At 45.9% G+C, this 71,695-nt stretch overlaps 1 protein-coding gene across 3 annotated transcripts; it reads right to left on the reverse strand.

Moving 5' to 3' along the window:
- Positions 1-18,151: 18,151 nt before the first annotated feature.
- Positions 18,152-39,147, reverse strand: ZNF746 (zinc finger protein 746). Of its 3 annotated transcripts, none has more exons than XM_082631997.1 (7): positions 38,887-39,147; positions 35,649-35,948; positions 35,444-35,525; positions 34,327-34,440; positions 22,554-22,745; positions 21,929-22,054; positions 18,152-20,771 (listed from the first exon to the last, which is right to left on the reverse strand). In XM_082631997.1, exons 1-7 carry the CDS (start codon positions 38,908-38,910, stop codon positions 19,720-19,722), a joined length of 1,890 nt encoding a protein of 629 aa, XP_082488123.1. In that variant the 5' UTR covers positions 38,911-39,147; the 3' UTR covers positions 18,152-19,719. The 3 variants fall into 3 exon arrangements, with proteins under 3 accessions (XP_082488123.1, XP_082488122.1, XP_082488124.1); XM_082631996.1 differs by having other exon boundaries at positions 18,152-20,774; positions 38,887-39,144; XM_082631998.1 differs by lacking the exon at positions 38,887-39,147 and adding an exon at positions 38,328-38,484 and having other exon boundaries at positions 18,152-20,774.
- Between the last annotated feature and the right edge of the window lie 32,548 nt (positions 39,148-71,695).

Raw genomic sequence — 71,695 nt, forward strand, 5'->3', positions numbered from 1 at the left:
CCAAAGAGAAACCCTGGGGCTTCCCTGGTGGTGCAGTGGTTGAGAGTCCGCCTGCCAATGCAGGGGACACGGGTTCGTGCCCCGGTCCGGGAAGATCCCACATGCTGTGGAGCGGCTGGGCCCGTGAGCCATGGCCGCTGAGCCTGCACGTCCGGAGCCTGTGCTCCGCAACGGGAGAGGCCACAACAGTAAGAGGCCCGCATACCGCAAAAAAAAAAAAGAAACCCTGTGCCTAGTAGCAGTCATTCCCCATTTGCCCCTAGCCACTCCCACTCAGCCCTAGGTAACCACTAATCCACTTTCCGTCTCTACAGATTTGCCTATTTTGGACATTTCAAATAAACAGAATCATATAATATGTGGTCAGTTGTTACTGGCTTCTTTTACTCACATAATGTTTTTGAAGGTTCATCCATGTTGTAGCATGAATAGTATATCATTCCTTGTTACTGCATTGTATGGATAGACCCAATTTTATTTCAGTTCATCACTTGATAGACATTGAGATTTTTTCCACTCTTTGACAATGATCAAAAATGCTGCTGTGAACATTAGTGTACAGATTTTTGTGTGGATGGATATTTTCATTTCTCTTGAGTGGAATTCTAAGAGTAGAATTGCTGGGCCAACTATTTAATATATATTTTTATTGGAGGATAATTGCTTTACAATGTTGTGTTAGTTTCTGCTGTACAATGAAGTGAATCAGCTATATGTATATCTAAGGAACTGCTAAATTGTTTTTCCAAAGAAGCTGCACCCCTTCTCATTCCCACCCGCAGTGTAAGAGGGTTCCGATTTCTCCACATCCTCACCAACACCGATTCTCTTTCTTATTATAGCTATCTATGGGTGTGGAGTGGTATCTCACTGTGGTTTTGATTTACATATCCTTAATGGCTAATGATGTTGAGCATCTTTTTATGTGCATATTGGTCATTTGTATGTTTTTCTTTGGAGCCATGTCTATTCAGAACTTTGCCCGTTACAGTTTTTTTTAATTGTGGTAAAATACACATAACATAAAATTTACCATTTTAACCATTTTTAAGTGTACATTTCAGAATCAGTATGTACATTCACATTGTTGTATGGCCAATCTCCAGAACTCTTTTGATCTTGCAGAACTAAAACTCCATACCCATCAAACAATTACTCCCCATTTCCCCAGCTCCAGCTCTGGGCAACTACCATTCTTCTTTCTGTCTCTGAATCTGACTATTCTAGGTACCTTATATAAGTAGAATCATACACTGTTTGTCTTTTTGTGACTGGCTTATTTTACTTAGCATAACGCCAGTCATCAAGATTCATCCGTGTTGTAGCGTGTGTCACAATTTTCTTCCATTTTAGAGGTGAGTAATATTCCATTGTATGTATAGATCATATTTGCTGATCCATTCCTCCGTGGAGGGACACTTGGGTTGCTGCTACCTTATGGCTATTGTGAGTCATGCTGCTATGACCATGGCTGCACAAATATCTCTTTGAGACCCTGCTTTCAATTCTTTAAGGGTATAGACTCAGAAGCTGAATTGCTGGATCATATGGGTTCTATTTTTTTTTTTTTTTTTTCTTTTTGCGGTATGCGGGCCTCTCACTGTTGTGGCCTCTCCCGTTGCGGAGCACAGGCTCCGGACGCGCAGGCCCAGCGGCCATGGCTCACGGGCCCAGCCGCTCCGCGGCACGTGGGATCCTCCCAGACCGGGGCACGAACCCGTATCCCCTGCATCGGCAGGCAGACTCTCAACCACTGCGCCACCAGGGAAGCCCTGGGTTCTATTTTTAATGTTTTGAGGAACCATCATAATGTTTTCCACAGCAGCTGCACCACTATACTTTCCTACCAACACTGCACAACGGGTCCAATTTCTCCATATCTTCACCAACACTTATCATTTTCTGTTTGTTTTGTTTTGTTTCGATAGTAGCCATTCTAACAGGTGTGAGGTGGTATCCAATGGTGCTTTTGATTTGCATTTCCCTAATGATCAGTGATGCTAAGCATTTCTTCTTGTGCTATTGGCCATTTCTATGTCTGCTTTGGAGAAATGTGTATTCAAATCCTTTGCTCATTTTAAAATCACTTTAAAAAAATTGTTTGCCCATTTTAAAATTGGGTTGTAAAAGTACTATATATATTCTAGATACAGGTCCCTCATCAAATATAACATTCACAAATATTTTCTCCCATTCTGTAGGTTGTATGTTCACTTTATTGAAAGGGTCTTTTGAATCACAAAATATTTTAATTTTGAGGAAATTCAATTTACCTATTTTTTCTTTTGTTGTTTGTTTTTCTGGTGTCATATCTAAACAACCATTGCCTAATCCAAGGACATGGAGGCTTATGCCCATTTTTCTTCTAAGAGTTTTATAGTTTTGGCTCTTACCTTCAGGTCTGTGACTCATTTTCAGTTAATTTTTGTATAAATTGTGAGGCAGGGATCCAACATCATACCTTTGTATGTGGAAGTCCAGTTGTCCCAGCACCATTTGTTAAAAAGACCATTTTTTTTTACCCCCATTGAATTGTCTTGGTACTTTTGTCAAAAAAATCAATTGACCATAAATGTGAGAATTTATTTTAATTCTATTCCATTGATCTATATCTTATCTTTATACCAGTACACACTGTTTTGATTACTGTCACTTTGTAGTAAGTTTCAAAATCAGGAAGTGTGAGTCCTTCAGCTTTGTTCTTTCTTTTCAAGGTTGTTTTGAGCTACTCAGGATCACTTGAACTTCTATGTGAATTTTAGAATGAGCTTATCAATTTCTGGAAATAAGCCATCTGGAATTTTGATGGGACCCAGAAGTCAACTCATCAGCTAATATCCCAGTAAGAGGCTCCTAGGTTAACTAATCTATGCTGATTCTTTTCAGATGAATGTAAGATGAGAAATCCAGTATTAATAATTTTGGATTTTCTTTTTGCTTTAATTTAATTTATTTATACAGCAGTTTCCTATTAGTCATCCATTTCATACACATCAGTGTATACATGTCAATCCCAATCACCCAATTCATCACACCATCACTCCACACCCCGTGGCTTTCCCCCGTTGGTGTCCATACGTTTGTTCTCTACATCTGTGTCTCAGTTTCTGCCCTGCAGACTGGTTCATCTGTACCATTTTTCTAGGTTCCACGTATATGCGTTAATATACAATATTTGTTTTTCTCTTTCTGACTTAACTTCACTCTGTATGACAGTCTCTAGATCCATCCACGTCTCTACAAATGACCCAATTTCATTCCTTTTTATGGCTGAGTAATATTCCATTTTATATATGTACCACATCTTCTTTATTCATTCATCTTTTGATGGACATTTAGGTTGCTTCCATGACCTGGCTATTGTAAATAGTGCTGAAATGAACATTGGGGTGCATGTGTCTTTTTGAATTATGGTTTTCTCTGGGTATATGCCCAGGAGTGGGATTGCTGGATCATATGGTAATTCTATTTTTAGTTTTTTAAGCAACTTCCATACTGTTCTCCATAGTGGCTGTATCAATTTACATTCCCACCAACAGTGCAAGAGGGTTCCCTTTTCTCCACACCCTCTCCAGCATTTGTTGTTTGTAGATTTTCTGATGATGGCCATTCTGACTGGGGTGAGGTGATACCTCATTGTAGTTTTGATTTGCATTTCTCCAATAATTAGTGATGCTGAGCAGCTTTTCATGTGCCTCTTGGCCATCTGTATGTCTTCTTTGGAGAAATGTCTGTTTAGGGCTTCTAGCCATTTTTGTATTGGATTGTTTGTTTTTTTAATATTGAGCTGCATGAGCTGTTTATATATTTTGGAGATTAATCCTTTGTCTGTTGATTCGTTTGCAAATATTTTCTCCCATTCTGAGGGTTGTCTTTTCGTCTTGTTTATGGTTTCCTTTGCTGTGCAAAAGCTTTGAAGTTTCATTAGGTCCCATTTATTTATTTTTGTTTTTATTTCCATTACTCTAGGATGTGGATCAAAAAAGATCTTGCTGTGATTTATGTCAAAGAGTGTTCCTCCTATGTTTTCCTCTAAGAGTTTTATAGTGTCCGGTCTTACATTTAGGTCTCTAATCCATTTTGAGTTTATTTTTGTGTATGGTGTTAGGGAGTGTTCTAATTTCATTCCTTTACATACATGTAGCTGTCCAGTTTTCCCAGCACCACTTATTGAAAAGACTGGCTTTTCTCCATTGTATATCCTTGCCTCCTTTGTCATAGATTAGTTGACCATAGGTGCGTGTGTTTATCTCTGGGCTTTCTATCTTGTTCCATTGATCTATATTTCTCTTTTTGTGCCAGTACCATATTGTCTTGATTACTGTAGCTTTTTAGTATAGTCTGAAGTCAGGGAATCTGATTCCTCCAGCTCTGTTTTTTTTCCCTCAAGACTGCTTTGGCTATTCGGGGTCTTTTGTGTCTCCATACAAATTTAAGATTTTTTGTTCTAGTTCCGTAAAAAATGCCATTGGTAATTTGATAGGGATTGTATTGAATCTGTAGATTGCTTTGGGTAATATAGTCATTTTCACAATATTGATTCTTCCAATCCAAGAACACAGTACATCTCTCCATCTGTTGGTATCATCTTCAATTTCTTTCATCAGTGTCTTATAGTTTTCTGCATATAGGTCTTTTGTCTCCCTCGGTAGGTTTATTCCTAGGTATTTTATTCTTTTTGTTGCAGTGGTAAATGGGAGTGTTTCCTTAATTTCTCTTTAGATTTTTCATCATTAGTGTATATGAATACAAGAGATTTCTGTGCATTAATTTTGTATCCTGCAACTTTACCAAATTAATTGATTAGCTCTAGTAGTTTTCTGGTGGCATCATTAGGATCCTCTATGTATAGTATCATGTCATATGCAAACAGTGACAGTTTTATTTCTTCTTTTCCAATTTGTATTCCTTTTATTTCTTTTTCTTCTCTAATTGCCGTGGCTAGGACTTCCAAAACTATGTTGAATAATAGTGGTGAGAGTGGACATCCTTGTCTTGTTCCTGATCTTAGAGGAAATGTTTTCAGTTTTTCACCATTGAGAATGATGTTTGCTGTGGGTTTGTCGTATATGGCCTTTATTGTGTTGAGGTAGGTTCCCTTCACTTTCTGAAGAGTTTTTATCATAAATGGGTGTTGAATTTTCCCAAAAGCTTTTTCTGCATCTATTGAGATGATCATATGGTTTTTATTCTTCAATTTGTTAATATGGTGTATCACATTGATTGATTTGCATATACTGAAGAATCCTTGCATTCCTGGGATAAATCCCACTTGATCATGGTGTATGATCCTTTTAATGTGTTGTTGGATTCTGTTTGCTAGTATTTTGTTGAGGATTTTTGCATCTATATTCATCAGTGATATTGGTCTGTAATTTTCTTTTTTTTGTAGTATCTTTGTCTGGTTTTCGTATCAGGGTGACGGTGGCCTCATAGAATGAGTTTGGGAGTGTTCCTTCCTCTGCAATTTTTTGGAAGAGTTTGAGAAGGATGGGTGTTAGCTCTTCTCTAAATGTTTGATAGAATTCACCTGTGAAGCCATCTGGTCCTGCACTTTGGTTTGTTGGAAGAATTTGAATCACAGTTTCAATTTCATTACTTGTGATTGGTCTGTTCATATTTTCTATTTCTTCCTGGCTCAGTCTTGGAAGGTTATACCTTTCTAAGAATTTGTCCATTTCTTCCAGGTTGTCCGTTTTATTGGCATAGAGTTGCTTGTAGTAGTCTCTTAGGATGCTTTGTATTTCTGCGGTGTCTGTTGTAACTTCTTTTTCATTTCTAATTTTATTGATTTGAGTCCTCTCCCTCTTTTTCTTGATGAGTCTGGCTAATGGTTTATCAACTTTGTTTATCTTCTCAAAGAACCAGCTTTTAGTTTTACTGAGCCTTGCTATTGATTTCTTTGTTTCTGTTTCATTTATTTCTGCTCTGATCTTTATGATTTCTTTCCTTCTGCTAACTTTGGGTTTTGTTTGTTCTTCTTTCTCCAGCTCCTTTAGGTTTAAAGTTAGATTGTTTATTTGAGATTTTTCTTGTTTCTTGAGGTAGGCTTGTATAGCTCTACACTTCCCTCTTATAACTGCTTTTGCCACATCCCGTAGGTTTTGGATCGTTGTGTTTTCATTGTCATTTGTCACTAGGTATTTTTTGATTTCCTCTTTGATTTCTTCAGTGATCTCTTGGTTATTTAGTAACATATTGTTTAGCCTCCATGGGTTTGTGTTTTTTACGTTTTTTTCCCCTGTGATTGATTTCTAATCTCATATTGTTGTGGTCAGAAAAGATGCTTGATATGATTTCAGTTTTCTTCAATTTACTGAGGCTTGATTTGTGACTCAAGATGTGATCTATCCTGGAGAATGTTCCATGCACCCTTGAGAAGAAGTGTAATCTGCTGTTTTTGGATGGAATGTCCTATAAATATCAATTAAATCTATCTGGTCTATTGTGTCATTTAAAGCTTCTGTTTCCTTATTAATTTTATGTTTGGATGATTTGTCCATTGGTGTAAGTGAGGTGTTAAAGTCCCCCACTATTATTGTGTTACTGTAGATTTCCTCTTTTATAGCTGTTCGCAGTTGCCTTATGTATTTAGGTGCTCCTATGTTGGGTGCATATATATTTATAGTTGTTATATCTTCTTGGATTGATCCCTTGATCATTATGTAGTGTCCTTCTTTGTCTCTTGTAACATTTTTTATTTTAAAGTCTATTTTATCTGATATGAGTATTGCTACTCCAGCTTTCTTTTGATTTCCATTTGCGTGGAATATCTTTTTCCATCCCCTTGTGTTCAGTCTGTATGTGTCCCTAGTGGGTCTCTTGTAGACAGCTCATATGTATGAGTCTTGTTTTTGTATCCATTCAGCAAGCCTGTGTCTTTTGGTTGGAGCATTTAATCCATTCATGTTTGAGGTAATTATCGATATCTATGTTCCTATTACCATTTTCTTAATTGTTTTTGGTTTGTTTTTGTAGCTCCTTTTCTTCTCTTGTGCTTCCCACTTAGAGAAGTTCCTTTAGCATTTGTTGTAGAGCTGGTTTGGTGGTGCTGAATTCTCTTAGCTTTTGCTTGTCTGTAAAGCTTTTGATTTCTCCATCAAATCTGAATGAGATCCTTGCCAGGTAGAGTAATCTTGGTTGTAGGTTCTTCCCTTTCATCACTTTAAGTATATCATGCCACTCCCTTCTGGCTTGTAGAGTTTCTGCTGAGAAATCAGCTGTTAACCTTATGGGAATTCCCTTGTATGTTACTTGTCATTTTTCCCTTGCTGCTTTCAATAGTTTTTCTTTGTCTTTAAGTTTTGCCAATTTGATTATTATGTGTGTTGGTGTGTTTCTCCTTGGGTTTATCCTATATGGAACTCTCTGAGCTTCCTGGACTTGGGTGGCTATTTCCTTTCGCATGTTAGGGAAGTTTTCGACTATAATCTCCAAATATTTTCTCTGGTCCTTTCTCTCTCTCTTGTCCTTCTGGGACCCCTATCATTTGAATGTTTTTGCGTTTAATGTTGTTCTAGAGGTCTCTTAGGCTGTCTTCATTTCTTTTCATTCTTTTTTCTTTATTCTGTTCTGCAGCAGTGAATTCCACCATTCTGTCTTCCAGGTCACTTATCCGTTCTTCTGCCTCAGTTATTCTGCTATTGATTCCTTCTAGTGTAGTTTTCATTTCAGTTATTGTATTGTTCATCTCTGTTTGTTTGTTCTTTAATTCTTCTAGATCTTTGTTAAACATTTCTTGCATCTTCTCGATCTTTGCCTCCATTCTTTTTCCGAGGTCCTGGATCATCTTCACTATCATTATTCTGAATTCTTTTTCTGGAAGGTTGTCTATCTCCACTTCATTTAGTTGTTTTTCTGGGGTTTTATCTTGTTGCTTCATCTGGTACATAGCCCTCAGCCTTTTCATCTTGTCTATCTTTCTGTGAATGTGGTTTTTGTTCCACAGGCTGCAGGATTGTAGTTCTTCTTGCTTCTGCTGTCTGCCCTCTGGTGGATGAGGCTATCTAAGAGGCTTGATGGGAGGGACTGGTGGTGGGTAGAGCTGGCTGTTGCTCTGGTGGGCAGAGCTCAGTAAAACTTTAATCCGCTTGTCTGCTGATGGGTGGGGATGGGTCCCCTCCCTGTTGGTTGTTTGGCCTGAGGTGACCCAACCCTGGAGCCTACCAGGCTCTTTGGTGGGGCTAATGGCAGACTCTGGGAGGGCTCACACCAAGGAGTACTTCCCAGAACTTCTGCTGCCAGTGTCCTTGTCCTCATGGTGAGTCACAGCCACCCCCCCACCCCCCACCCCCCGCCTCTGCAGGAGACCCTCCAACACTAGCAGGTAGGTGTGGTTCTGTCTCCCCTGGGGCCACTGCTCCTTCCGCTGGGTCCCGATGCGCACACTACTTTGTGTGTGCCCTCCAAGAGTGGAGTCTCTGCTTCCCCCAGTCCTGTCGAAGTCCTGCAATCAAATCCCGCTAGCCTTCAAAGTCTGATTCTCTAGGAATTCCTCCTCCCGTTGCCGGACCCCCAGGTTCGGAAGCCTGACATGGGGCTCAGAATCCTCACTCCAGTGCGTGGACTTCTGTGGTATAAGTGTTCTCCCGTTTGTGAGTTACCCACCCAGCAGTTATGGGTTTTAATTTTATTGTGATTGCACCCCTCCTACCGTCTCATTGTGGCTTCTCCTTTGTCTTTGGATGTGGGGTATCTTTTTTGGTGAGTTCCATTGTCTTCCTGTTGATGATTGTTCAGCAGTTAGTTGTGATTCTAGTGTTCTCGCAAGAGGGAGTGAGAGCACATCCTTCTACTCCGCCATCTTGAACCAAGCTCGCTGGATTTTCTTGTTACCAAAATAAAATGAAAGACTTCACTCACCAGGATAATTAATTAACTGATTGGAGTCTATTTATCTTCCTTTGTCTTGTAGACTACGTAAAAATTGGAAAAATAAAATGTATCTTCCATTTGACCTATTTAATATGAATTTAGTTTTATAATTGCATATACTTTTGCTATATTTTCTCCCTCAATATTACCAGCTGTGTATTTGACACGTTAATATTAAATATTGTGTAATCAGTTGAAGTTTTTTATTATGAACTTATTACAATAGGAATTGTTCCAAGAAACAAGCATGTAAGGCAGTATTAAAACGTGAGCAGGGCTTCCCTGGTGGCGCAGTGGTTAAGAGTCCGCCTGCCAATGCAGGGGACACGAGTTCGTGCCCCGGTCCGGGAAGATCCCACATGCCATGGAGCGGCTGGGCCTGTGAGCCATGGCCGCTGAGCCTGCGCGTCCGGAGCCTGTGCTCTGCAGAGGGAGAAGCCACAACAGTGAGAAGCCCATGTACTGCAAAAAAAAAAAAAAAAAGCAAAATGTGTTTTGTTTTTTCTTAAATAAATGGTTAGTGTCTTTAAAAAAACATTTTGTATATATATATATATATATATATATTTTTTTTTTTTTTTTTTTTTTTGCTATATGCGGGCCTCTCACTGTTGTGGCCTCTCCCATCGTGCAACAGAGCACAGGCTCCGGACGCACAGGCTTAGCGGCCATGGCTCACAGGCCCAGCCGCTCCGCGGCATGCGGGATCTTCCCAGACCAGGGCACGAACCCGTGTCCCCTGCATCGGCAGGCGGACTCTCAACCACTGCGCCACCAGGGAAGCCCTTAACATTTTGTATATCATTTTATTCTTTATTTCTAATTTTATTGCCTTGTGAGTACAAAAAGTGATCTGAATAAAATTGGTTATTTGGAATTTGTTATAATTTGCTTTACAGCCAGTTTTTGTAAATATTCCATGTATATTTGAAAAGAACATAGAAATCTCTAATTGTTTGGATAACATTAAATATGCTTTTCAAATTTTCTATATTCTTACTAATTTTTGTCTGTTTTATCAATTACAGAGAAAGGTATATAGAAGCATTCCATTGTGGTTTTTTTCAATTTTTTCCTCATAATTCTGTCATTTTTTGCTTTACATATTTTGAGATCATGCTGTTAGCTACATTATATCATACTTTTTTCACAATATAGTGATCTTTTTATCCTAGTCACAGTTTTTGCTTTACAGCCTGTTTTGTCCAATGGTGTTACTACGCCAGCTTTCTTTTGGTTAGTGTTTGCTGGTGTGTCTTTTGTTTTCCTCCCAATTCTCTACTTTACTCTATACTGTGTCCTTAAGTTTTAGATATCTCTTGTAAACAGCATGTGACAGTATGTCAAGTGTCTTTTTGCCCTTGTCTGGGAATTGAGGCTAAGGCCCAGAGCTGAGGACAAAACGCATAAACTACCCCATGTTTTGATTTTGTGTGGCCAAAAGGCATGGGAACTGTCACTTACCTACAGAGCTTACTAGGAGGCACCACTTTAGAACCGACACTATCCCCATGCCCGCCCCCCCCACCCCTGCGTAAAGAGACTAGAGAGAACAGGCTTCTGGGCTGTCCCTCCCTTTCCACGATGTGAGAGAGTTCTTGGTCCCCTTTTGTGGAGCCCAGAAGCATGGCTCAGTGCCCTTTGCAGTCTCCCTCTTCCATTACAGGGAAGAAGAGGAGGGTGCTTGCTCCATGTCCCCTGTAGGTGTGGACACACTGGAACGTGGAAACAGACAGTTTTTAACACAGAGATTTCTGAAGGCTTAAAAACATCACCAGGAAGACACTAGGCTACTCCCACCCTATTCCAGTTCCCCTCCACCTCTGATGGTGCAGTATACGACCCAAGCAGCTTCCTTGCTTTCTTGTAAAGAGCATCGGGGTTGGGGGAGGGGCAGGGACTCTGCGGTGCCCACATCCCACAGGCCCACATGGCCACAGGCCACTTGATGGGTGCCTACCTCTGGGAAGAACCAGGGACAGAAATTTCTAGTTACCTCTGGGAGTGAGTCTCAGTGTCAGAGTGGGGCAGAGTGAAGCTGCGCACTACCCCAAGGTAACCTCACATACTGCCTGCCTGGAAACCACCACAGCAGCAGAGGCCCGCGGTCCCAGGTGGAACCCAGCGGTGGGAGGGTTCCAAGCAACACAGACAACCACGTCCTCCTTCACCTCCTTTTTGAACGCTCCATGCTTTGGCCCAAAGTGAGGCTTTGCAAAAGCCTAAGTTAGAGTGTGGGTGAAGGAAGCTTGGAAGACCAGAGAGAAAAACGAGGAAGGGTTTGAAAAGCAGACCACATGCCCTCTTCACCTCAAGCCGCTAGTGCCCCAGACAGACCTAGCCTGAACTGGAGGGGAGGGGACCCCAGCTCTGACTGAGTTCAAACACAGTTCAGACTGAGGTTGAAATGAGACTCTCTGACAACAGAAAGTGATGAAACATTTTGGAATTTCAAAAAGATGTCATTATTGTACTGAATAACCAGTAAGAAAACAAGGGCTGCCATAACACAATTATGGGGCAGTCACGGGAGAAAGGGAAACTATTTTATGTTTATGCCCCAATGAATTAATGTTTCTCATAAAACTTCATAGAGCTGGATTTTTGTTTAGTTTTATAATCTGACAATTTGCCTTTCAACTGGGGAGCTTATTTTCTTTATATTTATTGTGAATATAGATATATATGGATGTTTTCTGTCATCTTATTTTGTGATCTTTATTTACTGTAACTTTGCTTCTTTCCCCCTTTCCCTACCTTCTGTTAGATTAATCAGGTTTTCTTCATTCACCTCCTCTCCCTCTGCTAGGAGCCATTCTACCTCTGTTCTTTCAGCACCTGTGATGAACACAGTAAATACGTATGTTTGACTTACGAAGTCTAAATGTAATTGCTGTCTCTGCCCTTCTCTTGAAATCACCAGGACCATGGGATACTTTCACTGAAGTCATGGTCTATCCTCCTTACATGTGGTCTAGTATTGTAGTTCCATTTGTTTTGTGTCCCCCAAACTTGTCTTTATTATTGTCTTACAAAGTCAGTGCATGTTGAGATTTACCCATGTTTACTAAATTTGTTTTGCTCACCACTCTCCTTGTGTCCCTTTTCTTACTGAGTTCAAGTTTCCTCTTCTCAAAGGATAGTCCTCAGTAGTTTTTCAGTGAGGGTTTATAAATGGTACATTTCCAGTTTTTATTTTCTGGAACTGTCTTTATTTGGTTTTACTCGTGTGTGACAATTGATCAGGGTATAAAATCTAGGTTGACAGTTATTTTCCCTCACCGCTGTGTAGGTGTTCGTCCACTGTCTTCTGACCTCTATTTTTATCATAGAAGAGTCTACTGTCAATCTAGTAGTTCTTTCTTTGATGTCAATCTGTCTTTTTCTCTGGTTGCTTTTAGTATTTCTTCTTTGTTTTTGGTGTTCTAGTTTCGCCACAATGTTTATACATGTGGATATACATTTGTGTATCTTGGATTTGAGGATTTATATCTTTCGTCAGTTCTTGAAGACTGTTGTTCTTTCAAAAAATATTTATTTTCTTCTAATTTCCTAATTATCTCTTTCTACATGAGAAAATCTGATTTGATAGATGTATGGTCAGTGTTCCCAGTCTATGTTCTTAACATACCATATGTTTCCATCCATCAGTTTATCTGTCTTTCATTCTGGGTACTTTCCTCATCTATCTTTCATTTAATGAATTCTTCCCAGCTGTGTCTAGGTCTGCTGTTTAACCTTAACCAGTCCACTGAGTTTTTTAATTTCAGTGGCTCTATTTTTTCTCATGCTTTCTTTTTAAAATGTTTCTTTTTAATAGTGTCTTGATTTTTCTTAAGGTTTGGTGATTTCTATTTACCTTACTTTTACCATGCTGCTTCTTCTACTTTTTTGCCCTTAGTTTTTAGAAATTATAAAAATATTCACATTATAGTCTGTTTTGAATTATTTTACTTGAATTCAAGTTCCTGGATATTTACTCCTGCTCTTTTGTTGCATTCTCAATAGTGGTGGACTGTTTCTTTGTGGGTTTTGCAGTTTCTAATTGTGAGTTTATATTGAGCTGGGCTTGTGGTCTGGATTGTGGGATAGTTCCTCCTGTTTTTGTTTCCTTCAATCAGAGATCTCAAGTGCTTTCATTGGCCTAGGTCCAATTTTTATGTCAATTTATCAGCCCCGAGGGTAATGTAAAATTTGAATCCAATCTCCATAAGGTACTAGCTGTGGTTTTGGATTCTCAAGGAAGATATCACCCAATCCACTACCATCACCCAGAGCCCAGCCTGAGACAGATAAGCTTTTTGTCATCTGTGGCAGGCATGGAGATATGCCACTCAGATCTCTGTTCAAGAGCTTACGATTCAGCTACAAGAAGTGCAGTTAACTGACCAGTTACACCTCTAGGAAATGCCTTGGCTTTCCAGCTGAGGCCATGCTTTTCTTGGACAGCCCCAGGCAATGAGTGAGCAGGTGGGGTCCTAGGCCTGGTCATTTCTGCCCAACACAGGACTCCTCTAACAGGCAATATTTGCTCTAGAACCCTTTGTTTCGTTGGCTGAAACTTTGTCAGAGCTACATAATGGTCTGTTCCTGCTGCCCAAAACTGCTTCTTCTCCTCTTTCCTTTCATGGATGTTGGATATGTGTCCTGGTCTGAGACTTTGCCTGCAAAACCCTGCTTCCTCCTCCTTTTACCTTTCATAGGCATCATTCTCCTCTGGTACTTCAAACTATGTCTCAGCATCTGCTTCCTGAGGACCCAAGTAACACATCATCTTTTGGTGTTAGGATGCATTGTTTCTGAACCATGTATTTTCTGAAGATGAGGCCTTGAAGGGACTTTATCTGGAGGTGTTAGTTCCAACTTCTCACCTTCATGGACCCAAGGCCTATATATTTTTCTCCCCACCCCCACTCCAGGTAGGTGCAGCAGCTCCTCATAGGCTTCCAACATGGCTGCTCTGTTCTGTCTTTGTTTCTGGCACAATAGGATATCCCTTTATTCCTTTCTATATTAGGTCTATATTTAAAATTACGTTTATTATATCCCATCTGGAATTCCTAGGTATTTGTATCAGGAATGTGTTCAGTATTTTGTATTTATTACTTTTTGACAAAGAATTTTCTTAAGACAGAAATTAAGTATATATACTTAATGTCTAAACTGTGCTCTTAATGTTTTTAGATAATCATATACAAACTGTACAATACTCAGGGTGAAAAGAAATGTGACAATTACACAAATCAGGAACTTTGTTTTACAGCTGCTGTCAGGGAATAAAGCCTTCCTTGTGATTTGTAAGTCTCTTGCTTCTTTTTTTTTTTTAATTGAAGTTTAGTTGATTTACAATATTGTATTAATTTCAGGTGACAGCAAAGTGATTCACATCTATTTTTTCAGATTTTTTCCATTATAGGTTATTACAAAATATTGAATATAGTTCCCTGTGCTATACAGTAAATCCGTGTTGCTTATCTATTTTATGTATAGTAGCATGTATCTGTTAATCCCATACTCCTAATTTATCTCTCCCCTCCCTTTCCCCTTTGGTAACTGTTAGTTTGTTTTCTATGTCTGTGAGTCTGTTTCTGTTTTGTAACTAAATTCATTTGTATCATTTTTTAGATTCCATATATAAGTGATATCATATTTGTCTGTCTGATTAGTATGATAATCTCTGGGTCCATCCATGTTGCTGCAAATGGCAATATTTCATTATTTTATTATGGATCAGTAATATTCCATTGTATATGTTTACCACATCTTTTTAAACCAATCATCTGTTGATGGGCATCTGGGTTGTTTCCATGTCTTGGTTATTGTAAATAGTGCTGTAATGAACATTGGGGTGCATGTATCTTTTTGATTTAGAGGTTTCACATTTCCTGGATATATGCCCAGGAGTGGGATTGCTGGATCATATGGTGACTCTATTTTTAGTTTTTTAAGGAACTTCCATACTGTCCTCCATAGTGGCTGCACCGGCTTACATTCCCACCAACAGTGTAGGAGGGTTCTCTTTTCTCCACACCCTCTCCAGCATTTCTTATTTGTAGACTTTTTGATTAGGGCCATACTGACTGGTGTGAGGTGGTACCTCATTGTAGTGCTGATTTGCATTTCTCTAATAATTAGTGATGTTGAGCAGCTTTTCCTGTGCTTCTTGGCCATCTGTATGTCTTCTTTGGAGAAATGTCTATTTAGGTCTTCTGCCCATTTTTTGATTGGGTTTTTTTTTTGACATTGAGCTGTATGAGTTGCTTGTATGTATATTTTGGAAATTACCCCCTTGTTGCTGGCATCATTTTATTGCTTCACTTTTACACATACACCTTTGTACACATTTCCAGGAACACATGATATACAAAGTAAGAGGGAGTCCCACGAGATGACAGATGGAGTCTGAGCAAGTGTCCATGGACAAACAGGGGCGGCATCAATTCCACCTGCAGAAACTGCGGAAGGCTGGGTGAGGCTGAGCCGTGAACTGAGGGGTAAGAAGGAGTGCACCAGGTGGATGGGGCAGTGGGGCAAAGGGAAGGGGGACATCATCTGCAGCGGGAACAGCATGTGCAGAGATGAGGAACAGCACGGTGCTCTGGGAAGGGCAGGTGGTTCAGTTCATCTAGAGCATGAGATACAAGGGGACTTGCAGGAGATGAGGACAGGGAAGGAGCCACCTCGTGAGGGGTCGGAAATGTCGTGCTGAAGTTTAGATTCTCAGTGCAGGTGATGGAGTTGCTGGAGGACTTTAAAACCGGGAATGAGAGGGATCAGATCTCCCAGTTAGAAAGGTCACTTTGGGCCTGTGTGAGGGATGGTGAAGTGCAGGAGGGGGTGGGAGCCACAGACTTGAGACCCAGAAGGACTTCTGGCAAGCCTTCACTGATGTGGAAGAAAGACTGATGAATGACAGAGAAAAAGAGAGAAGGTGACAGGAACTTTAGAGGAGGAGGGGGCGTCTTCCCCAGGATGGAGACGCAAACGAGAGTAACAGTCACACGTGGCCAGCACAGCCTTCACAGATCTTGAGGCTGTTGAAATGGTTAAGGTGCAGCTGACCCACCTTGTCTTCAGTCTGCCTGTAAACATGACAATGATGTAGCACTACTGCTTAACAATGGAGAGTCGGAAGGGATGGGGACCATCTTTGGAAGCATAGGAATGAGAACAAAGTTGGAAAAAGACGAACGTAAACAAAGATGTCAGGAGGCGGCAGGCAGCAGACGGGTACATTCTGATGGGCAACAGAGGGTGGCCGATATGAAGGAATGACTGGGAATGATGAACCTCGCGTGTTCTCATTTTGGCAGGTTATTTCAGTGCCAGAACATACAGGAGCATCCCAGGGAGGATCTGGTCTGGCCTCGGAGAGGTGTTGAGTGTTGTCCTGAGATTTGGGAAGTGTGGTAAGTCAAGTAATGCCCCCCAACCCGTGAAAGCTGTCCACATCCTAATTCCCAGAACCTGTGTCGCCTTATAGTATGGCAAAGGGGACTTTGCAGATGTGATTAAATTAGGATCTTTGGATGGAGAGATCATTCTCGATTATCTGGGCAGCCCAATGAAATTGCAAGAGTCTTTATGAGAGGGAGGCAAGAGGGTCAAAGTCAAAAAAAGATGTAATGATTGAAGCAGAGGTTGGAGTGATTCCCTTTGAAGATGAAGGAAGGGGCCACGAGCCAAGGAATGCAGGTGGCCTCAAGAAGTTGGAAAAGGTGAGGAAACGGATTCTCCTCTAGAGTCTCCAGAAGGAATGCAGCCCTGATGACACCTTGATTTTAGCTCCATAAGACTCATTTTGGACTCCTGACCTCCAGAAATGTAAGATAAACCTGGTTGGTTAAGCCATGAAGTTTGTGGTAATTTGTTACAGCAGCAATAGGAAGCTAATACCAGGGACCACTGTGCTTTGGCCTAAGTGGGATTCTTTTTTTTTTTTTTTTTTTAGTGGTACGTGGGCCTCTCACTGTTGTGGCCTCTCCCTCTGTGGAGCACACGCTCCGGACGCGCAGGCTCAGCGGCCATGGCTCACGGGCCCAGCCGCTCCACAGCATGTGGGATCTTCCCGGACTGGGGCACGAACCTGTGTCCCCTGCATTGGCAGGCGGACTCCCAACCACTGCGCCACCAGGGAAGCCCCCAGTGGGATTCTTTTGAGCCGTGGCAGAGCAAGCGTTCCCAGGAAGTTTGGGAGTCGTGGTGGGGTCCCCGTTCCACAGTGCTTGTCTGGTCTCCCTCACTGATTGGGCACCCCTGCTGGATGTCTGAGACGGACCTCAGCCTCCCCCTCCCCACTGCCTAAACCCTTTCCTCCCATGCCCTCTGTCTTGGAGAGCACCTGAGCCAGACCTTAGGAGTCATCCTTTCCTGGGCCTCGGATAGGGTTCTGGCGTGACACGCAGGCAGCGCGAGGGCGTGAGAATGCATGTGAGGACAGGCGAGGGTGTGGTGGTGGAGGAGGAGCCCCGCCAGCCGGGCAGACACCACATGCGTCCCGGTTGACTTCCAAGCACTAGAGACATGTCCAGTGGGGGCAGTGGACCAGAAGCACAGCAGAGAGGTCAGGGCTGCTGAGGAGGAATGAGACGCCACGGCCTGTGCCCGCCATCTCACGATGGGCCTGGGTGAGAGCCACTCCCCTTCCTTCTCCGCGTCCCACTCCCACGCCTTCCGTGGCAAATTCGAGTGGATTTTAAAATTTTTTACATTTTCATTTTCTTAAAAAGACAACAATCAAAACAAGAGAGACTGAAAACAAAACATGAGATAGAATGTTAACAAGTGTTAACTCTAGTTGGTGGGAAGATGGGTGTCAGCTGGCCTGGCTCAAATGCCATTGGAGGGAATCTCACTCCAGACCAGGGTTACGGCCCCTGCAGGCATCCCGATCCTTTCTTGGCCTCTCCCAGCCAAGAAAAGATGCAAAGAGAAAACATCCAGCTTCAGTTTTTCTTTGATACCTTGCAATTTTTTCTTCCTATCTTCATGTACATGATCTCATATTAAACTCAATGACAAAAACCATGTCTATATTCTGAAGCGAGGTGACTGGATGTGGTTTTATTTTCCCTTCAGGTGTCGGTTTTATCTCCACAGAGTCAAACTTCTCTGGATTCTCCCATCCCAGCTCTCAGGGACAGTTGCCTCCCTGGGTCCAAGGCCTCCCTGAGCAGGAGGGCGCAGAGAAAGCCGACCGCACCGCTGTCGCGGGCGATGCATGTAGCGGCGCCAGCGCCAAAGACGCGGGTCTAAGAACAGGACCCACCAAACCGCCTCGGTGCTGGTTAGGTTTTATTTTAACAGGAGGTCTCCTCTTCATTTGTTTCTCAAAATATCAGTTATATCAATATTAGAAGTGTAAACTGGTACAAAATATACAGTACATAGAAACAATCTTCTTAACTAGTCTATTGCCTAATAAAAGTACGCACAAGGGAGCTGAATGAACAGAAGCGATGGTCTCCCCACCTTGGGAAACAAGTTCCCCAGAGGACAAGGAACCAGCGTCTGCTTCAACAAAACGGGAATGGATACTCGTGTGGCAGAGACAGCACTGGGGTGAAATCAAGAAACCTTGGCCCATTTCTAATTCCACCTTCAAGATGTCAGCCAGGGAACGAGCAAGCCCTGCCCCTGGCCCAGCCCCTCAGCCCCGACCCCTCCCGGGGGAGAGCGCCCACTGGCCACCAAGGCCGCCACTTGGCTAAAGCTTGAGGCCTGATGATTTTGCTCAGGCAGATGCGGGGCAAATCTTTTAAGAGGGCAAAATGAAAAGCTTTCCTCCCTCAGACTGATGCTCCAGAAGGGTGAGCCAAGCCTGACCTGAGCCTCTTCCCAACTGTCTGCACTCATCGTGCACACGGGGTGTGAGGCCGAGATGGGTCCCCTCTGAGTAGCTCATGGCCTCATCTCTCACAGGAAAGGATGCTCGTCCGGCGTGCTTCACTAGGGCACAGTAACGATCAAATGAGGTTCCGTGCGAAAGCGTCTGGACAGCGAGAACACACACCACACCAAGAGAAAAGGAAACGAGCATCTGGCAGGAGCAGAGGGAAGCCCCTCCCCTGTGGGGGTCGGCAGGTGAGGCTCTGTTCCCGGCCCTGCTTCTGCTGCCCCTGCCTCACGCCTGCACCCCTAACGGTGCTTCCGGACAGCTCTCCTTTACGAGGCCCAGGAGCCACGGGGCGGGGCGGGGCGGGGGGAGCGGCAGGGGGCCTGCGCAGAGCCTTCGCAGGCGAGAGGCAGGTGCTGAGAGACACCAGGCTGCTCCTGCTCAGTCCTCCTGCCCGCGAGCTGAGGCTGGGCTTCCACGGCGGCCGGCTGGCCTTACTTCCCAGCCTGGTCCTGGGCAGAGCCCGATCTCCGCTCCCCTGGGGCTATGTGCAGAGACCGGCCCATCCCTAGGGGTCACTGAGGCCAGGGAGGTCCAGGTGCCTCCTCACCCGCGTCCCCAGCCAGCCAAGCTTCCGTCACACCCTCTGTCAGACTTGGTAAGGACACAGCCCACAACACGCACACGCACTCCAGAAACCAAAGGTACACTATAAAGTTTAAACTGGTGCTACTACTATTTTCCGGCTTTTTCTTCAAGAATTAAAAAAAGTTTCGTAATTAAATTACTTAAAATTCTATGCTGCTCAGTTTCACAATCAGAGAATTCTACTTTGTTTAGAGGTGGGAGCTGCGTTGTCTGGTAGTTTCTCCCGCTCCAGTGATCGGTTCAGCAACTGGGAATCTGGTTCTCCCCCAGGCTCCGTTCCGCCTCGAAGCTTTTCGCACCACCCTGCTGTCTGGAGAAGCGCCTCTTTACACTTGGGCTTGCGGGAGTCGCCTGCGGAGGCCTCACAGGTCCCCACTGTCGGTGGGTCCCAGGACACTCAGGCCACAAGTCCAGTCGGTCACGAGGTCCGTGGAGGCCAAGGGTCCTTTGGAGGCGGGGCTCTTGAAGGGGTCGGGGGGCACGGCAGGCAGCGGCGGCAGGGGCTGGCCCCGGGCCGGCTTGGCGCCCGCCGTGTGGTTGCGCTGGTGCTTGCGGAGGTGGTCCTTGCGGATGAAGCTCTTGCCGCACACGGTGCAGGTGAAGGGCCGCACGCCCGTGTGCGTGCGGTAGTGGTCGATGAGCTTGGAGCGCTCGGTGAAGCGCTTCTCGCACTCGGTGCAGGGGAAGGGCCGCTCGCCCGTGTGCAGCATGCGGTGCCGGATGAGGTGCGCCGGCCGCGTGAAGCAGCGGCCGCACTCGCCGCACCGCAGGCCGCTGCCGTCCCGCGCGCCGCCCGCCGCCCCCGGCGCCCCGTCGGGCGGCCCCCCGCAGCTGCGCTGGTGCGCGCTCAGGCTGACCTGCAGCTGGAAGCTTTTCCCGCACGCGGCGCACGTGAACGGCCGCCCCCCCGGGGGGGCCGCCGGGTGTTTCTTCAGGCCCGGCTTGTGGCCGAAGCCTTTGGTCCGGCCGGGGTACTTGCAGGGGTCGCTGAAGGCTCTCGGGGCCTGGCCGGGGTCCAGCACGGCCTCTCCGTTGTCGGGCGAGGAGTACGCCAGACCCTCAGGCCCGGTCCTCGGGTTCAGGCCCGCGGGAGGCTTACACCTGAAATTCCAGCCCCACCGGACCCCCCCGAAGAGCCAGTCCCCTGGAGGGGTCTCGTCCTGGGTCACCGCGGGGCTGGGCTCGCCCAGCTCGCGCTCGGGCCGGGCAGGCTCTCTCAGCCCCAGCACGGGGTCCTGGCTGGGGAAGGAGCTGCCCTGGCTCTCCCAGGCTCCTTCCTGGACAGGACTAGGGAAGAACCTTGTGGCTTGGCCTGGTCCGAACAGGGTCGCGTGGGCTTCTAGGTCAGTAGGATGCACTGGTGTGGCCACTACCTCCTCTTCCTGGACTTCGGTTTTTATCACAATCTTTACATCTGCTGAGAAAGACAGAGAGGCCGGGTATCGTTCTGTCCTGCCCGCTTACAAAGGCAAGATCTTTCATCGGGACATTTGGCCCAACTACGGCCACTCGGAGCCCTAGTCTCGAAGCCTCCGGATCCAACCATTTCGGCAGAGATGCCCCAGGTGGTCAGGTGGCTGCCTCAAACCGTGGGGGAGGACATCGTGTTCCAGACCTTCACCACACGTAAAGCAACCAACCTATCTGCTCCCCTTGTTCCAGAACCTGCACCACAGGAGAGCAACCATTGCATCTGCTCACCGCGTTCCATTTTCACTTTGGCTCTTGAGGCTAATCGTGAAGTTATGCCAAGGAAGGAGCTCTGACCACGGGTGGCAATGCACCCGAGGGGCAAAAGCACAGAGCTGGGCTCGGGGGGATCTGAGACTGGAGCGTGGCTCCCCACAGAGCAGCGGTGACCTCAGGCAAGCTCCTCTGTGAATGCCCTGTTTCACAGGGTTGCATGAAGTTTAAACCACACAGCACATGTGAAAGCAGTTAGCATGCTGTTTTGCATGCAGCAAGCATTCAATAAATGTACCAGCTAGCTAAGGATAAAAATATTAGCGTAGTAGTAAAAACGTGTTTGAGTTTACGTAAATGTACCTGAATTTCATGCCCTAGAATTTTATATCAGGGATATAGGCTTTTAGCACAACTTTGGGGTGCCAAAATATGACAGAAATTATTACTTAAAGTAACAGATAACTGCCTTTCAAAACAGAAGTAAGTAGAAAACTAATACATAAATGTGGCAGTTCCTCCCAATTCGGGCCTGTGGACACCTGTCTTTGGTAGTGCTGATATCTAAGAAGCGGTTCTAGGTGGGTTTGGGTTTTTCCAGGTCAGAGAGGAGCCAGGGTTGCTGAGTCCGGGCAAGAGGTACAACCTCTTAAGGGTTCAGCTTGTCAGGATTGACTGGTTAACACAAGAAAGGAACTGTGGGAAAACGGACCGTCTCAAGAAAGACTGTTCAAGCCTAAGAATCTAGAAGGAGAAAAGGGACAGACTGTACAGAGTGTTCACATCACTGGCACCTAAATGCCTGCTGGCTGGACCACCAGGGGCCACGGCTGAGGCAGCCTCCGGGGCAGACGTGAGCCCTTCCAGCCCTCCCTCTGCACCCTGTACCTTCCGTGGAGGCGGCCGTGCTGAGCTTCAGCGTCCCGTCTGAGCAGGCGGAGGAGGGATGGTGGGGAGGGAGATCCGCCTGCCAGGAGGTGGGCGGGATAGTGGTTGAGAAGTTGGAGTGGACGCCTGCAGTGAGGAGAGAGCAGAGCCAGTGGGTTAGGTAAAGCAGCGGGCAGACCCCGTGGGAGAGGCGGCGGAGCAGCTGCCCCGAGACCCCACCGGTGACTCTCCTGCCCGAGCACAGCGACCCCACCTCTCCTGAACCAGTGTGCTTCTGTCCCCTTCCCTGAGGCACCAGGAAGCTCAGACGTCACACTCTCGTCATACAGCCCCTCTTTAATAGGAGACAGCTGGTGATTTAAATGTCCAGTGCTGGGGCAAGAAGACCAGGAGGGGGCTGGCAAGAGTGAGGCGGAGGAAAACCAGGACAAGAGCATCATGGAACCCAGAGGGGCCAGCAGGATGTCCTTCGGGGCAACCCCTGCCATAAGGTGGGAAATCTTCTAAACTCGTCAGGCCAGAGCCCACCGCCCTCTGCAATGCTTGCAGGAACTTCTTCTCCCAGGTCCTGCCCTCAGTCTCTGCACCTGGTTCCTGCTGTCTGCTCCCAGCCTCAGCCACTCACCAGGGGCAGCATCGGTAGAGACGTCTCCTGCTCCGGAGTCCAGCTGGCTGAGGCCCCACGGCTCCTCCCCGATATCTGGCTGTCCGGCTGCCCACGCCTCCACGCCTAGAGCCTGCTGCTCCTGGAGCTGGAGCTCACCTTCTTGCTTGATCTGCATTAAGAGGTCAGGGGCAGGGACGGGGGGCCCCGAGCCTGAGAAGAAGAGAGTGCGTGAGTGGCAGCACCAGGGGCCCCGGGGCGGACACACATCCAGCCAAGGAAAGGCACACGGGGCCTTGCAAAGGTCACACAGCAAAAGAGCCCGGTGGAAAGGGAAGGCAAGAGCTCAAACAAGGACTGCGGGGCCTTCCAGGCAAAGCATGTGGTCACGTGGTATTGAGCACACGGGTCAGGCGGGGAAAAGTGAGGAATACAAAATGCACTCTCGGACTTCCCTGGTGGTGCAGTGGTTAAGAATCCGCCTGCCAATGCAGGGGACACGGGTTCGAGCCCTGGTCTGGGAAGATCCCACATGCCGCGGAGCAACTAAGCCCGTGCGCCACAGCTACTGAGCCTGCGCTCTAGAGCCCGCGAGCCACAACTACTGAGCCCGTGTGCCACAACCACTGGAGCCCGTGCGCCTAGAGGCCGTGCTCTGCAGCAAGAGAAGCCACTGTAATGAGAAGCCCGCGTACTGCAACTAGAGAAAGCCCGCACGCAGCAACAAAAACCCAACCTAACCAAAAATAAATAAAACAAACAAACAAAAAAACCGCATTCTCAGGGCTGGATCTCTGGTCCATGGACAAGACTGTGCTGCCCTAGGGAGGTCCTGCTCTCACTTTAAACAGAAATGCTAGATAAAATCTACCCCCGTCACCAAAACCTTACCCCTACACATGTATTTACGTGAGCACAAAAGATATAAGAATCAAAGAAAAAACACAAAGTCAAATCAAGAGTTTGAGCAGGAGCCAAGTAGAGTTGCTGAAACAGGATTCAGGCCTCAGGGGCTGGGCTCTGATGTCCAAGTGAGGTGAGCGCAGAGCTGAGCCGCCTGCATCAGCCAGAAGCCAGAAGCCATGACGCGCTGTCCCATCAGGCAGATGGGGACGAAAACCCCATCCACGTAGGGGCACAATAAGGAAGCTGCGTCTTGTCCAGGGCCGTGGATGGAAAAGCTACCCATAATAAATTAGATTCCCGTGTCCACACCAACTTCATACTAACCACATGGTGCAGCTGAGAAAAGTTGAGAAATTCACAGAAAAATTGGCTGAGAACCACAGCAACCCAGGAGGCCCCCAAACAGAGGCAAATGCAAACCTGCCCATAGGGGCACACCCACAAGGCAGGCCTTAAGGGGCCCCTACTAAAAGGCTAAACTTACAAACCAGAAGAGGAGCCAAATGGCATGAGAGCCATGGCAGAACTCACTCCCGCAAACTACAGGAAAGGAATAGGCTGAAGGGTACAGTAGCATAAGTATGTTTAAAATATTCAAAGAAATAAAGGAAGGAACAGAATCTGTACGGCAAGAACAGGAAATTATTTTTAAAAAGGCAGATGTGAAAGAGAACCAAATAGACATTCTAGAAATGACAAAAGCAGTCATGGAAATAAAAAATACAGTGGCTGGCTTAACAACAGAATGAACACAGTTGCAGAGAAAATTAGTGACTTAGAAGATGGATCTGGGGAAACAATCCAGAGTACAACACTGAGAGATAAAGAAATGAAAATATGAAAGAGAAGTTGAGACATATGCTGGCAGAAATCCCAGAAAGAGGAAATAAGAAATGGATACATGGCAACAGGTAAAGAAATAATGGCTGAGAATTTTCCAAAATTGAAGGCATGGTGAGCCCATGGTTTGAAGGAAAACACCACTTCCTAAGTAGGAAATAAAAAAGAATATAAACCTAGACAATATTCATGTGAAATGGAACAGCAAAGACAAAGAGAAAATCTTAAAAGGCACCAGAGAGAAAAGAATGACATTCAGACTGAAAGCAGATTTCTATCAGCAAGTACGATGTCAGAAGATAATATTTTCAAAATGCTGAGGGAAAATAGCTGTCAAAATGAGGCTGGTATAATTCCCATTGCACAAACTAGAGAACAGTATATGCAAAAATTTATAAAATGATCATTTATGAACAGGTATGCAAAGATTCTAAATGAGAGAAATATAAATCAAATCCAGTAATATGTTTTCAAAAAAGAAGAAGAGACAGTACATTATGAACAAACTGGGTTTATCCCGAGAACTCAAGGATAAGCTACCCCTGGACAATACAGTGACACAACTCACAAACAGATTAATGGAGAAAACAATAGTCATCTCAACAGACATAGAAGCAGCATTCAACTCTTCTATTTCTGGCATATGGCTGGCTAGCTGTGCAGAGAAACTCCTCTTAATATGGAGTATCTAAAAATGATGGGTAAAAGTATAAAAACACAAAATTTTTTAAGCATGGATGACCTCTAAGAAAGCCTAAATCAACCATGGTAAACTGTAGGGCATCTCCCATTCCCCTACTGCTGGGCTACAATGGACTGTGCACACCTGGGGTACACAGATGTGAGAAGCCCAGTGCTTAAGCAGGGTGGAAGGTTGGGCTGGAGGCCCCTCACCACCACCACACACATAAACCTGGGACCAAAGAGCAATGTTCCCAGTGCACTAAACATAAAACAACGGTGAAAACCTGCCCTGTGAAAGGCAACTGCCCATTCTGGCCTTTGGTCTTAGCTGAGTGGGGAGAAGAGTCTCTCCTGGGAGTTGACACACCCCAGGCTGGTGCTCCAAACTAATTAAAAATAATAACAGTTTAAGGAGGGAAAAATCTAAATGAGTAATTCTCAAGGGAGGCGTGGGAAAAAAATAAATACAGAAAAGGCAGGGTTAAGGTCTCACAGCACAATTTAAGATGGTGGCTAAGAATCCAAACACCCTAGTGGCCATGGTCAATGTCAACGATCTAGACCAGCGCCGTACAACAGAGATCAAGGTGGGCCACATATCTAATTTTAGGTTTGATAGTAGCTACCTTAGAAAAGTAAAAAGAAACAGGTGAAATAATTTTAGCAATATTTTTTTAACCCAATATATCCAAAGTATTCATTTAGACATATTTCATCCTTTTAAGTGCTCGATAGTCACATGTGGCTGGTGCTTACTGTTCTGGACATTTCACACGTAAAGATGAGCAGACTAAAAACAAACAAGAAACTCAGCTATGTGCTGTTTATAGGAGACACACCTAAAACAGAAGGATGCAAAAGCAGTGTGAGACGATAAAAGATATACTAAGTCAAATAAACAATTAAAAACAAAAAGATGTGGTTATACCATATCAGATGAAATAGACTTAAAAAGAAAAATATCCATAGAAATAAAAAGAATCACTGCACAATGGTAAATTGACCAGAAAGATAAAATAATTCTATGATTTAAATCTAATAACATAGCTTCAAAATAATAAAGCAAAACTGACAAAACTCCAGGAGAAATGAACAAATCACCTCCTCTGTGGGGGACTGACATACCATTTTCCATAACTGATAAACCAAGCCAACCAAAGATTATAGGATCTGAACAACACTATTAACAAACTGACCAAATGGACATAAGCATAACTTAAAGACAAGGAAAACACAAGCTTCTTAAGCCATACAAAACATTAAGAAAAAATGAATACTTTCTAGGCCATAAAACAAACTTCAATAAATTTTAAAGATTAGTATTTTACATATCTATTTTCTAACTATAACACCATTAAGTTAGAAATCAATAACAGATACCCTCAAACTCCCTATATATACTAAAATTAAATATATATATATATATATATATATATATATGCTTTCTAAATAATCCAAGGCTCTAAGGACAAATCACAATGAAAATGGAAGCTATTTGGAACCCAGTGCTAATGAAAAAATTATCAAAATGTGTGTCTGCATCTACATGGTACTTAGAAGAAAGTTTGTAGCCTCATATGTTTATATTAAAAAAGAGGAAACAGGTTGAAAATTAATAGGTCAAGCAGTCAATGCCAGATGTTAGAAAGTAACAACAATAAAATAAAAGCAACAAGAATAAAAAGAAAGGAAATCCTATGAGAGTGTAAATTAATAAAAGAAGAAACAAAGAACACAGAGAAGCAAAAGTTGGTTCTTTGGAAAGGATATTAACCAATACATCTCTAGCAAGATTATCAAGAGAAAAGGAGAAAGCACCAATAACCAACACGAAGAATGAAAAAGGGACATAATCATAGATGTAGCCGAGATTAAAAAATAGAATATTATGAACGTTATTCCAAGAAATTTAAAACCTCTGGGGAAATGAACAAATTCCTTAGAAAAACTAGAACTTGCCAAAACTGAATCAAGAAGGTCCTATAACTACTAAAGAACTTAAATCAGTAGACAAAAATCTCCCCCACAAAGAAAAACATTCAAAGAATAGATAATTCCAATATTACACAAACTCTCTGAGCAAATAAAAACAGAGGGAATACATCATAACATATCTTTAATATCAAAACCAGCCAAAGACAGTCTGAGAAAGGAAAAGTATAGGCCAGTCTCACTCATGAGCAAAGATTCAAAAATCCTAAACAAAATAATTAGCATATTAAGTCCAGCAATGTATATAAAGGATCATGACTAAGTTAGGGTTTTTTTCCCAAAATTGCAAGGTTGGTTCAACATGAGAAAATGACATAACTTACCATACTAGCAGGTTAAAGAAGAAAAATATATAATCATCTCAATAGATACCAAAATAGCATTCCATAAAAATTCAACAGCGATTCCTGTTAGAAACATCTAGTCAACCAGACATATACAAAACTCTTTTAACCTGATAAACAGCACTGATCAAAAAACTTTTAACAAATATTAGCCTCAGTGTGAAAAGTTAAAAAGTATCTTCTTTAACATCATGAACCAATAAGATACCTGTTGTCATCACTTCTATTTAAGGATTTTCCGGGAGTTCTCAGCCAGTACAATAAAACAAGAGAAAACTAAATCATAAAGATTTGAAATGAAACAAAAAATTCTATTACTCATAGGGGATATGATTATCTTTTCAGAAAACCCGAGGCTCATCAGACAATTATTGGAAAAGTTATTAGTACTAATGAGAATTTTGGCAAGGTTCCTAGATACAAATATCGATAAATAAAAGACAATTGCATTTTTGTCTACTCTTAGGGTTTTAAGGGAGCCTGGCAATTACCATTTTTCTTCCCTGTCATGGATCTTAACAATTAGAGAAATAAAACAAAAGAGGAAGGCTGGTGAGGGTAAACTCTTTTTATTACTGATAAATGAGGATGCAGCTTTTATGGAAGAGGGGCCCTCAGCACTGACCCTGGATCAGGAAGTCACCCTGGACCATGGTGAAGGAGGCTCTCCCCAGCAGAGCAGCAGAGACTGCCTGTCCCTGGGGGAAGCCAGCTGCCCAAGGGAAGAAGGTTGGGCAAGGACTGTGCTTGTCCAATCCTTGCTCCCAAACTCCCCGATGAGGTGCATCCCTGGTGGCACCCCTGGTGGGGTGCCTAACTGGGTGGGAGAGAATGGGATGTTACATAACTGAGCCCTGTCACAGGAGAAAGAGCACCAGGGAAGGGTGCGCCCTGCCCCCAAGACCCCGGCACACACCAGCAACAAACAGAAGAAGGCACCACTGACAACAGCAATGTAGAAAATGCAAAGGATGGAGGAATATAGCCAACGAAAAAATGTACAAGACCTTGTTTGAAGAAAGTTATAAAACGTCACTGAGACGTTACAGATGAGATAAATGGAGTGACTTAACGATATTCACCCTTAATATCGTAGGGGTCAATTCTCTCCAACATGAGTAATAGAATCAATGCAATTCCTACCACAATCCCAACTGGATGTTTCATGGAATTTGATAAGGGAGTTAGAGAGTTTACCTGAAAGAGCAAAGGAAAAGAAGACCCAGAGTGCCAGTGAGAAAGTACTAGGGTCCCAACCTCCCATGGCCATAAAAGTCTGTTCCAGATGGATTAAGAACTTGAACGTGAAAGGCAACATTTTAGAAGAAAATGTAAGATGATGTGCTACTACCTTGAGGTAGGGGGAAATTTCTTAATTGAGACATAAAAAGGACAAACCATAAAGGTAAAAAATTCGTCCAAGTAAGTTAAAATTAAAAGCATCTGTTCTTTAAAGCATACCATAAGTGGAGAAGATTTACACATATCTCACACAAAAAAAATGATATTCGGAATAGTAAAGAACTCTTACAAATCAATATGTAAAGGGAAAACGAAAGAAAGATGGACAAAAGGCATAAACAGGCATTTTATAGGAGAGGAAAGACAAGTGGCCCATAAACACAGGCTGTAACATTCAATCCCATTAATTAGGAAAATGCACATTTTAAACTATAAATTTTAAACCATTTCACTCCCACCAGATGGGCAGAAATTAAAATGTGAGGCATTTCCAGGGCTGGTGAGGACGGGGTGCAGCAGGCACCCCGGCGCTGCTGGTGGGTGCTGACTGGCACCACCACTTCAGAGCACACTGAGACATTACCAGGAAAAGCTAAGCATGCACTTTCCTATGACCCAGCAGTTTCACACCCGGGTCTATACCTAGAGAAACTTTTACACATGCATAAGAATTTCCATCACAGCATTGTTCCTGAAAGCACAAAAGTTAGAAACAACACAAACACCCATCAACAGTAGAAGGAATAAATGCATTGTGTTATATTCATAAAACAGAAACTATAAAGTAGTGAAAATCATGAAAAGGAATGACTACAGCTATACTACATCAACATGGATGACTCTCAAAAACAAAGTCAAATGAAAAAAGCAGGTTAAAGAAGAATATATATGGTATGATCTCATTCATAAAACGTTCAAAAACAGGTTAAACAATGTTACTTAGGAATATATACATAGGTAATAAAAATGTAAGGAAAAGCAAGGGACTGATCTCATCTGTCTGAATTTTGTGTTTATCTGTGAGAGGAAGGGAGGGGTCTGGGGTCTGGGAGGGACAGTGGGGTCTTGGAAATAGATCGGGTTATGATCTATTTCTCATGCTGGGAGTTGGGAATATGGGTGTTTACTAATCACTCTCTAAACTTTATGTATTTTGTTTATGTTATGTATTTTGTTCTGTATGTATTTTATGTTATATAATACAAAGTAAAATGTATTAAAGAAATAAAATAATATTAAAAAAACAAAAAACAACATTTGATACAATATAGCATTTACTCACGATTAAAAACAGTAGCCAGAAGTGGAAGGAAACTTCTTTTAAACCAACAGTATCTTCAAAAGTCTATGGCAAAAGTCATCCTAAATGCTGAAACTCTCTAAGTATCCCACAGACAAGGATGCCAGCTATCACGGCTACTATTTAACCATGTCATAGGCCCACTGCCAAACCAGAAAAATAAAGTTACGAACATTTAAAAAGAAGAGATAACTTTTGTGCCATCTATGGAGAGCACAATTGTCTATGTAAAGAACCTAAGAATCTAAATTGACTAGTCATTAGAAGTAATAAGAGAGTTGAGAAAATTGTTTTTCTTACTAAACAAAGTCAACAGCTTTACCGCACACCTGCAACAACTATTTAAAACATGTAATTAATTTAAAAATCTCATTCACAGTAGAAACAACAACGATCAGGAGAAAACTGTAAAGTCCTATTCAGGCACACACAGAGGGCTTCAGTAAACAAGTCTTCCTGTGGGTAAGGGGGCTCAATACTGCAATGACAGTAATTCTCCAGAAATGAAATTACAAAGGAAATGCAATTCCAATCAAAATTCCAACAGGATTTCTGAGAACCTGACACAAAGATTCTGAAATTCATCTAGAAGAACAAAGGTCCAAGAATAGCCAAGAAAAGTTTAGAAGAACAAGAAGGGAAAGCTCAGTCTACTACATATCAAGGCTTAGTATGAAACTAAAACAGTGAGAATTGGTGCGGAGATAGACAAAGAGACCAAAGAAACCAGTAAAGAGCCCAGGAACGGCGCGTGCATGTATGGAAACCTGGTTCGTGACCAAATGGGCATTACATATCATTGGAGAAAAGGAAGAATCTCCAGCAAACTTTGCTGGAAAATTAGATGTCTTGTGGGGAAAAATTTTAAAAATTCTCCCTTGTAACCTCCCCAAATATTCATTCTAGTTGGTTTAGAGACTTAAATGTAAAAAGCAAAACTAGAATGAGGCAGGAAAGGATATTTTAAGACAGAAAAAGCACAGATCATAAAGGAAAAGACTGGTGTTTATGATTCTACCAAAAATTAAAACTTCTCTTCTAAGAACTACAAAGTTAAAAGACCTGCCACAGACTGGGAGAAGATATTTGTAATGCAAATAACAGACAAAGGGTTAGTATCCAGAACTATATAAAGAGATCCTGGATCAGTAAGATAATGAGAAACAACAGTAGAAAAACAGAAAAAGATAATTCACTGAAGCAGAACCCAAATAAACATCTGAAGATGCTCAGCTCCACTAACAACTGGGGAAATGCAAATTAAAACAAGATACCATTTCACTCCCATCAGATCGGCAAACATCTAATTCTGAAAAGTGGGCAAGGAAGTCAGAAAGCAGGTCCTCTTAACTGCTGGGGAGTATGGAAGCCAGTGTGACCATGGGGAGGGTGATCTGGCAATGGCAGAGGTGCAGACAGGCATGCCCTCCACACTGGGATTCCTCCTCCAGGTCTATTCCCTGGAGAGACATCAGCACATGGACACAAAAGGACATCTTTAAGAATGTTCACTCCAGTCCACTTGTGACGGTGAAAAGTTAGAAACAGCTTAAGTGCAACTCAGTGGAGGGATGGATAAAAAATTGTAATATAGTTGCTTTTGGAATGCTGAGCATCCATTAAAATGAACGAACTTGATTTATATGCATCAACAGAGATAAGTACGAAATACAGAACACTGAGTGATAGATATGATGACACGTGATTTTTCAAAACACACAAAACCATTATTACATATCGTTTGTGGCTACATATGTATACAACAGAAGTTTTAAAATGTGGATAGAAAGGACAAACATCAACTTCTGGACAACTGGCTACCCTGGGGAGGAATGAGACTGGGAGACATAAAAAGGAATTTAAATTGTATCAGAAAAATATTATCTCATACACACACACAGGATACATTATGAAACACAGGATACATTCAAAAATATTTATTAAATTCCTACTCTGTGCTAGGCAGTGTTCTAGGAGGCCAGAATGATTATATGAACAAAACAAATAAAAGTTCTCATCCTCTTGAAATTTACATCCTAATGGAGGTGAGGGTGGTGACCAGACACATACACATCTATAAATAGGAAACATATATAATCTATAAATATGAAATATATTATAGTTCTACATATGTAATATCTATGTCTATATAAAGTCTATAAATATATATAATAATCTAAAATATGAAATATACATAATAGATGATATCTGATATGGAACAAACTGAAGTAGGAAAGGGAGACTGGAAACTCTGGGTGGGGAGAGGGGCTGCCATTTTAAATAGGGCGATTAGGGAAAGTCATATTTCAGCAGAGACCTGAAGGAGGTAATGGGCTGAGCCCAGGAAATATCCGAAGAGCACTCCTGGCAGAGGGCACTGCCAGGTGCAAAGGCTCGGAGACTGGGCCAGCCTGGAGTGTTGCGGGAACAGCAAGGAGGCCACTGTGGCTGGAACTGAGCGAGTGGGGGACAAGCAGAGGGAGAGGAGCCCAGCTGTGTGAGTCGATGGAAAGCCAGCAGGAGTGGGAGCCAAAGGATGCAGGACTTGTGCTGTAAAGGGGTCACTCTGGCTGCTGGGTGGGGAGCAGACTCTGGAGGATTAGGGCAGGAGCAGGGAGACTGGCCGGAGGTGCCTGCAACCCTCTAAGCAGGAAACCACGGGCCTGGGGGCAGGGGGGTGGGCAGGGGAGTCTGGAGGAGTGCTGGCAGGGCTTCCCGACGCGGGGGGGCGGGATTGGGTGTGAAAGAGGGTCAGGGATGGGCCCTGCGTTCTGGGTCTGCAGTGGGGACGCCTGTGGCAGGAGCAGGTTCTGACGGGCAGAGGAGGAGCTCGGGGAGGCACATGCTCCAAACGGGCTGTCGGGCAGCTGTCCACGTGCAGACAGACCAGGCGGCGGGCGTGCAGGATTCAGGGGAGAGGCCCCGGTGGGAGTGCCCACCGGGAGGACGGAGTGTGGGCGCAGAGAGAGGAGGCGGAGGGCTGAGGGCACCCCAATGCTTAAAGATCAGAAAGGGAGGCAGGAAATAGCAAAGGAAAGGTGGGAGGAAAACCAGGAGAGGCTATACTGAGGAGCACCGACCCCAGTGACCGCAGCGCCCTTCAGGCAGGGAAAGAGGGTGAGGAAAGGGGAGGAAGCAGGTCTCCGCTGGGCAAGAATGGGTGGACAGTTGGGGAGGAGCCTGGGGATCGGCGGCCTTGCTGAGCACCCACTTCCCCAGGCACAGTTGGGAGGATTTGGGGGTTGAAGAGAAGTGGGAGAGGAGGTCTGACGAGCGGCTGTACGAAGCCCAGAGCGGGGGAGGGTGGACCGGGGGTCCGGGCTTCTTGGACCGAGGTGGGCGGGGATGAGGGCCGCCCAGGGTTCCCGCTGACAGGCTCAAGGCCGAGAGGGGAGCTCTGAGTGCCGGAGGGGAGGGCTGGGCAGGGACTCGCCAGAAGCCACCACATTTCCAGGCCCCTATTCACTCTCAGTATCGTGTCTATTTATTACATCCAGGGAGGCCTCCACATGGATGTAATAAATACAATAAAACAAACCGACGGGGAACCTCCCACCCAAGGTAAGCCGCTGGCAGCCCCACGTGTCCTAACTATCTTTTCCATCCAGACAGCACTCTGCTCTTAGTCAATTTCTAGCTTTCAGCACTGTCCCTGTTGACCTAAACTGGTGAATGATTTCTGAACACGGCCTGCCCCGGGTAAAGGGAAAATCTAACTGCGATGACACAGCAAACACGAAAGACACATTTTGTGAATCACAAATTAAACATGTAAGACTTTTTCGTAACCTAGGTGTTCAGACGAAAGGGAAGCCCCAAGGCAGGTGGTGCAGACAAGGAGTCTTGGGAGGAGGTGGGCTTGAGCCTGCAGGGGCAGGGTCTCCCTGGTAAGTGACAGACCCTTGCTGACCCCCAACCCAGCAAGGTCTTCCCGTCAGCCATCTGGCTTTTCTCATGTGTCTACCTGTCCTTTCCTTAACTTTCAAAGGTGCTGACTGGCCCAGGAAAATCTGAGACCGTAGTATCGGGTATCCAGATCCACCTTAAATAAATCAGTGACTCTAACCATGTTGAAACGTGGCTAATGGGTTAATGTTCTGTGATTACTAATGGTTTTAAGTGAAATCTGGTTCTCGGGTAGAGGCAAGGCTGACTCTTTGTAAAGCTATGCCTGAATTACATTTTGTCTTTATTATCTTCTACCTTCCTGTCTGTGTCCCCCTCCTTCTTCCCCTAAGGCTGAGCCGCTGGCACCATCTCTTTCCTAAAAGACTGGGTTTGCTGCCTGTTTCCACGCTGGGAAGCATTCCTGGAGTGTTAGCTGCACAGGCTATAGGTCATAATTCAACTGTAACAAAACTCAGGTTTAAAGCACTGATGTCGTTCCTTGGCTCGCCCTGGAGAGAAGGTCGCACCCCCCCTGGCCCTTTACTTTTGTTTCCATCTGATTGCCTGCTGTCCCCCTAGCCTTCCCCCAACCCCTCACCTGGGCTCGGGTCCACAGGAACATCTGGAACCTTGGGGCCGGCGCGACGCCAGCTGCACGGCTCCTTCCCCTGTTCAATCTGGGAGAGGACCTCGGGCTTGGAGATGGCATAGTCTGGAGAAAGACAGAAGGGTTAGCTTTTGCCATGTTCTGTTCAGAGCTGGGGACAGGCAGCCTGGGAAACCAAGATGGCCTAGAAACTACATTTCTTGATTGGTAGAGGGCAGTGGTTCCCAACCATAGGCAATTGTGCCTCCAAGGGGACATTTGTCAAAGTCTGAGACATTTTTGGTTGTCACGACTAGGGGCTGGGGGAGAGGCGCCACTGGCATCTGCTGGGAAGAGGCCAGGGACACTGCCGAACATCCTATGAGGCACAGGATGGCCCCCAAAACAGAGCCTCATCTGGCCCAAGATGCAGTGCTGAGCTGAAGACACTCTGGTATAGGGTCTCGAGGTTAAGAAGCCGTACATTCCTACAGACTGAAACAGAACCTCACACCCGCACCTGCTCCCAGCCTCGTAACCATGCCTTTCTGCCTTCAGACCTGGGGTCACACAGATAACCAGCCCAAGAGGTAATAAGCCCAGAAGAAACAGTCCAGGCCTTCTTGGGGGTACTGCATGAAGGGAGCAGCAGCAGGCCCAGGGTCTGGGGAAGCCTCCAGGTGTGAAGGCAGCGCTGGCTGTGAGAAGCATGGTCTGCCCACATTCTCCGCCGACCCAGAGGAGCGACTCGGTCAAGGCCTCATGTCTCAGCAAGAGAAGGCGAGAGAAAAAGTCCTTCTCAAACCTGGGTTGATCACTGGATCTGAGAGCGGTAGGAGCCTTCTCCACTCCAGGTCTCAGCAGGAGAACAGAAACGGCTGTGCTCTGAGGCTGGTTAGGAGAGGGGCCACCATGCCTCCCGGTCTGGCACCCCGTGATCTTCACCAAGTAGAAGGCAGCTTTTGACTCAGTCACCCAGGGCTCATCTTTAGGAAGAGGAGGTGATAACCGTGCCTGGTCAAGGTTCCCAGTGATTTACGTATCCTCGGGACGAAAGCCACCAGAAGGAAGAGAGAAGCTGAGGTCTCCCCAAATCACACGTAACCAAGAAATGAGCCTCACGCCTTACCCAGGGAGACCAGCGTCTCGTAGTTGCCCCGCATCACGTGCTTGTACAGTTCCTTCTGCCACTCGTCCAGCTTGCCCCACTCCTGCTCAGAGAAATACATGGCCACATCATCAAAGGTCACGGGCACCCGGAACCACAGTATCACGCGCGCTCACCCGCACGCTGACGGGCACGGGCTGTCCCACCCCTGGCGCCCAGGGCTTACCTTGGGGGCCTCGCCCTTGCTGCCCGGGGGCAGCCGCAGGATCCAGAAGTTCCTGTTCCTCAGCAGGTTCTCCACGTTCTCCAGCCGCCTCTGCAGCAGCCCGTACTCCTGCAGCAGGGTCCCCAGCACCGCCCACTTGCCCTCCAGCTGGTTCCCCAACTCCACGGCCGTCTTCTCACAGTCGGCCAGCTTCTTCTCGGCCATCCCGGTTCGACCTTCTAGGGAAAGCAAGCGGGCAGCCTGCGATTCGATCTTCCTCTCCATGGCCTGAATTGTAGCTGCCATTGTCCACGGAGAAATCTTTCAGAAACAGAGAGGAGACCAGCATCAGTCATTCCGCCTGCCGTGTTCCTTGAGCCCCTCTCTCCGAGGCATCAGGGAGCTGAGCGGGGAGCGCACGTGTGGGAAGTGGGGATGCCCTGTGCCACACGCCAGATCTCGGCCTGGCGGTCAGCTCCTCTGGGCGGGTGCCCTCCCTCCAGGCCTCTGCAGCAGTCCTTGCAGACCCCCACCAGGGCACTCGCCGCCCTATACAGTAACCTCCTGCATCCGCCTCTACAAGCTCTCTGAAGGCAGTGCTGCATCTTTTCACAGTACAGTGAGGGGCCCGTGGTAGGCGCTCGGTGCAATTTTGCTAAATCAACGGTGACTTCGCACTGCTGGGGTGTCTTAATGGAGAAATAGTAAACTGCAGGTTTACTAGAGACCCGGCAGCACCTCCCATCATAACTGCACAGGATCTGTCTACTGACGATGACCTAGCAAAAAACACAGCTGGTTCACTGAAACGACACAAACACAAGCGCTGCTGAACCGCTTTATTAAAAAGCAACTCGTGTCTCTTTAATAAACATGGAAATCTGATGACTAATTCCTTTCCACCCCAGGACAATCTAATTTTGTCCGATTACCGCCCCCCTCAAACTAAAAATCACCATTACTGCAAATCTCCCCCAGCCAAGAGTTAGACTTTTTGACAAAACACGAGCCCCTGCCCTTGTGAGACTGACTTTTTCTCTCACTGTTCCTACCCTTCCCAAGGGGCGAATTACGGTCTCAGACATTTTTGTCGCTGCCCCAGGATCAGTGACACACCTTACAGACTGGTGAGGAAGGTAAGACATATGCCATAAGGTTAGATTTTATATGTGCTGCAACCATCATAAACCGTCATTCCCGACTTGCCTGTCGCTGGACAGTTCAATTGTGGCTTAGATGACCGGCAGCTGGGGACACTGAGGCAAGGGCACATTTTGCTTTGAGTGGGGCTCGACCACTAGACACCCCCCAACCCACATCTTGAAGGTAGGACCCATGGGCCAGAGAGGAAGTCCTGATATTTATACCTTCTGGCAGCAGCTGAGGCTCAACGGTACCTTACAGCATCCTGAAAATTATTCCTAAACAAACGTTTGGTGACTATTTGCAAAATTTAAAAGTGACTGGTAGGAACCAGTGTAGATTCATTTAGAGAAAGTCACTGAGAACTAGAACATGGGTGGGTGCCTCAGAAAACAGTGACAGGAGAGTCTGAGCAGAGGCTGAAAAAACTGTCAAGGATGGACCATCAGCGATTTTGTGATTGTTTGGAAGGCAGCTGGACCAGATGACCTCTGACCTGAAGAAGGCAGGGCTTTAGCTGGGCCTCAAAGGATGGAGAGGAGCTGGACTGGCAGAGAAGCAACTGGATGTGGGACTCTTGCTCAAGAGGTAGGTGGTTCTGCTCTGAGGCTGCAAAGACTGCACTGGGCTGGCACCTTGGGCTGGTGCAGCCCTGCCCCTGGGTGCGAGGCCATGTTTCTTCCCTTCCCCTCACTCCTCCTCTCTTGATCAATCCCTGACATACGACCCCAGCCTCTAAACGTTTGCTTCAGAAGTGTCCTTTCACTTAATCGCCCAGCTCCCCATCCCCAGAAATCCGACTCAGCCTCCAAGAGCATCTGAGTGCCATTAGTATAATCTTTGTGTTCCAGGAAAAGGGCATCTGTGTAAACTCCGACCTTATAAATAAGGCACATGCCGTTTTCTTACATTTTAACGGGGCCAGGGAGCCTCATGTGAGGCCTTCACACTATTTGGTGAGAAGTGGCGACTGTTTCTACTCAAGCCCAGCTCCTCACTGAATGGTGGGTGGACAAGATGGGGCTGGCCTCAGCCTCCTGCCAGGGAAGCGGAAACTCTTTGCCTGAGAACAGCTGATGGGAAGAGAACTCCAAATCTTTCAATGGCTCCCCACCCATATGATGAAGTCCAGGCAGGCCTTCAAACCCCTTCCAACTCTCCCTGCAGCTTCCTCTCCCCGTGCCTCCCTACCCAAACCATCTTTTCCAGGCAAACGACTTCTGTCTCCTTGACCATGCCCGGCACTGCCTGCCAGTCTGTGTCCAAGCCTCCTCCCTACCTGAAAAGCTCCACGGGTCCAGCTCAGCCTGATGAAATCCTAGCCTTCCCTAAAAGCCCAGCTCAAATCACAGCAGCACAGGCCAGGAAGGTGCACGCACCTCTTTCTGCTTTGCTTTACCATCACCCGTGTACCTGTCTGTTTCCCCCAAAGCGCCAGTGTGTCCCAGCACACAGCGACCCTGTCTTTCCACACCTTTTCTAGCCGTGCGATCCTGGGCAAGTTAACTTCTCTAGGCCTCGGGTTTTTCTTTTTTATGACAGAGAATCAGAGCCTACCCCCTAGGTTTCCTGTGAGGACAAAATCACGCCTAACAGGGCTGGTGCCGTGCCTGCGTCCCTCTACGAACCGGAGCAGCTGTCTTCCGCCCCGACCCCGAGCGAGCCGGGCACGCAGAGGGGCCTCGGTGCCAGCGGAATCGCCGCCGCTCGGGACGCCTCCCAGGTGCCACCAGGCCGCTGGGGGGAGCTGGGGGGAAGGGAACCCAAGGCTGAGCGGTGGGCAGAGAAAGGAGACGCGGGGTGGGGGGCGCGGAGACGAGGGGGCCAGCGGATGGGGCGGGGGCAGGAAGCCCCGGAGGGCAGCAGGAACTCGGCGTGGGGCGGCCTCTGGTGCGCGGACGGCCGGTCCCGCCCTGCTCAGGCTCGGCCCGGAACGGGGGGCCTGGCCGGCGGGTGCCTAGGCCCCGGCGGACCCCGCGTCCCGCTCGCCGGAGCCCCAGGCCCGGCGGCCCGGCCCGGCCCCCGGAGTCCCTCCCTAGGGCCTGCGGCGCCGTGTGCTGGGCCCGGGTCGCCCGGGCCCCGAGTCCGCACGTCCGTGCGCGCGGGCCGCCCTTACCGGAGCCGCGGCCGCCTCGGCCATGGCCCTGCGCTGTCCGGCTCGGCCCGAAGGAAGTCGCCGCCGCCGCCGCCGCCGCGCGTCCCCACGCGAGCCGGCCCCCGGCCTCTCCGCAGGCGGCGCCCGCCCGGCCCTGCTGTCCCCGCCCGCGTCGCCGCGCTCCTCGCTGGCCGGCCCGCGCCGCTCCGCCCGCAGACGCGCCGCCGCCGTCAGCGCCCGGCCGGTCCACACTGCATCCTGGGAGCCGGCGCAGGCCCGTGAGGCTTCCTGGAGGCAGCGCGGCCGCACAGCCCCACCTGCAGCCCGGAGAGGCGAACGGCAGGCGCGGCGCCCACCCCGCCCCGCCCAGCCCCGCCCGGCGGCCCGTTGCCGCTGTGCCACCCGCCTGCCCGCCGAGCCCCGGACACTGCCCGGCCCGCCGGCCTCCCAACCCACCGAACCCCCGACCCGCCGACTCGCCGACCCACCCTGCCGCTGACCCGCCAACCCCGCGGCCCCTGATCCACCGGCCCGCCGATCCCCCTGGCCCCTTGATCTTACCGACCCACTGGCCTGCCACTCCGCCGACACCCCGATCCCCCGAGTCCCCGACCCCTAGGCCCACCGAACACGGCCGGGTGCGCGCTGAGTCGCCGCCCGGACTCAGCGCCAGACCTGCCGCCGGCCGCGAGAGCCTCGGGCTTTGGTCCCCCGCGCCCCGAGGGACTCGGTGACCAAAAAGGATCTCCCCGCTCCAGGGGGCAGCTGGGCCGCCCCCGGTGACCACGGCGACGGCGGCCGCCCCCCCCCCGCCATTCGAACCCCAGGAGACCCGCGCCTTCTCCCCTGGGGCGCCCGCCACGTCGCCTCTGCCGCTTTAGGTCCTGCGGGGCGATCTGGGCTTCTTGTGTGTTTACTTACTTGGACAGCTGTACCTCGTGTCTACCTTTGATTCGAAATGGAAAAAATTCTTCCAACAATAGGAATATAGCTCACTAAATCCCTGTAGGCAGCCACTTAGAACTTTCTATAAAGTGTGAGTTAGCTATAAAAAATATTTTTAATGGGATGGACAACGGAACACAATACCATCACCTAAAATTATTTTGGTGAAGAACTTTGTATGGGAAGATGTTCATGATATTTTAAGAGAAGTCTGTCCAGAATGATTATATTATTATATATATGATTATGTATATATTGTATATATAATATATATAAAGTGGTTATAAAATGATTACGTATATTATCATTGGAAGGTTTGGAAGCATATAGTCAAGTAGTTTTCTTTAACAGTGAGAACACAAGCCATTTTAATACATTTTCTAACTTAATTTTTTTAAATTTCGTAATAACAACAGTAATATTTTATAATATTTTGTAATAACAAGAATAGTATTTTTAAAACAAGAAGAGAAAAATGAATTTATCAGTCGGAAAACTTAAGAGGCGAACCGGGGCCGGCGAATGGAAGGAGCCTTTGAATGGCGCCCCCATGTGGCCGTGAAGATGCATTTCCTTTGAGAATTTCCTCTAAGTGGGACTCTGCTGAAGAGGGACCTGCGCACCACGTGCTCTGTACTCTGCTGGGCTTCGGGTCTGGCCGCCGGGGTCTTAAGGTGCCCTTTGTTTTCGCTTCATCAGCCTGGGCTGAACGTACAGGAAGGGGGTCATCCCGGATGCGTTCTTTGGGTGTGAAAGTGGACTCTCCCCAGGCATGGTGGTGGGGCGACACTGTACTCACACGGTTGCGAGAGGTCTGTTCCGAGTGCCTGATTTTCTTTTTCTCACGGATGCTAGCCCAGCTGTTTTCTCATGTCCCCTCCGCCCCACCCCCAGCTCTCCGGGATTGCCTCTCAAATGTGGGGTTGAGGGTAGGGGATAGGGATTTCCCGATCGGAGCCCCTGCACCCTTTTGCCTTTTGGAGGAAATTCCTGAGCATGCAAAGTCGACCCTTTCACTACAGGAGAATGTTCTGGAATCTGCCCCGAGGTCCTTTACCTCCCCCCCCACCAGCTCTTCTTCCACGTGATCTCTCCTTCCCAAATAAAACATCCCCTCTACCAAGGGTGGACTCCTGTTTTGTGGGCCTGAAGCTTGTATAATTTGGGGAATATTGAGAAAAAAACCTTCACAAAATTACAATTTTTTAAAAGTCGGTACAAAGCTGGTACAAGGGATGCTCTCTGAAACGCTTATCTAAGTCAGTTTTTACAATGATGGTCATAAAATGAAGATTTTTATATTTCTATCCTTTTTACATTTATTGGTTGATTTGTTGGTAAAGATTTTGTAGAGCTTTCCTTTCTCTACCTAAAAAAAATTTTTTTAAAAACCTACTAACATGGATTCATGGATTCTCTAATTTAATGAGCTATAACACATTCCTCCATTTGTTCTGATGCTCAAATTGTCCCAAATTTAGCTAGCGGTGAACCTCTTCAAGCTGGCCCTGTGTGCTGTTGACATGTTCCCATCAGTTTTTGAGCACGTTCCTACTTTCTGGCACAAAATGTTCCATGGTTCACATTTTAGGTTTCTTACCCAGCTGTGGAATCAGCCAAATCTCTAAGTTTCTGGTTATTTTTTTTTCTTAATTTATTTATTTATTTGTGGCTGCGTTGGGTCTTCGTTGCTGCACGCAGGCTTTCTCTAGTTGCCGCAAGCGAGAGCTACTCTTCATTGCAGTGCGCAAGCTTCTCACTGCGGTGGCTTCTCTTAATGCGGAGCACGGGCTCTAGGCACGCGGGCATCAGTAGTTGTGGCACGCGGGCTCAGGAGTTGTGGCTCGTGGGCTCTAGAGCGCAGGCTCAGGAGTTGTGGCGCTCAGGCTTTGTTGCTTCACGGCATGTGAGATCTTTCTGGACCAGGGCTCAAACCCGTGTCCCTTGCATTGGCAGGAGGATTTTTAACCACTGCGCCACCAGGGAAGTCCCTCTGGGTCTTTTAAATGGTATTTAATAACCACAATATAGGCATTAGGAGTGCTCATTGCAACTGAGATGTTGTTTCTAGCACCTTTTCAGAGGGCAGATTTAGAAAATGTACGTGTGTACTTGTGTGTGTGTGTGTGTGTGTGTGCTGTGTGCTTGTGTATTCACACAGCTACTTATGATTCCAGTCCAACTCCACAATTCTTCCTTGCCTATCTTCATTCCATATTTATACCTCCTGTCTCCCACAATTAGAACTCTGGCTCCCCCAAATATCAATATATTTACTCAATTTCTCAAAAACGTAAGTTTTGTGGGGGACTTCCCTGGTGGTCCAGTGCATAAGGCTCCACACTCCCAATGTAGGGGGACTGGGTTCCATCCCTGGTCAGGGAACTAGATCCTGCATGCGTGCCACAACTAAGAGTTCGCATGCCGCAACTATGAGCCCACATGCCGCAACTAAAGATCCTGCATGCTGCAACGAAGATCCCATGTGCTGTAACTAAAACCCGAGGCAGCCAAAATAAATAAATATTAAAAACAAAAAAACAAAACCATAGGTTTTGTAAGTTACACAAAAACAACTTCCTAGGTAAAGTTCAGTATCTATTTTTCCCCTTAGAATATATACCACTAAGGGTGTTTTCTTCTTTGTGGTCATGTTACCAATGTGATATAACATTAGGTTTTTGGGTTTTGTTTATATTTATTTTCAGCTTCATCTCTTATACTTGAGTTATTTTTTGGAAATGTAAAACAATTCAAAAGTCAAGGCTGTATAAAATTGTACACTCAGGGAAGACCGATTCTCTACTCCATCCCTTATATCTCATTTCCATCCACTTCTGAATAATGTTCTATTTCTTGATCTGGGTGTGAGATTACACAGGTGTATTATTTTTTATTATTCATAAGGCTGAATGATTCATGCAGTTTCATACATGCATGAAAAAGTGAAAAAAAAAAGCCCAGTGAGATGAGCCAGTCAGTATTCATCAGAGAAGAAGAATCACTATAAGTATTACTGAACAATGGAATTATTATGGAAATAAGACCTTACACAATTATATCATGAGCTGGGAGAAGTAACAGTCCAGAAGGGGGAGTTGGAGGATCAAAGAACAGTCACTTATGAGCCTCCCTAAAGCAAGGCAAGGTAGAAAAGTCGGAGGTGAAGAGGGATCTGGGAAGCAAAGCATATCCCACCCCTGGAGGGGAACCGTGAAGGGGCTGGTGAAAAAGCTGATAGGAAATCAACACTTCTGCTTAGTTACTACTTCTGTAGGTCCTCAGCCAAGTATCTGGTGGTGGCACTGGGGCTCCTGTTGATGGACACGCAGTTGGGAAGAGAAGCTGGACACGACGGGGGTGGTTGCAGATAGGCTGGGATCTGTTGGTGTCTGTGTCTGGCTATCACACACCCAACTGCAACAGCTTTCAGAGAGCAGTGTCTGCTGCTTCACTTCCACCTCCCAAATATCATGTGAATTCTCATTTTGGCCAACTCTAACTCTATCCTCTACGAGGAAGTGATTCTGGGGAAGTAGTTCCAGCTATCCCAAGCATAGGTGAAGGTGTTCAATATCATTAGCCCTCAGAGAAATGCAAATTAAAACCACAGTGAGGGCTTCCCTGGTGGCGCAGTGGTTGAGAGTCAGCCTGCCGATGCAGGCGACACAGGTTCGTGCCCCGGTCCGGGAAGATCCCACATGCCGCGGAGCGGCTGGGGCCGTGGGCCATGGCCACTGAGCCTGCGCGTCCGGAGCCTGTGCTCCGCAACGGGAGAGGCCACAGCAGTGAGAGGCCCGCGTACCGCAAAACAAACAAACAAACAAACAAACAAACAAAAAACCACAATGAGATTAAAACCGCCTCCTACAATTGCATACCCCTTCGAAGACCTAAAACTAAAAAGACTGACCCTACCAAGTGTTGACAAAGACAGGGAGCAACTGCCGATGGGAATACACTCTTGGTTGAATGTAAAATGTTACAATCACTTTGATCCAGCTGTTCTACTTGCAGATATCTACCCAAGAGAAGTGAAAGCATGTATGCAAAGATTTGTATGTGAATGTCATAGCAGCTTGATTCGTCATAGCCAAAGACTGGAAATAACACAAATGACCATTAACGGGTGAGCGGTGAGTGGGTAAACAAAACTTAATATATATATATCCATACCGTAGAATACTACTGAGCAGTAAAAAGGAGTGAACTATTGATACATGCAACAACATGGGCAAATCTGAAAACAGTTATATTGAATGAAAGAAGCAAGACAAAAAGAGTGCATATTGCATAATTCCACTTTTATAACCTACTAGAAGATGCAAAGTAATCTATACTACTGGAAAGCAGATCAGAACTTGCTTTGTTCTGCTGGCTCCTGTCAGTGCAGCCCTAGCCGTGTCCCTCCACACTGGCAGCACTGGTTTTCATTCCCAGCTGTCGTTTGGCACTCCTAGGACCAGCCTTACTGTCCGTGCTCTGTCTCTGGGAGACCAGCCTTCGGAGCTCCTGAGGAACCAGCACCAGCTGGGCAGCGCCGCGTCCTCACAAGTCTGAGTCCCAACTCTTCAGAGCCTCTCCTTCCAGCTTCTGCGTTCTGATAACTGCAACCTCTTTCCTTTATCTGTCAGCACAAGGAGTGAGAGGTGCTTCCTGGAGTTATTATCTCTGCACTACCTTACAGTTCTCTCTTTGCTGTTTTATTGCCGCAGCACCTATTTAACCAATTCCCTGTATTAAATTCTCTCTGTTGAACTGCCTAGTGTACTTTCTATTTTCTGACAATATCTTGACTGACACATGATTGACAGATCTCTTTTTCTGATCTATGACTCATCTTTTCACTTTCTGTCTGGGGACTTTTAGTACACAAAAGTTCTTAATTTCAATGAACTAGAATATATCAATCCTTTTCTTTATGGTATTTATGTGTGTCATGATTAAGAAATCCTTCTCCTACTCCAAAGTCATAAAGGTTTTCTCTTATATTTTCTTTTAAAAGTTTGAAGGTTTGTCTGTTATATTTAAGTCTTGAATCCTCCTGGAATTTATTTTGTGTATGGATATCCAATTGTCTTAGCACCATTTATCAGAAAGTCCACCCCTTCCCCTCTGCACTACGATGCCACCTCTCTCATATATCAGTTTCTGAACTCTATACATAGGTCCATTTCTGGGATCTCTATTCTGCTTTATGGTTATTTGTCTATCCTTGTGCCAACACTACACTGTCTTACAGCTTTAAACTGTAATAACTCTTCCTATCTGATAGGACTAATTTCCTTGTCCAGCTCTCATTCTTCAGGAAAACACTAGCTATTCCCAGCTCTTTCTTTTCCCACATAACTTTTAACATCAGTGTGTCAAAGACTATAAAAATCATAACCGGGATTTTGACTGCAATTATATTAAACCTATAGGCTAATTTGGGAAACATTAACATCTTTACAAAACTGTTATTTTGTCCTACCCCAAAACAGAGCATATCTCTTCATTTAGGTCCCCTTCAATGTCTTTCAGTGAAGCTTTAAAATATTTTAAATAAAGGTTCTGTACAGCTTATATTTATTCCTAGGGATCCTGAATTTTTGATACTATTTTTAGTGACATACTTTAAAAGATTTTATTTCTAACTCTTCGTTATTGTGTATAGGAATTGATTTTTAATAACTTTATCTTGCAATGTATTAAACTTGATAGTTCAAATAATTTGTAGATTATTTTGTGTTTTCTATCGAGATAATCATACTACCTATGAACAACGGGTGTTTTGTTCCTCCTGTTCCACTTTTTTTAATCTTAATACATTGCCTCTGGTTTTAGGTACAATGTTAAATGGAAACAATGCTAACAGACATCCTTGCCTCGTTTCCAGTTCTCTAAGAGAAGCCTTATGATGTTGACCACTGGTGATTGGTGGAGGTGTGTTTATTTGTTTTAGAGACGCCCTGCTGGATTTTTTTTTTCTAAAGATGTAATTTATTTATTTATTTATTTATTTATTGGCCCTGCCACACTGCTTGCAGGATCTTAGTTCCCCGACTGGGGATTGAACCCGGGCCCGGGCAGTGAAAGCTCTGAGTCCTAACCACTGGGCTGCCAAGGATTTCCTGAGTCCTCTTTTTTTAACAAGGGAAATTTTTATATGGGTATTCTTCTAAGTCTTTCCATGTTTTTAAACTTTTCAGTAAGAGAGAGAAACATTTCTAAGGGAGCCAGAAGACTGATGAGGGAGAATAGCTGGTGAACGAGTATCATGAACTGTGAACTGGCTCATCTCTGGCAAGAAGGAGTCGAACCCAAATGCAGGGGAATGTATTTGCACAAGTTTGGAGAAACATATGTGAAAATACCAGAAGTGTTCATTTGGCTGGTGGTATCTGAGATATTTTGCATTTATTCCATATTTAGATATCTTTGCTAATTTTGCTATCTTTACTTCCATCCAACAAATATTTATTGCACACCTACTTTCATGCTCTATGTTGTGTTAGCCACTGTAGAAAAATAGAGGTTACCTTTTTACTTTGCAACAATGTAAATAATGCCACTAAATTAAATTGATGGATGATGGGGGGATATTTCTCTTGTCCAGGGTTTCCTTTGCAAGCCCCGTACATTCCCAGTGTTGGTCTCCTGGACACAGATATAACAGGCACTTTCACCACCTTTGGGCAGTTGTCTTTACTCTACACTTTTGAGGTCTGCATGGCCTTTAGATCTCCGGGTGGTGTTGGCCAGGGGCTAGGTTCACTCCTTAGGAGTGCAGTGCTGTGCCTCAGGCCAGGGGTTCATCCAGCAGAGGCATCCCTGGTCCTGATTCTCAGGGAAGTCCCTGCTGCTCCAGCTGTGCTGACCTTCTGGACTGAGGCCCCTTAGGACATCTGGGACAGCTTCCTGGGCCCCAGGATGAGGGTTGTGGCCTCTTCGGCAAAAAATTTAAGTAATTTGTGTGGATTCACTCAAGACCCTGCCAAAAGCCAAGAAGTAGCTGTGATGAGAGGAAAGAAGAGCAGAGAGGATGAGTCGGGCAATGCAGCCCCCAGTCCATCCTGCAGGATAGCGGTGAGGACGGAGAAGAGAGTGCTGCAGGCAAGTTGAAAGCAGATGGAGCTTGCTGAGGGAGGAAGGAAGCAGGGGTGGTCCAGCTCTTAGCAACCAGCAGGTGCCTTCCAAGTGGTACCAAGAAAAATGAGACTGCAAGATTGTGAGCAGAGAAGGTTTCTGGGGGCCAAAATTGGGAGGGGGATCTATGGGGAAGAGGGCTAAAAAGCTAGCTTTCTGTAAGGCAAAATTTCCCTATCTCCAGAACTTTCTGAGAATCAATAGAAATTTCAGTGCACAGTGGGTGGGGGCATTTCAACCCAGGTGAAAGGGTATTTATTAGATACTCCTAACAAGCAGGGGGTATAGCTCAGTGGTAGAGCATTTGACTGCAGATCAAGAGGTCCGTGGTTCAAATCCAGGTGTTGCTGGAGTCCAGCTCCAGCGAGTCCAGGGATACCCGAGGGATGGATAGTGTCAGCAAAGGAAATAATTTTATTACACTTCTTAAAGTATCAGCATTGCATGTTTCTCTTTCTCATGTCCTTATTCTTTACAATCACAGGTTTATATATTGTAGTTGATTACATTACCAGGTACGTGGCCAAACAATCTTAGCACAATCAAACCTCAAAATGTTCTATAAAGATTTAAAAAAATATATCCCCTAGTTTTTAGATGTCCTATTAAAATATTTCCCCAAGTTCCCATTAATCACAGGTTATTTCTTAGTAACCAAGCCAAGCAGTTATATGATTATTTCAATTGTAAAAGTTGTAGCTACTTGTTCCTATTTCTCTTCTTGCATGAGCAACCTTTTACAATGGTTCCATGAAAATGTTTACAATGTACCTGCATGCTCTTTCTCGTTGTTTCCTTCAACTGAGACAGTGTTTTCTCCCTATCCTAGCAACCAATTCTTCTCTAGTCATTTGCTTTTCTATAATTAATCTTCCTTTCTAATAGAATCATAAATTTCCTATGTCATCATCAGGAACTCCGGCCCATGGCCATAACTCCATACTAGAGGGTGTTTTTTCATAAAAACATCCCCTTAGTTCCAGGCTCTTAATTCTTTACCCATTTCCCCAGGGCTTTAGTGGGTACTTCCCATTCTGTGGTGGTTTCAGGAGGGGGAGTCCTAGAGGAATTTTTCTTTCACGTGGAGCAACATTCCCCCAAAATTGCTCCTGTATGTAAATTTATTATCATAAAACATAACAACGGAGCTGTAGTCCACCTTCCTGGCACGGCGCTGCCTTGCAGTTTCGCCTTCCGCTGCTCATGACTTTGTCATGGTGCAATGGCTCCAGGATGGCTTCCGACAAGGAGTCCCCTGAAATAAGCTTTGTTTTAGTACCTACACCAAATGGCACCTTCAGGTGGGCTCTTCTTACTCGGCAGATTGAGGGGTGCAATAATTGGTAAAGGAGGTGGGGGGGCGGGTAGGAAGGAAGCTTGTCTAGCTCATCTCCTGGGTGGGGGCAATGGAAGGTCCTAGAACCAGAAATGTGGTTCTAGCCAAGATCATGTGGACCCAAGGCTCACCCGAGCACTAGAACTACCTGGGATTGTGGGAGTGTAAACATACACTTTGCCTGGGCCCCCTCTCCAGAGATTCAGGTTTTGTTAGGCTTGCAAAGTTTTGCTTTTCAACAGCACCCTTCCTTCTTTTCATCCACTCATATCACAGAAGCATTAGACGATTTTCCCGGTGCCACATTAAGCACCTGCTATTCTGGATCATTCTAAAAGCCCTTCTAGGAGAACATCAGTGGCCTTAGATGACTTGCCATGAATCGGGGGGAGGAGAAGCTGCAGGGCTGCCAGGTGGGAGGGGGTTCAGGCTTGGGGGAAGGAGAAGGTGAGAGGGAATGGGTTTAGTTTGCAGTGGAGCTGTCCTCATGGGCGGATGGAAAATAAACAGAAGTGCTGATGAGGCTACACAGGTGCTTATTAGACAGTTATAGCAAGCCTGTGTGGTTGGACCACACTGACCCCATTTTGTCAGCTTCATCTCAGGCCGGCAGTCCTACCTGCTCCCCTTCTGCATGACTGAACTTCAGCCTACTCGACCAGGAATGCACCCAAGACAGGTAAGTTCCCTATCAACTTTTACCCTTGCCTTCATCTGAGATGAACCCTGGAAGGGTGCCTTTTGTTAACCCAGGTGGTTAATGGTCATGAGATCCCCAGGGGGAGGAACAAACCCTGGTTCCCGTCAGTGTGGACATGCTTCTGCCTTAGTAGTCAGATTTTAGCTTTGGCCCCTTTAAATCCCCCTGTGGGCAGCGCAGAGTGCAGCTGCCAATGCTTCAGGATTGCCTCCGCCAGATCCTACCCTATGTAAGTTATCCACAATAAACTTTGTATTTGTACTTTATGGAGTTGCCTGCTTCATTTTTCAGTCTTAAAGTTTCTTCTTGGTTGGGAGGATATTATTCAATATCTCCACCTTCCAACAACACCCTTTCAGATTTCTGTGATTGAAGAAATGCCTTTTTACCTCTGGGCCCTGTGGATTGAGTCTTCGTAAGACAGAAGAGAGGTTGGACAGTTTAGATCTTTGCCAGAAAGCCTCTCTAGCTTCTTGCGGCCCCAGGTGAACTTCTCTAGGGCTGACCCAACCCCGATCCCCATAAACACTTATCTTTAGAGCCTTGCAGATGTCACCTTTCCTGTGGGCACGTCCCACCTCACCATGCACAGGCACTGCCTTGGGGGGGAATGGGAGCTTTGATGTCTCTTGTATGCTCCCCTCATCACGGAGCACAGGGCAGTGCTTGCAGGAGGCCCCCAGGGCTCCAGTCTCTCCGCCCTGAGCTGCTTCAGCAGGGTCAGCACAGAGCAAAGGAACTAAAGAAAAGGCAGCGAGGGGGCTGTTTGGGGAGCACGCTGACTGCCGGCGACTGGCTGCTACATACCAGGGGCTGCAAGCCACTTTCAATCATGAGGCCATGCACCACGTCTAGGGGCTACTTCCCTGCCCCCATGCATTCACGTAAGGACCTCAGTCACCAGCCTTGAACAGGGACCCTGGAAGTGCACCGTGGACGTCTGCTTCCGGTCTGAGCAGCAGAGACTCACAGAGCCCATGGGGATGAGGGAGCTGCAGCATGTTTTCTCAGGAAGGTGAACCAGGTGACCTGCTTTAGAGAGGCTTTCAGTGCTGACCGTGGAATACTGGAGGAAGGCTGGCAAAGGCAGTGGTTTCCGTCTGTCCTCACTGGTGCTCAGTTATTCTTTGTGGCAGCATCTGGATGGTGGACCAGGTGTCTCTTGCAGGGGCTCTTATTTCAGGTCAATAAACCCACATCATGACCATATGGGGGCGCTTCTAGCTAGTTCACTCCTGCAGTCCACAGACTTCAGTGTATGACTTTACTGCACTGTTTTATTCCACTTGAAATTCTTATTCTGATTGTCAGGGGACGTCTCACTCCACTCAACCTCTTCATACACTCAAAAACAATAGTTCAAAGCAAAAAGCTGAAGTCAATCCCGCATTATCCCTGGCAGGTTTTCTCCTCCAAAGCAAGGGAATAATAATAGCCAATAATAATATAGTCGTAGCTGCAATCCGCTTACTTAGATAAAATATTAGCCTAAGAGACATGAGGTTATCACCAACTTCAGGAAGATTAAAAAGATCCAGGTTAGGGACTCGGAAGCTCACCAACTTCCCCAGCTGTCCCCACCAGCACCCTGGGGCTTAATGCACAGATACAAAGACCCCACCAGCACCCTGGGGTTTAATGCACAGATACAAAGACCCCACCAGCACCCTGGGGTTTAATGCACAGATACAAAGACTGAAGAGACACCCTCCGGTGTACGTACTGCATGTGTTTCCAAAGAGGTTGGGCAGGATCTCTTCAATTTGCTGTTCTGTAGTGAAGAACAAGAGAAAAACAGACAAATAAATTCTAAAGGCCCTTCCAGTAGCCAATGTCAACGCTCCTCCAGGTTGCTGCCGTCATCACACACTGAGGAAAAGGGGGAGATGCAGGCATGTGAAGGCGTAGGGTTGTGGGACTCTGGGGCCTGGGGGATGACCTCTCTGGACTGAGTTTGTGGAGGAATAAGTTGCTGGTCTTACCAGCTCTCTAGAAATAAGTAGAAACTTCCAGGATGTTGCAGGAGTTCTGGGTGTGACCATGAAGGTGAAAGGTGTTTATGAGACCCCTATCATAAGTAGGGGGTGTGTAGCTCAGGGGTAGAGCATCTGACTGCAGATCCAGAGGCCCCTGGCTCAAATCTAGGTGCCCCCTGCCATATTGGATTTTCTATTCATGGAAGCTGTCACTCAGTCCATTTTCCTTCATCCATCAGTTAGGATCCTACCTGAAACTGGAAGCTACAGGTCAGCCCTTGTACAACAGCAATCTGGGTGGAGCCTCTTCCCATGTCTTCCTGCACCAATACTCTAGGTATCTATCCTCCTCATGGTATCAGGACTTTTTTCTTCTGTATGTTTCTCATTTCTCCAACTCTATTGGATCCTCAAAGAGAAGGCAAGGCCCCTGATGCAGACTGCTGGGCTTTTTTAGGGCAGACCAGAGAGCTGTAGATACAGATGACTTCCCAGGAACAGGCAATAAATGGTAACCCTAGGGACTTCCCTGGTGGCGCAGTGGTTAAGAATCTGCCTGCCAATGCAGGGGACATGGGTTCGAGCCCTGCTCCGGGAAGATTGCACATGCCCCGGAGCAACTAAGCCCGTGCATCACAACTACTGAGCCTGCGCTCTAGAGCCCGCGAGCCACAACTACTGAGCTCGCATGCCACAACTACTGAAGCCCGTGCGCCTAGAGCCCGTGCTCTGCAACAAGAGAAGCCACCACAATGAGAAGCCCGCGCACTGCAATGAAGAATAGCCCCTGCTCACTGCAAGTAGAGAAAAGCCCACGTGCAGCAATGAAGACCCAATGCAGCCAAAAAATAAATAAAATTAATAAAAAATGGTAACCCTAAATTATCACCCTCACCCCTCCTTCCCACCAAAACAGGTTGGCACAGTGGAGTGGGGTGGGTGGTCAGACCTATGGAAACAAATGGCTGGGAGCCCAGGTAGGGTAGGTGGGTAGTTTTGGAGACCTTTGTCCAGCTCTTGGGATAAATCAAGGCAATGGGAAATGGGTTGGGGGTTCATCAGGCAGCTTCTCTCCTTTTCTCCTTATTGATGACCCCACCCAGGGACTGAGGACTGGAAAGCTGCAGGCCTGAGGGAAGACGTCTTACTAGAAGCCCGGTCTGGCAGCTTCCAAAAAGTCAGGCCTGGAGGAGATCTATAACTTAATTTTGCAGAGTTGAGTGTTACCACACAAATGAAAGATGTTAATTAGACTATACTAGTGTTCCTGGGGGTATAGCTCAGGGGTAGAGCATCTGACTGCACATGAACAGGTCCCTGGTTCTGGTACTGGCACAAAAACAGATACATAGATCAATGGAAGAGGATGGAAAGCCCAGAAATAAACCCATGCACTTGTCAATCTGCGATAATGGAGGCAAGAATAGACAATGGAGAAAAGACAGTCTTTTCAATAAGCGGTGCTGGGAAAACTGGACAGCTACATGTAAAAGGATGAAATTAGAACATTCTCTAACACCACATACAAAAATAAACTGAAAATGGATTAAAGACCTAAATGTAAGGCTGGATACTATAAAACTCCTAGAGGAAAACATAGGCAGAACACTCTTTGACATAAAGCACAGCAATATTTTTTTGGATCCGTCTCCTAGAGTAATGGAAATAAAAACAAAAATAAACAGATGGGACCTAATTAAACCTTAAAGCTTTCGCACAGCAAAGGAAGCCATAAACAAAACAAAAAGACAACCTATGGTCTGAGAGAAAATATTTGCAAACGATGCTACTGACAAGGGATTAATTTCCAAAATATACAAACAGCTCATACAGCTTAATATAAAAAACAAACAACCCAATCAAAAAATGGGCAGAAGACCTAAAAAGACATTTCTCCAGAGAAGACATACAGATGGCCAAAAGGCACAGGAAAAGATGCTCAATATCTTTAAGTATTAGAGAAATGCAAATCAAAACTACAATGAGGTATTACCTCACACCAATCAAAATGGCCATCATTAAAAAGTCTACAAATAATAAATGCTGGAGAGGGTGTGGAGAAAAAGGAACCCTCCTACACTGTTGGTGGGAATGTAAATTGGTGCAGCCACTATCGAGAACAGTATGGAGGGTCCTCAAAAAACTAAAAATAGAATTACCATATGATCCTGCAATCCCACTCCTGAGCATATATCTAGAGAAATCTCTAATTCAAAAAGATACATGCACCCCTATGTTCATAGCAGCACTATTTACAATAGCCAAGACATGGTAACAACCTAAATGTCCATCAACAGATGAATGGATAAAGAAGATGTGATATATATACATACATACATACATATATATATATATATATACACACGCACACCATGGAATATTACTCAGCCATAAAAAGAATGAAATATTGCCATTTGCAGCAACATGAGTGGACCCAGAGTTTATCATACTAAGTGAAGTAAGCCAGTCAGAGAAAGACAAATATCACATGATATCACTTATATGTTGAATCTTAAAAAAATGATACAAATGAACTTATTTACAAAACAGAAACAGACTCACAGACATAGAAAACAAACTAACAATTACCAAAGGGGAAAGGGGGGAAGGGATAAATTAGGAGTTTGGGATTAAAATATACACACTACTGTATATAAAATACATAGGGGCTTCCCTGGTTGTGCAGTGGATAAGAATCTGCCTGCCAATGCAGGGGACACAGGTTTGAACCCTGGTCCGGGAAGATCCCACATGCCGCGGAGCAACTAAGCCCGTGTGCCACAATTACTGAGCCTGCGCTCTAGAGCCTGCGAGCCACAGCTACTGAAGCCTGTGCGCCTACAGCTCCGCAACAAGAGAAGCCACCACAGTGAGAAGCCCACGCACTGCAACAAAGACTAGCCCCTGCTTGCAGCAACTAGAGAAAGCCCCCATGCAGCAATGAAGACCCAATGCAGCCAAAAATAAATAAATAAATTTATTAAAAAAATAAAATAATATAAAATATGTAAACAACAAGGACTTATTGCATAGCACAGAAAACTATACTCAATACCTTGCAATAACCTATAATGGAAAAGAATCTGAAAAAGAATATATGTGTGTGTGTGTATGTATATATACACATATATATATAAAACTGAATCATGCTGTACACTTGAAAGTAACACAACATTGTAAATTAACTATACTTCAATAAAAATAGAGGTCCCTGGTTCAAATCCAGGTGCCCCTAGTTTATGTGCAATTTTGGTAGCTAAACTTAGCTACATGCATGTTACATGGGCCCCCATTGAAGATTTAGGAGATCCCCATTCTTTGGGGTTTGTAGGAACAACCCTAGAACCTCCCTCTTAGGGTGGCATAGTAGGAGGCCATGTGATGTCTCTGGATGCTATCGGGCTCATCCCCTTGACCCCATTATAATCAGTAAAGGGCCGGAAGGCATTAGTCCAGTGCACTCCTATTGGGTTTTAGAAACTACTCAACGGTACATATAACTGAATCACTTTGCCTTACACCTGAAACTAACACAACATTGTAAATCAACTATAGTCCAATATAAAATAAAAATTTTTTTAAATGTCAATAATCAACAACAGTTAAATGAATAAAATTATGCGTAAGTAGTGGGCATGGAGATGTCAACCAGAGTTTCTTAGTCTGCGGACTAGGTCTAAGCTACTATGCGTCCTGTCACCCAGCAGATGAATGAACAGCTGGTACCTCTGTAGTGCTGGAGCCACACCCCCGGCTTTGCGGTCCTGAATCAGTGGGGTTGGCCCGCAGGCAGCAGGCAGGGGTCTCTTCCCTTTGTCCCCTGGGAAGCGGGTCCACGGGGAGCCCTCTGTCTGCAGCCCTGAAGCCTCCTCTCCCCCATCTCTCTCTCTGTGGCCGAGAACAAAACCCAGAGAGCGATCAGTCCCTCAGTTAAGCTCCTCAAATGCTTACTCTGCCGAGCAAGAGGCCAGGCCTTGAGAGGACCCAGGGATGAGTGAAATCTAGACGTGACGGTTCATCCTTCACTCTTTCTCGCAGGGAAGAGTGATTTGCAACATGAAAATATGTGATAGAAAGGAGCTTAGAGCGCAGCTGGGCTGCTCTGAGGGCTGACTTCGTGACAGCTTTGCAGAGATGGGGGGGTCAGCTGGGTCTGGAAGGTGCATGTCCAGGCAGTGTGGGGAGAGGGCATGCCAGACAGACAGCGTAAAGAAACAAAGATGCAATGTTTTGGCAGTGTTTTCTGGGTGGGAAAGGTATATGTGTGCATGTCTGTGTGTATGTGTGTGTGGCTGTGGGTGTGACCATGCATGTTGGTGTGAGTGTGAATCTGGGGTAAGCTGTAAGTGCGTGTGTACTGTGACTTTGTAGGGGGGAGGGGGGAGAGAGTGTGACTGTGACCTCCTGTTGGAGGTGGATGATTAGACTGAAGAAAATCTGTGTGTAAAATGTGTTTCAGAGTTCGGACATTGTTCTGTGGGCAATAGGGAGGGCTGTGGCTGCAAAGAAGCGCGTTTATTTCCTTTATTTCAGGAGGTCACTTAGGAGACATAGCAGAGAGCGGCTGGGAGTTTGCCAAAAGACAGTTCCTTAACTGATATTATTTTTTGAGCACCTACTATGTGTTAGTACCATGCTGGACAATTTATCTGAAGTTGCCATATTTATATGTCATGAGAAACTTATCCCTGTTGAAGACAAAGAAATGGAAGCTTACAGAGTTAAAGAATTTGCCCAGTGATGCATACAGAGTAAGGAAACAAATACAGAGGAGAAAAGGAATTCCAGAGAAATTTTCAGGATATAATATGTGGGACATGGTGATTTATATAAGATATGCAGGATGAAGAATAGTGTGTGGAGGCAGAGGTGGAAAATGAAAATTACTGTTATCCAGAGAGAAATACAGCAGTAGCTACAGGGGAAGGTGGGAAACCTAATTTAACTTAGGCTAGAGACTTGAGCACACTTTTGGCTGTGGAGGGAACAGGACGGAGAAAATTGAATCAATTCAGTCCTGAGGACAAGAGTACAGGTGGAGCCATTTACTTTGGAAGGGGGAGGGGAGGGGAATGTTTTTCTCTGAAATGGAAGGGAAAGGACTAAGGACAGCTGAGGGGAGATGACTCTGAGATACGAAGGGAAATCAAGGAGCTGAGGTTTAGCTGAATTTATTCTGTCTGTTAAGCAGAGGTAACCTCTTGTGCTGGAACGAGAGCACAGACGCGGGGGGAAGAAAGCAAGTCATTGGTGAGCCTGCAATCCAAACAAAGGCATTGGAAGGTCTGCGGTGGAGAGGGGTGAGCTGATTCTGCACCTCTCTGAGGGCCAACTTTCGTGGGCACTGAGAACATCGCTTTACCCGGATACGTCTGTCCCCACCCAGGTCAGCACAGGGCAAGTGCCAATGACTTTATTCTCTAGCTCTCTATTTTTTATTCTATGCAACTTCCACCCTAAGGAGTTTAGGTTACTGTCAACAGCAGACAAGGTTACTGGTTCCCTCGTGTACATCCCAGTCCCAGTTTCTGTCAGCCACACACTAACCATCTTTTGGGTGATCCCCTCGGCAGAGGGGTCCATTAGCTCAATGGACACTCGTGGATTTTTCACCAGTTGCATTCCAGGGTTCAGGGATCTCATCTCTAACCTCTGAGGGTCTTTTCCTATAGTCTACAAAAGAAGACAAAGGAGAGAAAAAGAAACTAGGACTTGCAGGACAAAAGAGATAGAAAATTTAAACCAAAATATTATCAGTATTAACATTAAATATAAATGTATGAAATACCACAGTAAAAAGACAAAGAATGCCACTGAATTAAAGAAACAACTATGTGTTATTCACAGGAGGTAAATAAAAAACATAAGGATATAGACATATGGATAAACCTACGGATTGGCGGTTGCCAAAGGTGGGGTGGGGGTGAGGGGTGGGAGAAATGGGTGAAAGGGGTCAAAAGGTTAAAAAAATTTTTAATGAAAAAAATCCATTTTGGGGACTTCCCTGATGGTCCAGTGGCTAAGACTCCATGCTCCCAGTGCAGGGGGCCTGGGTTCAATCCCTGGTCAGGGAACTAGATCCCACATGCCGCAACTAAGAGTTCACATGCTGCAACTAAAGATCCCACATGCCACAACGAAGATCCTGCACACAGCAATGAAGATCCCACACAACAGCAACTAAAGACCTGGTGCAGCCAAATAAATAAATAGATAGATAGATAGATAGATATTTTAAAATCTGTTTTTAAAAAGAGAGAGTGAAAAGAACTAGCTTCCTGCAACAGAGCCCAAGAGTACACTAGCTATTCCAGTATCAAGAGAGATGGTTGCATTAATACGTCTCTGGTGATTTCAATCAGATTCCAAGTAAGGATCCATCTGGCGTTCAAACAAGAAAGGATCTCATGCCAGAGCTCAGTAAAGCAGTGAAAGCCAGGGATCTGACCGGATTGGGAAGGTGAGAATGATCCAGAGCTGTAGTAATAATGGCTAGTCATATTCGAGTGCTTACTACACATCAGAGACTGTCCTAAGGATATTATCTTATTTATTTTTTTATTTATTTTATTTATTTTTTTTTTACTTGTATCTATTCTTTTTTTTTTTTGGATTTTTTTTTCTTTTTATTAGTTTCTGCTTTATAACAAAGTGAATCAGTCATACATATACATCTGTTCCCACATCCCTTCCCTCATGTATCTCCCTCCCTCCCACCCTCCCCATCCCACCCCTCCAGGCAGTCACAAAGCACCGAGCTGATCTCCCTTTGCTCTGCGGCTGCTTCCCACTATCTATCTACCTTACGTTTGGTAGTGTATATATGTCCATGTATCTTATTTAATACTCATACCAGTTGATATTTCCCCCAATTTACAGATAAGAAACTGAGGCTCAGAGAGTTTTTGGAATTTCCTTTAAGTCACACACTCTGGCTTCTCTGCCTGAGACTAAGGGGTCATGGGGTGTTGTGACTTCTCTTTCCTGAATATCAGTAAAATTCAATGTAGAGTTTCTAATACATATAGAATAATATATATTAATAATAATAATATATTATTGTTATTATATTATATATAATATTATATATATGCATATATATATATACAGGGGATCTTAGGCAAGAAGTTTAGCTTCTCTGGGCCTCAGTCTCCTCATCTGTGAAATGGAGATAATGAGATCCTGGTCCCCAAGGTTTGATGTATAATAAGCTGATATATGTGGAGGCTTCTCGGCTGTATACTGTTGACAAGAGAAATCCAGAGGACTTTAGCATCTTGGTAGGAATCATTGTAGAAATCAGTGTTTCCCCAGCTTCTTGGCCAGGAGAGGAGGGGAAGTGGTTGCTGGGTGACTAAGGCCCCAAGGGGGAAGCTGGGGGGTAAGAGGGAGAGATTCCAGTAGGCGGCAGAGAGAGTTTGCAGGAGAGAAAGCTTACCAGCTCCCGTGACAACAGCAGAAGCAGGGCCTTGGCATGGCTGTGGAGATGGAAGGTGCCAATCAAAGTAAGCTCATCGTCCAGGTGGGATAGGGCTTTGTCCACAGATCAGAGAGCCTCTGGGTAGAATGTGGTTCTTCTCCATCAGCATGTTTTGGTCCTTGAATTATGTTAGCTTAGGTCCATTAATGATTTGGGGGATTCCTAAGTCTACTCAGCCACCTAATTCTGACTGTTTCTAGGAGTGGGTCATTCTCCATGATTCTCCATCTATATTAACTGAAGATGTGGCGGTTGGGAGGGTCATTTGTGTCCTAGACTATAGTTTAGTAGAAAGCACTCTGAACCGAATGTTAGCCTATGAGGGTCATGCCTTCATTAGGTGGGTTTGGACAGACACCTCAATCGCCTTGAGTTTCTGTTTTTTAGGTGCCCACCATGATGGGCACAGGCATCCGACTCTGAAGGCCATTCTATAGCCAATGTCAATGCTTCTCCAGGCTGCTGCCCACACACTGGGGCTGTGGGCTGGGGCGGGAGTGGGTGGGAGGGGGGACACAGGCTGTTGGGTTTTTGAAGAGAGAGCCTGTTGCTTTTTCTGTGGCAGGTGGTTGAGTTTTCACTGCAGTAGGCGTGGCAGTTCCCAAGAGAGGGCCATCCTGAAGTGGCAACTCAGGTTTACAGGGAGTTTGGGTGTGGCTCGACAGATGAAAAGTATTAATTAAGGCTCATTATAGCAGAAGGGGGTGTAGCTCAGGGGTAGAGCATTTGACTGCAGATCAAGAGGTCCCCAGTTCAAATCTGGGTGCCCCCTACTTACCCTTTTTTTTTTTTTTTTGCGGTACGTGGGCCTCTCACTGTTGTGGCCTCTCCCATTGCAGGGCACAGGCTCCGGATGCACAGGTTCAGCGGCCATGGCTCATGGGACCAGCCGCTCCATGGCATGTGGGATCTTCCCGGACCGGGGCACGAACCCGTGTCCCCTGCACCAGCAGGCGGACTCTCAACCACTGTACCACCAGGGAAGCCCCCTACTTATTCTTAACTTTTACCTTTGGTGCTGCATTTCAACTTCTTCTTCCCCATTAGACATCAACATAAAGACCTTTTTTTCTAGAAGCAGCAAATGGTGAAGCTTTACTATGGTAGTTGGCAGTTCTTAACTCTAAATATAAATTAGAAGCACGTGAAAAGTCTATAAACATGCCATTTCCCAGGCCTCACCCCAGACCAATTAAATCAGTGTATTTGAGGTGGAGCCCAGGTATCGTAAACAACCTCCAGCGCTCCTAGTCTGCAGCTAAGTTGAAACCAGCTTTAGTAGAGCTTCCAGAAGCCTTCTCAGATCCAGGTTACCTCATGCCAGCTCTGTCTGCCCAGCGTCTTATATTCTGGCTCCCCTCTTCCACATCCTTATGTGGACATGATCTATAACTTGACCTTCATGGCATCTTCCAGGAAAATTTGCTGTTTCAGCATTTCATAGTTTGCTTAATTTTTCCCTTTCTCAGTCCAGTCATTCTCCATGGGACAGGATGGAATTGGTCTTCTATTTGCAAGCCAAACCACCAGGATCTGTGCCTCTCAGGGAATGAGCCCTCATGGGGCTGAGAGAGTTTGTGGAGAATGAAATATCCACATGTGAAAGTGTAAGTTTAGGTTGTGTAATTATTAAAGACAATTTTACGTCTCATTCAAGCTTTAAAAGTAAACTTCTGCAGAAGGGACCAGTGAATTATATCAGCTATCTCAAAACTAAAGAACGCCATGGCTTGCTATGGTTTGGAGAACAAACAGCTGAGCATTTTGGTAGATGATCTAAGAATTCATTGTGGGTTCAGAGCTCTAGCATGTAATTCAGAAGTACAGTTCGTGAATTTTATTATCCCCGGCACCAACCATCTTCTATGACCTTTCTCACAACTACCTAAAATATATTTCATGATGTTCCAGGTTTATATAATCACAGAAGTCTATACTTCAGATGGGCTAAAAACAGCTTCTCTGTAATAAAACTATTTGACAGCAAGAAAATCTTAATCTCTTTCCACTGAACGGCAGGAAAACACAATACAGACAAAGAGCAGTTTAAGACAGAACACGGTCAAGTCCAGTCTTCCTTGAGACTTTTTCTAACTTGATAAGCTGGCATATAGCTCTTTGTCTAACTCCCCATGTTGTAAATATTGTCTCCTCTGAATTCTCTTATCAGCACAGGACATAAGTGCCTGTAAAAACAAAACTCCTTTTAGTTTCAGGGCTATGCTTCAGTTTCCCTTTCATTAAAGCTCATTCATTTTGTTAACAAGAGACTTGAATTTTTAAACTTGGGCTTTCTTCCTCGGGGAGGTGGCGTTTGCTATTCCAGGTTCATAAACACTTGGACCTTTGGCTTAGGACCCGGTGGCTGGTCCCTTTCCTGTCCCTGACCTCCCTGGACACCTCCTGAGGTTGAGGATAATCTCGCTGAGGGCAGCATCCATCTTGCCCCCTCTCTGCTCCTTCCAGTACAACCCAGTCCTACCAGTCCCATAGCCAGTCTGTGGAGCCCCGTTCAAAGTGGGCAGTTCCTTCCTCCTTAACCTTTCCCTGAACTCCCCCTTTTACATCTGGTGCCCAGCGTCCCCCCGAAGAGGTCCCTCTCCCTTCAACCTCCCACTCGGGTAGGCTGCCAGAATTCTCCCCCTCCCCATCCCTTCCTCCCCACGTTGCCCCCTCTGGGTCCCAGCTCCTCGACTATCCCTCGATACTTTTTTTTTTTTTTTTTTTTTGCGGTACACGGGCCTCTCACTGTTGTGGCCTCTCCCGTTGCGGAGCACAGGCTCTGGACGCACAGGCTCAGCGGCCATGGCTCACGGGCCCAGCCGCTCCGCAGCATGGGGTGTCTTCCTGGACCAGGGCACGAACCCGTGTCCCCTGCATCGGCAGGCGGACTCTCAACCACTGCGCCACCAGGGAAAACCCGCTCGATACCGCTCGATACTTCTTATCCTCACTGACGTGTGCACCCAGACTGGGGACCCCGCAGACTTCGTGGAAGATTTCAGAAGCAGGTAACCAACATATTTTCCCTGCTTCCCCTCTGCTTTCATCCTCGGTAGTGTCAAAATCGCATTAATGATGCTTCCAGATCTCCATCTTCTTGGCTCGTATAATGTTGACAAATTCCACGCCCCTGCAGCTATCAAGAGGCACGGTGAAACATAGGTTGAATGTTTCTCCCAGTGTCTGTTCCCTCCTCCTTCTTGGTTGTTAGCTGGGCACATGGCTGAACAGAAGAAAAATTACATTTCCCAGGCTCCTTGGAGTTAAGGGAGGCAAAGGGCATAGGTTTGGTCAATGAGATGTAGACAAAAGTGATGGGTGCTCTGAAAGAGAGACGCCTGTCTTTCCTCTTCCCCTTTCCATCGGCTAGGAGATAGAGGTGATGCTAAAGCAGGAGGTGTCGTGCTGGACCACGAAGAGACGTCTGGAATGAAAGCTGGGTAGGCTGGAAAGAAGTAATTGGGTCCTTAACCCTAAGGAGCACCATGCCAAACCTGGACCACCTGAGTGTGGGTGTTTACAGGAGAGAGAAAGAAACTTCTGGTTGGTCTGCTTGTGTTTTGCTTTAGTCCTCTGTCATTTTGGGTGCCCTGTGCTCACGGCCAAATCTACGCCTAACCCACATGTGCACCGGATCATTGCTCAGAACCATTTCCGAATGTTAGCTGCAAAAAAAGAATGAAATCGGGCTTCCCTGGTGGCGCAGTGGTTGGGGGTCCGCCTGCCGATGCAGGGGACACAGGTTCGTGTCCCGGTCCGGGAAGATCCCACATGTCGTGGAGTGGCTGGGTCCGTGAGCCATGGCCACTGAGCCTGCGCGTCCGGAGCCTGTGCTCTGAAACGGGAGAGGCCACAACAGTGAAAGGCCCGCGTACAGCAAAAAAAAAAAAAAAAAAAAAGAATGAAATCTTGCCGTTTTCGACAACGTGGATGGACATTGAGGGTATCATGCTGAGTGAAATAAGTCAGACAGAGAAAGACAAATATCTCATGATTGCACTTATATGTGGAATCTAAACACAGAAACAAAACAAGCTCATAAATACAGAGAACAGGGTGGTGGTTGCCAGAGGCTGGGGGTTGGGGGAGGGGGTGGATGAAGTGGGTGAAGGGAGTCAAAAGGTACAAATTTCCAGTTATAAATACATGTCATGGGGACGTAAGGTAAAGCATGGTGACTATAGTTAATCAATCTCTATTGCATATTTGAAAGTTACTAAGACAGTAGATCTTAAAAGTTCTCATCATAGGAGAAAAAAATTTGTAACTATGTATCGTGACAAATGTTAACTAGACTTCACAATGTATACAAACATCAAATCATTATGTGGTACACCTGAAACTGATATAATGTTCTATGTCAATTATACCTCAAGTTTTTAAAAAAGGAAATATTCCCTTTCAAGATCTTTGATCTGAAAAGTCCTTTCTGATACCTCTTCTAGTTTTTACTTCTTCCTGCCCTTGCTGTTACTGAGACTGGGCATTGTCCTCCTTTTGACCTCAATCTCTTTCATCTCCTTGTGTTTCCGTGATTCCAGAGCTACCTTCTGGCTCACCTGTCCGCCCACCCATTATGGACCCCACTACTGGCCTCGCAGTCACGAGTCCTCGCCCCTTTGAGGTCTTGGCCTGTGGTCTACCTTCCTCACAGACTCTTCTACTGCTGTGGAAACTCTCATCCATCACTGTGGCTCTTCCAGCGCTGCCTCTACATGTGTCCTGTGAGTGTCTAAGTCTCCCAACCCCTTTTCTAGATAGTTCTAGATATTCTATGTCTAGATAGTATCTAGATAGTTCTAGATGGTTCTTGGCATGTTCTACACTGCCGAGTTGGGACACCAGGCGCCAGTCTTCACTGCATGACTAGCTCCTAGGAGGCAAGTTGTCCTTTATAAAGTAGAGTTTGCCATTACAAAAGACGTTTGCTGGCCCCCTCTCCTCCCTTGCAGAAGGCAGTATTCCAGCCTCTGGAGCTGAGGCAGGGGGAACAGCAAATCTGCTGGATAGTGAGCCATCCTCTCATTTCCCTGGCCTCTGTGTCTTTGTCATCACCTCTGGTTTTGTGAGAGCCACCCCTGGTGTGGCCATGTCTGGGGTCCCCACTTGCAGCCCTCAACACTCATGTGCCTTTCAGCCGGAAACTAAGTCAACTACCGCCCCCTCGACCCTTTAGTCTCCCTGCAAAGAGCACACTAGGCTGAGTGGTTTATGCAGTTTTCCTTGCTGGAAGGTTAGGGCAGTTTCATAAGGGAATTATAATGCAGGAGGCGAAAAGGAGGGTGGGTCCAAATGCTGGGCCAGGGTGGCCATCGGCGCTCCAGTTGATACCTTGTGATATTCCCTCCAACAAGAGCTGCAGGCCGGCTGGCTGCTTCCATCGGTGGACTCAGGAAGGGAAGCCATCTGCCAAGGACAGGCACTGGCGCTTTTAGGGCCAGTACAGTCCAAGCCCAGATGGAGGGGACGGGCACCCCCTGGCGCTTGCAGTCAGTATCCATTTCAGGCACAGCGGCCTTAGCTTCCTCCTTCTCCGAATGGGAAGAAGCTCCATTTGCCTCTCTCTTGCCTTCAGGAGGCTCCCTGATATCCCCCTCCTCCCCAGTCCAGCCGTCTCCCTCTGACCGGGAGGAGGCCTTGTCAATTGTGTAGATGATTTCATCGCTGAGCTGGGGCCTGTCCCGTCCTTGAATACCTTGCTCCGGGTATGAATATAAAACCCTTTCTCTGCCTTTAAAAGCGCTGCCATCCTCCTATTGATCTAAGGCGAGACTCAGCTGACCTGGGAAGTGAGCGTTCCTCTCATTCATCTCAGCCACCTCCGCAGTCTGTCTGCTCCTTGGGTGTCCCTCAGTCTACCTGGGTGCTGGTTCCTTTAAGTCTGACAGGTCTCTGGGGAGGCTACAGGAGGGCAGGGCGGAGGGGGCAGGTGTGGCCAGGGGTCTGGGACCTGCTGGGTGTAGGTCTCAGGCGGGGGATTGACCTGGCCCACTGCAGGGGTGCCCTTTGCCCTCAGTCCGACATCACAGGACATCCTGCCTTTCTAGCTGGGTGGATGCTGGAAAACCGGTGTGTGAAACAAGAGGGACAGCAGCTCAGAAAGAGAAAGGCCTGGAATGAACGTGGCAGAGGTGACGGACTAGGGAGACACCGGGGGGGGGGGGGGGGATTGGATTGGGAAGTGACTGGGGTCTGAGGGAGAGGGAGGGCAGGGGTGGCCGCCACTGGAAGGCGGCAAAGACTTCCTGGACAATCTCTGCAGTGCTTGCTCTCATTTATTTTTTTCCCACTCAGGACCTGGAAGGCTGGAACCGTGTAGACATTTGGGTTATTATTGGACGTGCAAAAATTGGAAAATAAAAGAACCCCCTCCCTACTCTCTGGGAGTTGCCATTATTAACTATCTGGTCTATTTCCTTCCATAGGTGTATATGTATATGTATGGACATGTAGACACCTATGTTTATACGTAAGTTTCTTTGTGTGTATAATCTTTTTATTACATAATAATACATATACACAGTATCTTTTTAAAAGCCCACATGAGCTCATATCATACATGTCTATGTCATACAATTTGCTTTTTTCACTTAATGGTATTGTTTAAGCATCTTTCCATGACAGAACTCTGGACCAATTTTACCTTTCACTGCTGCATCATATTCCTATGACTGTACCACAGTGTTTGTAACCAGTTCCCTGTCGATGGATATTTAGGCGGTTTCCAGTTTAGCGCTAATCCAGAAAAAGGCTGCAGGGAGTCTCCACACTCACTGTGCATTCATGAATATTTCTGAAGGATACCTAGAAGTTCCTAGAAGTGGAACTCCCTAGAGTATCATTTTTCCTACGTAACTTTGTTTTTGTTTTTACAAAGGCAACATGCTCAACATAGAAAAGTTGAAAGGGAAATAAAAACACATAAAAAGCTGAAATCATCTATAACTCCTTACAGACTGTTCTGTAACTGCCTTTTCACTTGACGAATTCTCATGAACATTATTCTATGTCATTAAATAACCCTTGGACATGGGCTCTGAACCCTCTTTCAGGCAGAAGGCACTGTCACCTAGTCACAGTTATGTCACCATCCCAGTGTGCCTGACACACAGTAGATGCTCAATGACTCATTACCATAGAGGATTATCTGGATGATTTGAAAGGTCTCCCCACCTTTAAAGGTCAACCAGGCTACCAGGGGGTCCTCAGCCAGATGCACATAGAAGTGATGAGGGGAGAAGGACCGGTCCCTGGAAGGTGGGAGGCCAGGTTCAGAGAAGCAGAGCTGACCAGGACATCCTAAGCAGCAAGCCTGAGTCTGGGTGTGTCAACACAGGTAAAAGGCATTAATTACACCTCTCTGCCAGGTCAGGGGGTGTAGCTCAGGGGTAGAGCATTTGACTGCAGATCAAGAGGTCCCTGGTTCAAATCCAGGTGCCCCCTGTTTTGTCTCACTTTTAATCCCAGAGTGGGTCTGGCATTACCTGTTTCCCCCTCCCTAGTCCAGGACACCTGGAGAAGAAAGAGAAAGCCTATAAGACTCTTTGACTCACAACTCCTCAGAAAGCACAGACCCAGTCTGAAATTTAAAGATACACCTTCAGGTGACTTACAGGAAAATTAAAGTTTACAAGGCACAGATCCCTGCCTCCTCCAGCCCCTCTGGGTTTTCCTCAGCTCCAGCCAGAGATTTCACCTTTCACAGACCCACACCTTCTCCACAGAGGGGGCTGCTGTGTCTTCACTGCACTCCCACGGGTTATAACACTGAAGTAGATGAACCTACAGGAGCCCTTGTACTCCTGCAGTGGGGTAGCTGCTTAGCTTCCTGAGCCCCTCATGCTGGGCTGCAGGTCAGAGGCCCTGGACTTAGGCTCCATAACCCCAGCTCCTAAAGCTCCCACTGGGTCTACTCCAGACTCACAGACCCAGACCAGGGTCTGGGGAAGAACAGGATTCTGCTTGCTTCTGTGGGACAAATGCCAAGGAGTGAGGGGGTGGGGGAAGGGCTGGCCTGACCCCCCCTGCCTCTTTGCTCTTTCTCCTCCACGCAGAATCATTGGCTCCAGCCAGGGAAAGGAAGCTGGAATTATATTCCCAAATCAGTGAAAACGTAAAAGTAAGAAACAGGTAAGATGCATCTGTCCTTAAAAGCTCATCTCATTGTTCCTGCCTAATGAAGACCTCTGACCTCTGTAATTATATTCAGAACTCCTTCAGACACTGAGCAGCACCTCTGTCTAATGAGTGCACGAGACCTGCTCTACCGCACACAGAAGGCATCCCTACTCGCCATCCCCTTCTGCACAATCCTCTGCCCACATCCAGCCATTCAGGGCCAAGGACGTCAGTGTAAAAGCCATGGCTGTATCAGTGGAGGGTCTCTGAACTAAACTAAGGCCACAGTCCCCGAACTGGGCTGCCCATCACACACAGGCATGTAAGGTGGTGAGAGTGGGATGGGCTTTCATGGAAATGAAGTTCAAGGCTCCAGGTTGGACCTCCTGAATTAGGAGGGTTGGGAGTGAGATCAAAGGACTCTATTTTTAACAAACTCCTGAGAAGATCCCAAAGGAAAGTGAAAATTAGGAACCACCAATTTAGTTTTGGGCCCCGTATTATAGGGTTGAAAAGAGGCCATAATTAAGAGACACGTCCAAGCACACACACCTGATTAATAATAGGGTTGGGGCCCCATCCACAGGGCTAGTCTCAGGTTCTTCCTGTTCCCCCAACCCTGAGGCAAGGCACGACCTGGCCGGCTGCCTTCCCACTCCCATGGCTGAGCCCTGACTGGGTGGAGTGAGATAGGCCTTCCCAAGAGACGACCTGAAAGGTTTCTACCCGATGTCTGGTACTAAATGAGATAAGCTTGCAGGGGCCTGAAAATCTGAACCACACACCTGTTCACCTGCAGTCAGATGCTCCTCCCCTGCCCCAGGAGCCCATTTCTAACCCTTTCCTAAGTGACACCATCTCATGGTTGTGGCCTCTCCAGGGAGGGGTCCTCCAGGATCCCAGTCATTTCCGTTTCTCCCTGGTTGGCCCCATGGCCTGGCTGACTCACCCTCTCCTAACCATAAGCTCCTTTTCCTACTGGGCCCTCATTTGAGTGCCCAGAAGCTTCTTCTGCTAAAACAGAGGAAGGACGTTCCAGTGCTGGGCTGACAAGGAATAATTCAAAAGTCCACCTGAAGCCACGAGAAAGGGACTGACCAGCACAGTGGGGTTGGGTGACGGGGCTGTGACCAAGGGGTCCTGAGCCCACCTCTTCTCTCTTCTGTCCTCCTAGAGATTTCAGTGTGGGGGACAGCAGCTGTTTCAGGGGATAAAAGGAGGCTCATTAGGGGGCACCGGGATTTGAACCAGGGACCTCCTGATCTGCAGTCAAATGCTCTCCCCCGGAGCTGCAGCCCCTCCCTGGGGGAGTGTGGTCTAGTGCTGTTCACCAGTGTGTGCCACCTGCCCCCCACCCCAGCAAGAGCACACTGGCATTCCTATTCACCCCTAGTCTGCCCCTGGGCACCTGGCAGACAGGTCTCACTGCAAACTGACTCTTTTCTGGCCATGACCTCATGCTCCGCTGTGCCTTGTGGGAACCCAGAAGCCTCCTCTTAGGTTTCCCTCCCTCAGCGCCCACCTGGGGCCACCTCACCGTCCCCTCTAGAAACACGGGAGGGACTTTGGGTCCCTCCACCAGCTCACCCTCTGTGGTCTTTTCCCCTCAAGCCCATGACCTTGGCAGAGTCTCCAGAGACTTGGTGGACATCAGGGCAGGTATTTGGCCACAAAGGCTGCAGCCTCCACGCGAGGCCCAAATGCAGCTCCGGTTCCCGCAGGAGGCCCCAGACCAGCAGGTGGGCACAGCTGCAGCGGTGCCAAGCCTTGCCCCACAGCAGGACAAACCACCCCCCAGTGAAGGATGGGCTCCTTTCCTCTGGCATTCCCTGGCAATCCAGTGGTTAAGACCCCGTGCTTCCACTGCAGGGGGCACAGGTTCGATCCCTGACCGGGGAACCAAGTTCCTGCATGTGGTGCGGTGCAGTCAAAAACAAAAAAACAAAGAAACTCCAAATAAAACATTAGGTTTCAGACTTGAGAAAATAAAACCCATCATAAGCTACTTACATGAACATCACCTTAAATATAGGGGCACAGAAAAGTGGAAAGTGAAAGTATAAATAAAGATATATTATGTGATACTAAACAAAAAGGCTAGTGTAGATATTAATATGATGCAAAATAGACTTTAAGTCAATAAGCATTTCTACAGATAAAAGGAATGTTTTAAAATGAAAAAGTGGGACTACCCTGGTGGTCCAGTGGTTAAGATTCCTTGTTTCCACTGCAGGTTGCATGGATTCGATCCCTGGTCAGGGAAGTTTTGCATGCTGTGTGGTGTGGCCAAAAAGAAAAAATATAATAAATAAGATGATAAGGAAGTCATTTTTTGTTCACTGCTCAGAAGATTCATTCCTGAATCTCTCCTGAGACAAAAGGCAGGAGAGGTTGGCCTTTTTAGCATTTCAAGGTCCTTCAAGGGAGCAATTAAAGGAGCTGTTCTGACACCTTTGAAGGCCTATTCTCAAGATGCAGGTGTGATTTCTCAACACAGTATTTTACCTGAGAAAACAACCCATAGCAGGAGGAGGAAGAGGAGGAAATGGCAGTTTCTCAGGGACTGTTGACATTCAGACATGTGACCTTAAAATTCTCTCAGGAACATGAGAATGCCTCGACCTCACTCGATGGAGATTGTACAGGGATGTGATCTTAGAGAACTGTAGGAACCTGGTCTCCTTGGTTCTCATTGTCTCTAAGCCAGAACTGGTCATCTTTTTGGAGCAGAAGAAGGGTCCCTGGGATGTGAAGAGACAGGAGACAGCAGCCATGCACCCAGCTCTGTCTTCTCACGACGCCCAGGGTTTGTTGCCAAAAAAGCCAGGCATAGAAGATTTGTTCAAAACAGTGCTACTGGGGGCTTCCCTGGTGACGCAGTGGTTGAGAGTCCGCCTGCCAATGCAGGGGACATGGGTTCGTGCCCCGGTCCGGGAGGATCCCACATGCCGCGGAGCGGCTGGGCCCGTGAGCCATGGCCGCTGAGCCTGCGCGTCCGGAGCCTGTGCTCCGCAACGGGAGAGGCCGCGATAGTGAGAGGCCGGTGTACCGAAAAAAAAAAAAAAAAAAAAAAAAAGTGCTACTGGGAAAGTATCGCAGCTGTGGCCTTGGGAATTTATACTTAATGAAAGACTGGGACTGTAAAGGAGAATGTGAAGGGTAGAAAGGATGTTATTATGGACACAACCAACTTGTGACAATAATGAAAATCCATAATAAAAACATTACTGCCCAAAGAAATCAAGTATATAAATCAAATTGAGAAAAGCCTCACTTTGTCAGTAACTTTTGCAGAAACTATGTGTGTGTCAGCAAAAGCCCACATCATTTTTTAAAAACCCACATCATTTTTTACATATTATCTGAAAGGATGTTTGGAAAAATCTGGAAAGTCATCTGGTCTATGCTGCAAATAATCATTCAAACCATTTCGAATACAGGATTGGATTAAACCTTCATTCAAACATGTTTGAAAATCAGAGATTTTATTTATTTATTTATTTATATTTTTAAAATTTCTTTTATTCAAGTATAGTTGATTTACAATGTTGTGTTAATTTTTACTGTACAGTAAAGTGACTCAGTTATACATATATTCTTTTTCATATTCTTTTCCATTATGGTTTATCACCATAAAGGATCTTGAATATAGTTCCCTGTGCTATACAGTTGCTCATCCATTCTCTATATAATAGTTTGCATCTACTAATACCAAACTCCCAATCCACCCCCCTACCCCATCTCCCTTGGCAACCGCAAGTCTGTTCTGTGTCTGTGAATCTGTTTCTGTTTCGTAGATAAGTTCATTTGTGTCGTATTTTAGATTGCACATATAAGTGACATGATATGGTATTTGTTTTTCTCTTTCTGACTTACTTCACTTAGTATGATAATCTCTAGGTTCATCCATGTTGCTGCAAATGGCATTATTTCATTCTTTTTCTAAGGCTGAGTAGTATTCCATTGTATATAGATAGGTACCACATCTTCTTTATCCATTCACCTGTTGATGGACATTAGGTTGCATCCATGTTTTGGCTATTTTAAGTAGTGCTGCAATGAACACTGGGGTGCGTATATCTTTTCGAATTACAGTTTTCTCTGGATATATGCCCAGGAGTGTGATTGCTGGATCATGTGGCGACTCTATTTTGAGTTTTTTGAGGAACCTCCATACCGTTCTCCATAGTGGCTGCACCAATTTACCTTCCCAGCAACAGTGTAAGTAGGAGGGTTCCCGTTTCTCCACAGTCTTTCCAGCATTTGTTATTTGTGGACTTCGTAATGATGGCCATTCTGACCGGTGTGAGGTGGTACCTCATTGTAGTTTTGATTTGCATTTCTCTAATAATTAGCGATGTTGAGCAGCTTTTCCTGTGCCTGCTGGCCATCTGTATGTCTTTGGAGAAATGGCTAGTTAGATCTTCTGCCCATTTTTCAATTGGGTTGTTTGGTTTTTTGTTACTGAGTTGTATGAGCTGTTTGTATATTTTGGAAATTAAGCTCTTGTTGGTTGCATCATTTGCAAATATTTTCTCCCACTCCATAGGTTGTTTTTTCATTTTGTTTACGGTTTCCTTTGTTATACAAAAGCTTTTAAGTTTAGTTAGGTCCCATTTGTTTATTTTTTGCTTTTATTTCTATTGCCTTGGGAGACTGACCTAAGAAAACACTGGTATGATTTATGTCAGAGAACGTTTTGCCTATGCTCTCGTCTAAGAGTTTTATGTTGTTGCAGTTGGACATATGAGGGAATAGACAAATTGGGAGCTCAGTACTTTCCTATTCTTTACCTTTTGCTTCTGCCAAATATCCCTTTGAACTCAGTACCAAGGCTGTTTCTCTTATTACAAAGCTCAGTTTATTATTGGATAAGAAATAGAAAGCCTAGGGACTTCCCTGGTTGTCCAGTGGTTAGGACTCCATGCTTCCACTGTAGGGGGTGTGGGTTCGATCCCCGGTTGTGCACATCCCGCATGCCTGTGCAGCGTGCCCAAAAATTTTTTTTAAATAAATAAAAAATAAAAACTGAGGCTCATGCCTGTGCAGCGCAGCCAAAAAATCTTTAAAAAATTAAGATACAGAAAAGCTAGGCCATCACAGACATTCAAATGAGATGTCAAAGTTGTGTGTGTGTGTATGCA

Source organism: Mesoplodon mirus, assembly GCF_964341445.2.
Source record: "Mesoplodon mirus genome assembly, chromosome: 9".
NCBI lineage: Eukaryota > Metazoa > Chordata > Mammalia > Artiodactyla > Ziphiidae > Mesoplodon > Mesoplodon mirus.

Excerpts from the sequence above, each read along its gene's own strand:
- ZNF746 (XM_082631996.1), bottom strand. The coding sequence starts at position 38,910 with ATGGCCGAGGCGGCCGCGGCTCCG. Across the intron at positions 34,441-35,443 it reads CGAGACGCTGGTCTCCCTGG|ACTATGCCATCTCCAAGCCC; the intron begins GTAAGGCGTGAG and ends GTCTTTCTCCAG. Across the intron at positions 22,055-22,553 it reads CTCTACCGATGCTGCCCCTG|GCGTCCACTCCAACTTCTCA; the intron begins GTGAGTGGCTGA and ends TCCTCACTGCAG.